This window comes from Bidens hawaiensis, unplaced genomic scaffold (assembly GCF_021521415.1).
Source record: "Bidens hawaiensis isolate Kalapana, Puna unplaced genomic scaffold, B.hawaiensis_p1.1 tig00023456_1, whole genome shotgun sequence".
Lineage (NCBI taxonomy): Eukaryota > Viridiplantae > Streptophyta > Magnoliopsida > Asterales > Asteraceae > Bidens > Bidens hawaiensis.
Window position 1 is genome coordinate 38,573 of NW_027493689.1, and position 72,089 is coordinate 110,661.

A 72,089-nucleotide genomic window follows, 5' to 3' on the forward strand; every position below is an offset into this window, starting at 1 on the left:
AAAAAATTAAATACATCAGTGCTTAAAAGTAGTTACAAGTTTTCTAAGTATTTCACTAGTTTTATTTTAACCTTCTGTAATGAGTATATGCAGGGATGACAGTAAAACTCGAACGTGATGGAAAAACCTGAAACCTGATATAATTGGTACGGATAATACCTGGCCCATTAGGGTTTGGGACAGGTTTGAGATTTGTAATATATCCAATAACATTGACATATTTACCCGATATACCCAACATAACTTTTTCGATATTTATATCTAGTATACTCTAAACATTTTAACTATATCATTTGTTGACTTGCTTATGACAATTATTTGAGACATTTTGTTTTTAGTACTCGACGGGTTTTGGGCCAGGTTTACCCAACTGGTATTTTGATAAAGCCCGATTGGAAACCCGAAACCTGATGGGAAAACCCGAAACTCGACGGGTAATTACCCAATTAAAATCCGACAAGCTTGGGATAAGCTTTTACAATCGGGTATGGGTTTGGGAACACTTAAACCTGACCCAATCCCGACCCATTGCCATCCCTATATATGTGACAGCCCCATGTGTATGCTCGATACTTGACTGGTTAAATATCCGACGAATACTCTGTGAGACATGATTTACAATTATTTAGGCTGAGCACCCGTATTAATCTAAACATGACCGTAAATTATTAAAGATTTTTAAATTCTTAAAACCCAATTTACCCTACAACTATTGATAACAAACAGCCTGGCTTAACTTGTGGTCCATAAGACTACTGAACACCATATGTTCGTAAGTCACTTCATTTAAACCTCGATGGGAGTTTGCCCTGTCTCTGTGTTTGGTGAGTACTTGCATATCTTTCCTTTGATTGATTGATTTGATTGACTCATACTTTCATACTTATACATATACTATGCAAATATATACAATAATAATATGTCATACTTACATTTTTAATTGTAACAAGTTATTTTGCTAATGTTTGTTTCTTCATCTTCTTGATGTTATCTTGACCTGCAATTCCATGAAACCATTATTTCCTTTAGTTGATTAAGTGCAGGTTGTATTATTAATCTAATTAATTACAAATTTACAATTAGTAATTTTAGAAAAAAAGAAGGAATAATTAGCAATCATACTATAAAACTTATCCCGTTTATGTTTTCTTGTTCCCGAAGCTAGAAACACTATATTGTGTTTTTGTAACGGTGGAAGCTGGAAATGCTATACTAGTCTCCAAGGTTGCAGTAGTCGTTAGGCGCTCCCAGGTCGATCGACTAGGGAGTTGCAACTACTCGGCTTAGGCGGTTAGTACTTGGACATGGCAAATTAGAATAAATTTATTTTTTGTAGATTGTATATATTTTCAAATATCATATTTTACTAATATTTATGACAAAATACGTGAATATCAATTTAAATCAAAAGGATGACCGATTCAGATAGAGTTGACCAAATCTGAGTATTACTGACAGAGTTGTGTAAAAGCGCTTAGGAACACCCCCCCCCCCCCCCCCGAGTTGACCGACTCCTATATTTTAATCCTTGTACTTGTAATTTCCCATCAGTAGTGTTGAGAGACAATAATGAATTCCTGGTTGCAGACCGTTGACGTAGGGCATGTTAGACCGAACCACGTAAATACTTGTGTCTCATGTTCGTATATTTTTATTTTTTCTGCAGTTTGATCCTAACATGAAATACTAGAAGAGAAGAAATGTATAATTGAAATGGTGTCTAGGCTTAAAGGGTTACTGAAATTTTATTATTTATTTTGGCAGGTGTTATCATTTCGCGAAAGCAGATCAGATGTAAAGAGATTTTATATATTTACAGCTACGAAAGCACTTTATCTCAGAACAAGTTCTAATAAAGAGAGGGTTGTCTGGATTGAAGCTTTGGCGTCAACCGAAATTCTGTTATCTTTAAGACAGTTAAATGATGTATCGTTGTCAACTGAAAGATTAAAGAAACGCTTAATCGAAGAAGGAACGGGCAACAAAGATTGTGGGCAGAGTTGGAGTTCCCTGAAATCCAAGGACATATTAAAAATCTCTGTGAAGAACGTTCGGATTTGCTTGAAAACGTGCGACAGTTAGAGGTGTGTTCTTTTCATTAAAAGTTTATTTTTAACTAACTAGTAAGTTTATATTATACTCTGTACTAATCATGTACCATTTTTCTTTTAGAAAAAAACACACCTTTGATGCCGTAGCGTTTCTGTTAAAGCCACCTAAGTACGCATCCAGTTTTGTTTATACAAAATACGACCCAAATATTTCTATAAATGATTTGTCCTTTCGACAGTCTTCGCTTTCCAAAATAAAGAACAAGTACTTTTTTTGAAATTACTTTTCGCGGTCATTTGGCCTATTTTATGGGAAAATGACAAAATATCCATTTCAACGAGAAAATTAACGAAATAGCCTTGACTTCTTAGAACTAAAAGTCAAACAGAGCGCAACAAGTGTCTTTTGGCGCTTGGCACTACAGATTCATCTTGGCGCAGCAGATCCAGAGGCCCCGCGAATTAGAAAAATGTTTTTCTATAAAATTAAAACGTAGTGTAGGAGATTTGAATCGAGGTTCTGATTCGTCAGTGATTGGTGACATGCGTCCAGTAATTGGTGGAAATTACCGGAAACTAAAAGTAAAAAAAAAAGTCAAACGACTATTTTCGTAATTTCAAAAAATCAAGTTTATTTTGTTAATATTCTCTGTCAATATAATGTTCATGATTTTCCCTGTTTTCATTTTTCAGATTCGGTGTAAAAGAAACCAGATCAACATTTGGGCCGGCTATGAGCAGGCCCGGGTGATCAACCAACCCCGGCCCGACACCCCGATAGGCCCGAATTATTTTTTAAAATTATAATGATATATATTTTTTGAAAAAAAATATGTATTTGGTCCATATTATTCAACTCATATTAGGTCCATTTTTTTTGCCGTCGGCCTAAAAAATTTTAACGATTCTTGGAAACGGCCCTGAGTTGGACGAGTGTTTTTCTACACATTAGTTGTCTAATGTGAACAAAGATTTGGATATCATCAAAGCTGTAACCTTTTGAAATCCTATAAATATGTAAAAGTTGCAGGCCCACCCATGTGGTTGAAGTTATCTTCTTCCTGATCTAACTCTCAATAATTCATCAAGTAAGAACCACAAATAATAAATTCTTTACAACACTTCCTAAGAAACTTACTACTGTCATTTCATTATACTCGTCACGTTGAACACGGGCCAGTTGTATATATATAAGTAGTTGATATGCTGGTTGATCAACTTTGTGTTTAATCATGCATTTGACATTTGGTATGTAACATAATACCATAATATTATTTACATAATATTTATCAAGCAAGCATATTTTGTATGTTTCAGGCTGCTTTTGATGACTGTTTTCCCGAATTAAAAACCCGACCCAATGAAATGTGTGAAGTCGAAAGGCGTAAGAAGCTTCCGGATCCAGCCGAGAAAGAAAAGGGGGTGAGTCTGTGGTCTCTGATCAAAGACAATGTCGGTAAGGATCTCACGCGAGTGTGTCTTCCCGTTTATTTTAACGAACCTATTTCGTCTCTACAAAAGTGTTTTGAGGACCTTGAGTATTCACACCTTCTGGATCAAGCTTACCATCATGGAAAAGAGGTACACAGTTATATTAGTCGGTTCGTGTGGTATGTTCAGATTTCACTTTTGGTCCCTAAATGTAGGAAAGTATACCATAAGTAGAAATGCATACATAAACATAACACGAACGGTCTCTGACATGAGTGGAGGTTATTTTTTACTTTTATAATTTTGAAAATGACCAAAATACCCTCGGTCCATCCATCCACGTCAAAGACCATTCGTGTTACATTTAAGCATATGTTTGGACTTATGGTTTAATTTAATATCATATATGATGTGGTTACAGGGAAACAGTCTCCAAAGAATATTAAATGTTAGAAATGTATACATAAAGGTAACACGAATGGTCTCTGACATGAGTGGAGGTTAACCTTTTCTGTTAAAATTTTGAAAATGACCAAAATACCCTTGGTTCATCCATCCACGTAAAAGACCATTCGTGTTACATTTAAGCATATGTTTGGACTTATGGTTTAATATCATATATGATGTGGTTATAGGGAAACAGTCTCCAAAGAATATTAAAGGTTGCTGCTTTCGCGGTTTCTGGATATGCTTCTTCAGAAGGACGACACTGCAAGCCGTTTAACCCGTTGTTAGGGGAAACTTATGAAGCTGATTATCCTGAGAAAGGTGTTCGCTTTATTTCCGAGAAGGTTTGTTGTTTTACAAAGTGTGCAGATTTATTTATTGTTACATTTTTGAAGGTCATTTTTTTTTAATTTGTCAAAACAGGTTAGCCATCATCCGACCATAATAGCGTGTCACTCAGAAGGCAAAGGGTGGAAGTTTTGGGGGGATACCAACATTCGAACAAGATTTTGGGGACGGTCAATTCAGCTTGATCCGGTTGGTGTTCTTACACTAGAATTTGATGATGGAGAGGTGTTCCTGGAGCAAGGTACATATTAGGACACAGACATGACACAATTATCAGGGCCGTCTCCGAGAATTTTAATACCTCAGTCGAGCTAAAACAAAAAGGCCCCTAAGCCCTAACGAGTAACGAAATATATAAGCTATTTCTTTAAACGACATTAACGTTATAACAATAAAAATAGCAAATATATAGTAATAAATTCAAATACAATAATAGCTAACTGCTAACCGATGATTTGTGAAACTCTCCTAGCATTCTTGACAACAAATTATTTGATTACCACTTCGCAGTTTATGTTATCAAAATATCCAATCGTTCGACTGAATAGCGGAACAACCATAAAATAACCATAAAATAAAATAATAAAATAGTTAAACTTAAAATCATACTCTGGTGAGTCACCGAGTTAGTATGGCGGTGGCCGATGTTCTTTTCTGGTGGCGCCGACAGTGGTGGACTGCCGGAGATGGTGGTGACTGGTGACATGGAACTAAAAAAGGAGGGTTGGAACTTGGAAGAGGGAATGTGAACGACGAAGCGCCGCCAGAGGCCTTATTTTGATCAGCCTTTTTTTTATTTAACTGATTATTAATTTTTTTTATTTTTATTGATTTTTTGATTTTGGTTTGGGCCCAATAACCTAAATTTTAACCATTGGATTTAGAATAACAATTTGTTTGGACCCAATAATTTTAAGAGTGATCAAAATCAATTTATAGTAGCTAAGAATTATTTTTTTTGGCCCCCAAAAAACAAGTGCCCCGGCGGAAGGTGCCGCTCGCACACCTTCAAGGCCGGCCTGACAATGATAAGTGTGTCTGACACGACACGTTTTCGTGTCATGGATAAATCTTTGAGTAGTGTTTGAGTTCACCTGGAGCCATTTTCTTAATTAAAAAAAAAAGGAAATCAAATGATATTTGAGTAAATAAAAAGTCAAGGGCCATTTCGTCAAAGTCAATGGTCAAACTTGCTATTTTGCCAATTTCCTTGGTTTTTACTTGGTATAATTTTGTATCTACTCCCAGGTGACAACCAACATTTACAATCTTATTTTTGGTAAAGTTTATTGTGATCATCATGGAACAATGCATATCCGAGGTAACCGAGAATACTCGTGCCAACTGAAGTTCAAAGAACAGTCTTTTCTTGAAAGAAATCCTCATCAGGTAACCGCTTTCAAAATGCTACATTATTCATGACTTTATCAAATCATTACTTTTTTTTTTTGTATATCAATATTCATTTTTGTAGGTACACGGGTTTGTTGAAGACGCTAGTCGTAAGAAATATGCGACTTTATTCGGAAAGTGGGATGACAGCATGCATTACATAAATGGAGTTGCAAATGTGAAGCCGAAGGATTTGAGTGATGCAACTCTTTTATGGAAAAGATCTTTGCCTCCGAGTAATCTCACTCGATACAATCTAACGGCTTTTGCTATCACACTGAATGAGTTAACACCAGGATTGCAGGTAGTTGGGACTAGAGGTGCACAAATCGGTTTTTTAAAAAAAACCGGTTCGGTTATTAACCGGACCGGTTTTTTTTGGCCCGGAAAAAAACCGGTTCGGTTAATAACCGGACCGGTTAATAACCGGTTTTTGTATGTCAAAACCCTAACCGGTCTAACCGGTTAGGACCGGTTTAGAAACCGGTTAGAACCGGTTAATAAACCGGTTTTTTTATTAACCGGTTTTTTAATAACCAATTTTTTTTTTTTTTTTAAATAACCATTATTTTTTCACAGTATAAACAAACCGGTAACTAGAAGGCAAACCGGTAACTATAAGGCAAAACGGACTGACCGAAGCCATTCTTTGCTTTCGTTGTTAGGGTTCTTTGCTTGGAAGATTAAAAACACATAACTTTCATTTATAGTTTTTACATTAAAAATACAAACATTAAATCGTTATCGCATATTCGTAACTCAAAAATACAAACATTAAAGAATGCTTAGACACGATTACATGAACAACTTGCTGTTTCTTACTCATTATTTGCCTCCATGTTTGCTGTTTCTTTAACTAATTTTCTTCGCTACCCGATCCCGAGCTATTCCTTAGGTAATCGTCGTACGCGGCTTCTTCATCGGTCATTGGTTGAGTGTGTCCTTGATTGACCTCGTCTTCATACAAGCCCGCCTCATACTCCATTTCCCCCTCGAGTGAGCGTTGATGTTGTGCCCTAACTAAAGAGTCCAAGTAATCCTTGTAGCAAATCGACATCTCTATAGCTGGTGGAGTGAGTCGAGTCCTCCTAATCGATATAACCCTGCCAGAAACAGAAAAAGCAGACTCCGAAGCTACCGTGGAAGCTTGGACCGTTAGTAAATCTTTGGCCATGGCGGCGAGGATCGGAAACTCATGCTCCTTACCTCTCCACCAAGCCAGCAAATCAAGACTTCTAAATTCATCCGGAGTCATGTGTTTCACAAAGTTGGTACCACCATACCTTCCAAGTTCACTGCTTGGGGTGTTTACCTTTTGACGTTTACCGGCGTCTTCCCAAATCATGTAGTACATCCCCATTTCAAGGTCGGTTTGGGATTGGGATTGGGCAACAGCTCTTAACGAGTCATGAATTTGGGAAGACGACCCGTATTTTGTAAGGTAAACATCATACATGTTTGACAAGGTGGTGTTGAAAGCATTCTTTAAAGTTTGGCTATAATAGGGGTTTTGATCGTTGTTTAACTCTAGCTCATCACAAATTTTTTCTATTAAAGCTTCAACACCACCAACATTGATGCAAGGGTTTAACGCAGCAGCACATGTCAAAACAGCGGGTAGTTCTTGAAAATATTTTCTAAATTTTTCTTTCATTTTTACACCCATATCAAAATAAGGTGCACCCCTACAATGAAGTTCACTCAACTTTGTGCACATGACAGCAATTTTTGGTAAAGCAATGGGGCTTATTGGATAGTAAACCCCGGATAAACTAGTTGTGCAAGATTTAAAAATTTGAAGGACCTCCGTAACGATCTCAATCAATAACCTGTTTCTAGGATCGTACGGTGCACATTTACCCCTACTTGACAAAATTTGATGAAACGCAATTAATGATTCTTTTTGTTGGATGGCTTTCTCAAACATATCACAAGTCGAGTTCCATCTTGTTGGACAATCCCAATTTGGCCCCAACCATTGACAATTAGCTTCTACACAAAATTTTTTGTATCTTGAAAATGTTTTATTGTTGCTAAAAACATCTCGTAACATTCTTTTAAAATTGTTTCTTTGCGTTTCGATCACGTTTAACCCATCTTGCACGGCCAAGTTGATAATATGTGCAATGCATCGGCTATGAAAAAACGCTCCATCACAAATAGGTTTATACTTTAATTTTAAATGGCCAACCGCGGCCGTATTGTTGGACGCGTTATCAAACGAAATTGAAAAGATTTTATGTTCAATCTTGTATTGTCGAATGACTTTATCCAAGAGTTTAAAAATATTTCTACCCGTGTGCGGGTAATCAAACAATTGAAACGCAACGGTTCGTTTCATCATTTGCCACGACTCGGGGTCAACCCAATGAGCCGTCACACAAATGTATGAGTCGGGCGAACCATTAGGTACCGACCACACATCCGTTGTTAAGTTTACACCAGTTTGTAAGTTTGAAAAGTATGAAATTAGTTCGGATTTAGCGTTTTTCCATGCTTTAAGACAATCTCTTCTAAGGGTCGAACGACTTACGTGTTGGTAGCGTGGTTGAACATACTTTTGCATCATCTCCGTGAATTGAGGGTTGTCGAAGTGGTTGAAAGGAAGTGTTTGTTGAATCACAAAGTTTGAAAACTTTTGACGTACCGCTTCAAGGTCGTACGTAAACACCGTTCCTTGATTCGTCATCTCCGGCTGCGAACTACTTCCCGATTCGTCCTTCAAGGCCTTGCAAAAGGGCCTTTGTACATGCGCTTTTAAAGTGGAGTTTGCATCTTTGCCATAAAACTTCAAACAATGTTTGCATCGAGCTTTTTGGCCACCGTTAGACATTTCGCATAGGTCGAAATGTTGCCAAACATTTTGGTTTCGTTTCGTGGGGATGACCCGAATGACCGTTTCTCCCGTGTTCGAGGCACCCATGTTGACGGATGAAGCAGCACTTTGGGAGGCCATGATAATCGACTACGAAATAAGAGCGTATGGAGTGGTAATGTGGTATAATTGAGCGTGAGATAACAAAATAATCGCGTATGAAATAAACGTTTAGAGCGTTTGGAGTTGTATAATCGAGTGTGATCTAACCAATACCCAACCTAAACTATATATAGATGTTTGTGGGGGTAAAATGGTAAAAAAAAAAACGGTCAAAAAAAAACGGCCATATAGCCATTACAACGTTCAAAAACCGGTTTTTAACCGGTTAACCGGTTATGGAGAAACCGGTTAACCGGTTTTTTTATAACGGTCAAAAACCGGTTTATAAAAAAACCGGTTAACCGGTTTTTCCATAACCGGTTATTAAAAAAAACCGGTTTTTTTAATAACCGGTTCGTTAACCGGTTTTGGCTCTAAAACGTGTAACCGAAATACGAACCGGCGGTTTGTAAACCGGTCAAACCGGTTTTTAAAAAACCGGTTTTCGTAAAAACCGGTTTCCGGTTTAAACCGGCAAACCGGTTCCCGGACCGGTTTTTTTTACCATCTCAAGTTGGGACATGATGAAATATAAATAATATATATATATATATATATATATATAGGGTGAGGATCCTAAGAGAACTTTTTGAAATTGAGAACTTTGAGAACCATTTTAGGGCACAAAAAAAACCCCTTAAGAAAAATTATAAAACGAAAAAAAAAACAAAAATCTTAAAAAAGTAAAAAACAAAAACCAAAAATTTTATTTTTCATCCCGGTTTCATAAAAAAAACCTAATTATACACATATATATATTTTTATTTAATCTAGATTTACATAATGTACACATATGTACATTATCATTTATTACATATATGTATAAAAATAAAAAATACGTATTATACATATATGTATAATTTTGCTAAACTGGTGAAAATTTTTTTGTTTTTTTACTTTTTTTTGTTTTCGCATTTTTTTTATAAATTTTTTTATTTTTCTTAAAGAAAGTTTTTTTGTGGTCCAAAATGGTTCTCAAAGTTCTCAATATCAAAATGATTCTCACATGACCCCAATCCTATATATACATATATTACTTTATTAGTTCTTATATTTAGTTTGTGTTTGTTTCTAATTATTCGGTGTTTGATAACGGGTTAAGGAGAAGCTTCCTCCTACGGATTCAAGACTCCGTCCAGATCAGCGACACCTGGAGAACGGGGAATATAACATGGCAAACGCTGAAAAGTTACGTCTCGAGACCAGGCAGAGAATGGTAACAATTAATAACAAATACAAATAACTCTTATGAACTTATTATTGATCGTTTATCGTTATCTGCTCTAAACTTTGCAGTTTAGAAAGTTACAAGAAAACGGATGGAAACCGCGATGGTTCCAAAAAGATAGTGAAAGTGGGACCTATCGATACGTAGGCGGATACTGGGAAAAGCGAGAGGAGCGCAGATGGGACGGTTGCCCAAGTATATTTGGTGAGGTTAGCCAAGATATTAGTGATTCCAAAAGCAGACCATGAATTATAAGGTAATGAATTTTACAAGTTATTTGTATACATACAAAAATAAAAGGAGGAAAAGAGAGTTAATTTCCCAAAAATGTCAGAAAGAAATTGTCCATACAAATTGTTTAGGAAAACAGAAAATATAGTGTATGCTTTTTTGTCAATATATATATAATCTTAAATCTTTTGAGGATTACATTATTTATGTATGTATTGTTTGCTACTTTACTAGCTCATTTGGGAAATCCCTAATTTCCTTTGGTTTCTAGCTTTATGTAGAAGTTTTCATAGTGAAACCGTTTAAACTAAAGCAAGTCGGTCGGTTTAAGATCTAAACATTTACAGTTCGGTTCGGTTTAGAACATGGAATCAGCAGTATAACCTTTATTATTTATGTCATGAACCGTCAATTTTAATAAAAAATATTAATATTGAAAAAAGAAATTGTTCAAACCACTAAAAACAAACCATTAAACAGCTAAACCAGCCGGTTCATTTTGGTTAGGCCTGGCGCAGGCCCAAACAGGGCTTAGCCGCCGTCTCAGTCTTATTTATGTCAGGACCTTTTTCTATATATATTAAAAAAAGTTGTGTTTAGATAAAGGGTCTAAAAATTATACAAAAGTCCAAATATAAATAAAATAATGAATCTGTATCTTCTAAGTTCGAATAGATTAGTGATAATATAGGTCTTACATTCTGTTTAATTGCTAAATTGGGCCTAAGTCAGAACTGTCGAAGCACGAAATGAATCTGACCTGATCCATGACGATGTTTCCACGGATTTTCGAGATGAACGTGCCACGCCTTGATCTTCTTCTCCAGCTGCTTGAGACCTGCAATGGTTTTTTGGGGGTGTGGAGGTGACTGCTAAGAAATCCTGAGGGATCTCTTGTTTACATACACAAAAAAGTGGTGGTGGCTCTTATTGAGCATGACCTCTAATAAGGAGGTGGAGACCTCCTTATATAGAGAGTCTCATGGCCACCATCATGGTACCCTAATGGGCCTAGCCCAGTTAGGGTTACCTCCACAAAACCCCCTCAGCCCAATAACATTGTATTAGTCCATATAATAAAATAAGCCAAACATAATAAATTTAGGGTCGTAAAACCGGGTTTAGTACCATACCCCTACAAGCCCCCCCAAGTCCAGTGTTGCTCCTGGACGCGCAAGCGTCTAGGTGGAGCGCTGGACTTTATGAGGTGTGTTAGGCTATGAGGCGGTTTTTTCCCTGTTCTTTGGCCTTGTTTTTATTGTCTTTGAGTTTTGGGAGGTTTTCTTCATGATGGTGACGAGCTGTAAAAATAATGAAGCTTGCGCGTGAGGCGGCTTACGAGCTATAATAATAGAGCCTGCGCGAGTTGCGGCTTACGAGCTATAATAATAATAAAGCCTGCGCGTGAGGCGACTTACTGGCTGTAAGAATAATGGAGCTTGCGCGAGAGGCGTCTTATGAGCTGTAATAATAATAACAGCTTGCGCGCGAGGCGACTTACGGGCTGTAAGAATAATGGAGCTTGCGCGAGAGGCGTCATATGAGCTGTAATAATAATAACAGCTTGCGCGCGAGGCGTCTTATGAGCTGTATGAATAATAAAGCTTGATCGCGAGGCGTCTTACGAGCTATAAGAATAATGACAGCTTGCGCGCGAGGCGTCTTATGAGCTGTAATAATAATAACAGCTTGCGCGCGAGGCGTCTTACGAGCTTTATGAATAATAACAGCTTGCGCGCGAGGCGTTTTATGAGCTGTAATAATAATAACAGCTTGCGCGCGAGGCGTCTTACGAGCTATATAAGAATAATAACAGCTTGCGCGCGAGGCGTCTTACGAGCTTTAAGAATAATGACAGCTTGCGCGCGAGGCGTCTTATGAGCTGTAAGAATAATGGAGCTTGCGCGAGAGGCGTCTTACGAGCTACTTTATGTCCCGCGCCACGCGCAGATGTTGCATGCGCGTGCGCGTAGACTTTGGTTTTGTGTTATGCGCCACGCGCAGATGTTGCATGCGCGTGCGCGTAGGCTTTATGTCCCGCGCCGCGCGCAGATGTTGCATGCGCGTGCGCGTAGACTGTGATATGTGTGAGCATGTGATGCGTAAGCATGTGTAATATGCGTGAGCATATGTGATGCGTGAGCATATGTGGTGCATGAGCATGTGGTATGAGGATTCCCAACCTTGAAGTTTGGCGCGTAGCCAGACGGGATATTATGAGGATTCCCAACCTTGAAGTTTGGCGCGTAGCCAGACGGGATGTTATGAGGATTCCCAACCTTGAAGTTTGGCGCGTAGCCATACGGGATGTTATGAGGATTCCCAACCTTGAAGTTTGGCGCGTAGCCATACGGGATGTTATGAGGATTCCCAACCTTGAAGTTTGGCGCGTAGCCATACGGGATGTTATGAGGATTCCCAACCTTGAAGTTTGGCGCGTAGCCATACGGGATGTTATGAGGCTTCCCAACCTTGAAGTTTGGCGCGTAGCCATACGGGATGTTATGAGGCTTCCCAACCTTGAAGTTTGGCGCGTAGCCATACGGGATGTTATGAGGCTTCCCAACCTTGAAGTTTGGCGCGTAGCCATACGGGATGTTATGAGGCTTCCCAACCTTGAAGTTTGGCGCGTAGCCATACGGGATGTTATGAGGCTTCCCAACCTTGAAGTTTGGCGCGTAGCCATACGGGATGTTATGAGGCTTCCCAACCTTGAAGTTTGGCGCGTAGCCATACGGGATGTTATGAGGCTTCCCAACCTTGAAGTTTGGCGCGTAGCCATACGGGATGTTATGAGGCTTCCCAACCTTGAAGTTTGGCGCGTAGCCATACGGGATGTTATGAGGACTCCCAACCTTGAAGTTTGGCGCGTAGCCATACGGGATATTATGAGGACTCCCAACCTTGAAGTTTGGCGCGTAGCCATACGGGATATTATGAGGACTCCCAACCTTGAAGTTTGGCGCGTAGCCATACGGGATATTATGAGGACTCCCAACCTTGAAGTTTGGCGCGTAGCCATGCGGGATATTATGAGGATTCCCAACCTTGAAGTTTGGCGCGTAGCCATACGGGATATTATGAGGATTCCCAACCTTGAAGTTTGGCGCGTAGCCATACGGGATATTATGAGGATTCCCAACCTTTGAGTTTGGCGCGAGGCCATATGGGATATTATGAGGATTCCCAACCTTTGAGTTTGGCGCGAGGCCTGATGCGCGCATGCACGGCGATGGAGTGGTGACTCGTGAGTGCGCGTGCATGGCGGAGGTCTCTTGCGCAAAACCCAGATGGTGGTTTCCGCGGCGGCACATGCACGGCTGCGGAGTGAGAATCCGCGGGCGCGCGTACTTGGCGGCGGAAGTCTGGTAATTTCCGGATCTGCAATTTTAGAGTCAGATCTGCAACTTTAGACCTAAAATCCAGGTCTGTAATCTAGACCTAGATCTGTAAATCAGACCTAGATAGATCTGAAGCTCGGAGCAGATTTAAAACCATCACAGATCTGGAGACCTGATCATTCGAACCAGGCCGTTTCTTTTTGCACAGATCTGGAAGCCTCTTTTTAGATCTATGGATCTTTTTGAGCTTTAATAGAACAAGCCTTGAAGCTTTTTTCTGTAAACTTCCAGATCTGGGTTTTTCCTGGGAGAGATCTGACAGCCGAGATGAAGATCAAAGGGTAGTTCGTTGCCGTTCCACGGATGGCGCCAATGTCGAAGCACGAAATGAATCTGACCTGATCCATGACGATGTTTCCACGGATTTTTGAGATGAACGAGCCACGCCTTGATCTTCTTCTCCAGCTGCTTGAGACCTGCAATGGTTTTTTGGGGGTGTGGAGGTGACTGCTAAGAAATCCTGAGGGATCTCTTGTTTACAGACACAAAAAAGTGGTGGTGGCTCTTATTGAGCATGACCTCTAATAAGGAGGTGGAGACCTCCTTATATAGAGAGTCTCATGGCCACCATCATGGTACCCTAATGGGCCTAGCCCAGTTAGGGTTACCTCCACAAAACCCCCTCAGCCCAATAACATTGTATTAGTCCATATAATAAAATAAGCCAAACATAATAAATTTAGGGTCGTAAAACCGGGTTTAGTATCATACTCTTACAAGAACAATTCTAATTAGTTGATAAACGATATGGGCTCAACCATTTGCACCATCTACAATTAGGGATGAGATCGGTACTGATCCCGATCTTCCCAAAATCTTGGTATCGGTACCGAAAATCCCGTTTACGCATCCCTATCTACAATCGTAATCGGGAATTCAAGAGTCGCAGGGGCCGAAATGCCTAATGGCACTTGTCTTGCAAAAATAAATTACATAAGGCCCAAGTTTCAATACTGGAATCTCAGAGACAGGCTTACAATTTTTCATTCCCTAAATGCCTAGTTGACGGCTTGATCAAGAATTTTCATCAAAACCGATGGAATCAGATATAAACACGACCGCTTGTTTTCACTTTTTCTTGCCCTAAAAAGAAAGTAAAGCACGTCACAAAAATGACAAAACTATAATAAAAATGGATATACATATGAAATAAACTTTATATTTGATCATCATTTGTTTAAGCTACACGAAATAATGGGTGGGTGCACTTTTACATCTCCATTATTTTGGTCGTCATCATCATCATCTTCAACTTATACAAAGCAACTAATATTAGACAATATACTTAAACAAAGGAGGGATAAAATAGTCAAATCACTTGTTCACTTGCTCTTCTTCCAACTCAATACCTTCCTCAGCAACCCTATGCTCCCTGTAAACGTACCATTTTGCCCCTAACAAATATAACCCCATGTTTATAACACTTAGAACCGTAAGCAACCAATAGAAGTTATAAAGTTTCCCCTTATTCAAATTATCGGCTAACCACGGGTCCTGGTTTCCAGTCACCTTGTGCACTATGGTCACCAACAACGAGCTAAAAAAGAACCCCAACGACAATGTGCTTAAAAACAACCCGGTACTCATTGTTTTCATCCCTTTAGGACATTCCCTTAAAAAGAAATCAAGTTGTCCTATGTAGGTAAATGCCTCACCGGACCCCACAAAGAAAAATTGTGGGACCAACCAAAACACGCTAAGTGGGACCACCTTTGATGGGTCATCAACCAAACCATGGGCTTGGGCCATGTGGAGCCGCTTGATCTCGATCAACGCGGCTGCAACCATTGCAAATGTGGATAGGACTAGCCCAACACCTATGCGTTGGAGTGGGCTTAGCCCTTGCGGTTGTTTTAAGAAGCGTTTGGCGATTGGGACTATGATTCGGTCGTATATGGGGACGGTTAGGAGAATGCTGCCCACGAAGAAGACTGTGAGGGAAGCTGCGGGGATGAGGAAGGATTTGCCTATGTGTCGGTCCATGGTGGTGGCTTGTGATACGGAGAAAGTGGTCATTTGGGCGTATATGGTCCAGAACATGATTGTGGTGGCCCAAATTGGGAGCATTGTGATCACCATTTTTACTTCTTCCACATCGGTTAAAGTTGCGAGGCACCATTTGCTTGCCTTTGAAATTTCACCCGGTTTTTCGTTGTTCTTGATTGCTGCTTTGTCAAGAAAACTACAAGTACAGAAACAAATAAGTTATATGATTAGTAGGTGCTAAATGAGCCTTATATGAACCTAAAAATCATGATGGATACATGAAACGGAATACCAAATGCATATTCACAGGTTGACACCATTACCCCGTAAGTCCGTATACAGAAATATATAATTTCTTTAGAAACATAAAAATCAAATGATTTGTAAGTTTAAATTGGTCAATCAGTAAACCTGTTAGGTTAACCAGATCAAAACACTTTTAGCTAAAAGTATTGACAAGTGATTGAAAATGTCAAATAGATTAAACATGTTTGATGTTTCTATGTACGTAGGTATATGATTTATAATATATGTAAATACAATTGAGCTTTATGATAGTATTTTAACTAATTTTTTTTCTACTCAAAGGTGTCATAGCTTTGTTAGAGCTCAACTTGACTCAAGTAAGTTAAATCAATTTGGCTCGTTTCAAGTTTTACATTTAAAGCTTGAGTTTGGTCCATAAATAATTTTTCAATCTTTAGTTCGACTCAGACTTGATCCTTTTTATTATTTATTAACTATTTAATTAGTATTTTATATATACATATAACTATTTTTATATATAACTACATATAGTATAATATATTTTTAATTTTATCATGATTATATAAATGAGATATTTCTTATGTAATGCATAATTATTATAATAAATAAAAATGATTTTATTTATATCAGTTACATATATATATATATATATATATATATATATATATTATATTCTTTTATACTTATGCAAAATGAGTTCCATGCCAATTGGTTTATTAAGGGTTATGCTACACTAGCTTCTCCGTTACGTTATAGTATTATACCTACCGTGCCACATTTATAAAATTAGGTCATATAAAACAAATTTTCACGTCATATGGGCTGCATAACTTCTGAATTAACTTACTACTGTCACGTCAGTCAATTTCAGTCAAATTATATGAACCGTCTAATAGTTTGTAATTTTGTATAAGACCTTATAGGGGTCAAAATATGCATTCTCGTCCTGTGATATCACATGACGGTATACAAAAAGTACATTTTGAAGTTATGTTATACAACCATCCAAAGGCTGAAAAGTTACTGTTGACAGTCTGGACTCATTTATTGGCTTGTTCACTTGTTGGCCTATTTGTTTGGATAGATTCACAGTTCACTGCTTGACAACAAAAGTACAAAGATATATAGTTTTGTACTTTTGTTTTATCATTATGCGTTACTTTAACTCACACGTATTAAGTATGTGTTTTAGAAACTTGTAACCAAAAAACTAGAAATAATAATAATAATAATAATAATAATAATAATAATAATAATAATAAGACTAACCGGAACTGTTTGCTATGGGGCAACTTCTGCTTTAGTTTCCGAGGATCTTCAGCATTCTGAACATCATCAACATTAAACAACAAACTAGGATCCGAGGGTAACTCCAAATGTCGTCTCCTCCACGCCGCAATAAAAACCGATGCTATTTGAGTTAGCGGACTACCTACCAGTTTCTTGAACCGGTACCTTCGGGTACCCGACATGAATATTACAAACCCCAACACGATACAACACGCCACGATCCCGTAACCCCATCTACGTCCTAGGTTGTCTTGAATATAAACAAGGACCGTAACCGCGGCTAGTGACCCGATACTTATGAAGAAAAAGAACCAATTAAAGAAAGCAGTCATTTGTGCCTTTTCTTCTTTGTTGGATTCGTCAAACTGGTCTGACCCGAAACCTGATACGCTGGACTTGAGTCCTCCGGTTCCTAGAGCGGTTAGGTAGAGTGCGAGGTATAGGACTGCTAGCTGGAGATCGGTTGCTGGAACGCAGGAAAAACCCCCGGTTTGGGTGCATTTTGGTGGTTGTAAACTTGGAATGGCAGTTGAGATTGATAATATTGTCACACCCTAATGATTATTAACCAAAAAATAAATAAATAAAAACTAGCAAAGAAACATACACATTAAAACATAGAGAAGTTGTGAGGACTGATAATTTCTACATGATTTGGAACATGACACGAAAATAATCAGTTTTGGTTAACATATCTATCACGTTTAGAAAACAGGTTGTGTGCTGGTTGAACTGTTTAATTAAATGACGCGTTTTCAAGTTGAAATTTTCCCTTTTGGCTAAACAAGTGAAACATGTCGTGTTCACAACATGGTTATCATCCTTCAACCGGCACCCCGTTTGGATAAACGAGTCAAGCATGTCGTGTTTGAAGTACACAATTTTAAGTTAGTGCGAGTTAAGGTTGATGCTTACAACACAGGTAATATAGAAGTTATGTTCAAGTTAAACAGTGTCATAAAATTCAAGTTGTGTTAACAATTCAATTCGTCAGCCTCACTAACTAACAACTTAGATGGTGATTTAAAAAACCATTATCACACCTTTAAAAATACAAACATGGTGTGTATAAAAAAAATAAAACAAAATAAAAACAACATAAGTAATATAAAAGTGTAAAAAGGTATACTAACCAATGCTTGAACCGCCGTGAATATTGCAATAGTAAGATACCGGCCGAGAAAGGTGTCGGCAACAAAACCACCTAGGAGACACAACATGAACGAGGTACCCATGAAGTTCGTAACGTCGTTGGCCGCGTTAGCATTTCCTAAGTGCATGGTACCGGTCAAGTATGTCACCATATTAACCGCGATTCCTAGCGTTGCTAGTCTTTCGCATGCCTCCACCCCTGCATTTAAATATACAACAGATAATAATATTAATAGTCGTAAGAACAAAAAAAAAAAAATTAACAAAGTGTTAACTGGACCTAGAATCATGGCGGCACTGGTCCAGCCGCCGGTGGTGGAACGAGCTGCTGGCCGGCCTTTGTAGTCCCAAGCATCGGGCACGGTTTTGGCGAGTTGTGACTCAGGATCAGAGAGAACCATAATTTTGTTTACTTTAAATTTTGTTGTATGGTTTTCTTTAGTAATGTGTGAACTATGAAGAGTATTTGAGGGCAAAGGCTATATAAATGGAGGCAAGACTGAGCTGTCTTTTATAGCCGTGACAATATCACATTTCAAAGTTTTTACGTGTTACACAATGTCACTTTTTTTCCCTTTTCATCCCCACTTCATTTTGCTATGTATTATTATTATTATTATTATTATTATTATTATTATTATTATTATTATTATTATTATTATTATTCATGGTTTAAAGAATAGTTTTCAAAAAAGAATATACCATAACTTTCTACAAGTAATTTATTGCAAGTATTCTTTTTACCTTGAGAATTGTTGTTTGGAGTAAAGATGAGCTCGGTACCGGGACCGGCATCGAAAATTCCGATCCCGAAAATCGCAAATTTTTTGTACCGGTACCGGTACTGAAATGTTAGGTTCGGTACCGGTATTTAAAGTAAAATTCGGGAAATACCGGTACCGTACCGGTCCCGAAAACTCAAAACCTTGGTACCGATTCGGTACCGACGGTACCAAATTGGTACCGATTTCGGTACCGGTACCAATCGATACCATACCGATTTTTGCTCATTCCTAGCTTGGAGTCGGTATTTTAATAACTCGAATCAAGTTAAGTTTAAACAAGCTTCAACTTGTTTATTTAATAAACGAGCTTGAGGATAACTTGCTGAGCTCAAAAAGGGGTGTTAGTCAACATGCCTGTTTTTTAATATTCCTTTATTAATTATATTCAACTAGTGTCTTACCGGCACAATAACGCACCAGATAAGTCAGATCTGTTTATGTACTCGTTGCGTTGCAGTGGTGAACTAATATGGATTTTATTGATTAACATATAAAAAAATAAAGTATTTAAAACGACATTTACTCTGTCGATAAACCCCGGGCATTAGTAAAACCCGAGCGTTGAAACTCGGGCGCTGCTAAAACCCTGTGGGTAAAAACCGAGCGTTACGACAACGAGTCAACGTGAATTTGAGATCAATCAACTACGTTCGTTATGTTATAAGCAACGTGGATAAAAACCAAGCGTTTAAACGTAAAAAACAAATTTGTCTAGTTAACCTAATTGGTAAATTCCTTTTGTGACCACACTGGTTTAGGAAAAAAAAACTCATTTTATTGTTAGGATGATTTGTTTGATAGTTTTCAAGAAATCAAACAAAATTCATAGGCCAGTATCCCAAAATAACACAAACAACGACGAGCAAACCTATAAATAATAAGTGAAACAAGTTTTGTTTTATTATAATTTAACATTTTCCATTATTTATCAAGTTTTATTACAAAATTTGTCTTTTTAAACAAACTTTAAAAGAATTGAAACAGTGGCATGCACTTTTTTATTGAATGATCATGTGATCGTTCTACTTAACATGCAAATTGTGTACAAAAGTGATTAACAGAAAACGACTTTATTTTCACAAAACGTGAAGTATTTTAGAATGACCGCTAAAAATTTGGCACGTCAAAAAGTTATGAATAATGCAACATATTAAGTGTAACTCACGTCATTATAGTGGGTTATGCATTGGTGATCAAGAAGTTATTAAGGTTTTTATGGGTTGAAGACACAAACTTTTAAATGTAAATTATCAATATTAGTTTAAAGTAAAATTAATCTTTACACTAGCGTGAAACAAACTAAGCTAGAACTCGAGCTTTATACATAAATAGCTTTGAAGCAACCTGAGCTTGAGTTTAAACTCTTTTAAGTTAAATGAGCTGAGTTTGAGGTTAGATGAGCAAAGGTGGGCTTCTTAGAGCAATGATACATGTAGACACAGGAAATTTTCTCATATGGCCATCGGAAATTGTTTTAATTTACTATCGCTATATACTGACAAGCTAGGTTGGTTGAGGCTTTTACAGTATAATTATATTCTTAAAAAAAATTCACAGGGGGCAGCCAACTGTTGGAAGTAATTTCGGACTCCGAGTCACACGTCGGTGAACTTGAGGGACCAATATTGACAAGTCGGTCATAATTTCGGACTCCGAGTCACATTATGTTTCCTAATTGTATTGTAATTTTCGAGTTAATGAGAATTACGAGATCGAGCTTATGATCTAAATATCGTTTTTGTTTTCTAAATTTCACCAACTCCCGTACCACAACGGTACGTTCGTGCCTGCATCCTTTAGATTTGTAGGTCTTTGATGAAGATAGGCTCATGCTCTTTTGTTGATTCTCTTTCCTAGAGGCCATGTTCTCTTAAGACAAGTTAACATTTAATATAATTTTGTTTTATTCTTCATTCTTGGAAGAAATTGATGGTACCATTCAGTAACTTGGAACCCAATTTATTTGTAAATTACTTGGTTGAGAGGGGTATGGTTGAACAAAATTTGTTAATTTAATATTTATTTTCATTTTTTTCAACTAATTGATATTTATAATAATCTTTTACTTTAAAACTGTTTTAAACACTATTGTATAACGACTGTGTATTAATAGTGTTTAATAGGTTTATTGTTTCTTATATATCAATTATTAATATTGTATTTCAAGAACTACCTCTTATTAGACGGTCTCAAACTAGTGTGTGTGCATAGGTAAAGTATATAATGAAAACTTACTTGAGTTGTGAAAACCCTATGTAATATCATTTTTTTTGTTACATTTAATACAAAACATTGAAAACATAAAAGAAAATGTTTTGCTATTTTTTTACATTTTTTTACTAATTTTTATATATGTTTTCAGGAGAGAGAAAATATAAATTAACTTTTATATTTTTTTTATTAACTTTAATTGTGAACCACAAGATTTAATCTTTAATTAAAACATGTGGTTAAAAATGAGTTTTTAGAGTTTTCACAACTCAAGTGGGTTTTTATTATAACCTAACCCTATATATATATATATAGGGGAGGGTTAATGTACAAATGAAATTAACGTGCTAAACATGAGAATCAAGTAGAGTAATTATATATATAAGTAGAGTAATTATGTAATTACACCATAGAGTAATTACGTAATTACTTTATGATGTAATTATATAATTACTCTACTTGATTCTCACGTTTAGCACGTTAATTTCATTTGTGTTTGATCCAAACCCTATATATATATATATATATGATTCTTCATTCTTGGAAGAAATTGATGGTACCATTCAGTAACTTAATTGGACCCCAATTTATTTGTAATTACTTGTTTGAGAGGGGCATGGGTGAAGTATTAAAGCCATTTAGATGTTGGTCAGTGTTGCTTTTATCAAATCCAACTAACTTGACAATGATCTTAACCACGGGATCATCAGGGTTGCCTTCTTCTTGTGGCTACCATTCTTCACTTTTTCTCTCACCTTTTTCTAATAAAAAAATAGAAATTATAATTGCCTATATACGTACACACACGGGTGAATTATGGTAGAAAATTGATTAAGCGTTCAAATGTGTGAAGCCACCAAGAATCGACAGATGACTTGGTGCAACTGTGCAAGGGGTACTGCGATCACGCCAAAATTACGTACAATGTCAAATAACTATAGACATTACATTACATATATAACTAATAACGAATGTATATGAACACGTACAATATTAAATATTATGCAACTTATATAAATAATTATGCAACCAGTGCTTATGATTACGTGATATATGTTTACATTATGCAACATATTCACTTTTTTACAAATTTGATATAATTTATAATTTTATATAATAACATTGTTGTCGAGTTAAAATAACTGAATCCCCATATTATAAATTAAGTTTTTGTTAGTAATTATAACGTACAAAAAAAATGATGGAAAGAAAATAGTGAAACTACATAAAAGTTAGAGGTGGGCGATAAATCGGTTAACCAAACCAACTCGAAAATTGAACCAAAATTGTACTGGTTTGAAACCGATTATGCAGAAACCGGTTTGGAACCGATTTAAACCATAGGTTCAGAACCGGTTTGTAATTTTCTCCACCAAAACCGGTTCCAAACCGGTTCACGGAACCGAAGCCGGCCAAAATTGGTCAAAACCCGAACCAAAACCGATCAAAACCCAAACCGAAACCGATCATAAACTGGTTTTGACTTTTGTTGATCAAACGAACCAGTTTCAACCCAAATCGGTTTGAAGTTTTAAACCGGTTTGTTCACCTCTAGTAAAAGCCAACAATAACAAGAAGGATCTTTCATATTTTGCACCACCAGGCATCTAATTTCTGTAGTGTACATGTGACACCCCTAAAATGTTAGTTATTGATTATCGTTCTAATTTCTTATTTTGCACCTGCCAGCCACTTTGTATTTGATTCTATATATATAGCTATAGTTATATATAGTTATTTGTTATATAAAAAGTTGGTTTTAGTTGATACTTTACTGCATGCCTTTTATTAACAACAAAAAAGGGAAAAGAATACTAATTAATGAGATTTGAACAATTTAGTTGCGTGAAGTTTCTAGATTTGGTTGACATTACCTTACTAATTAATTTTAAAGAAATGTAGACAAAAAACTTTTGAATTACACTAACTTTAAGGGCCATTGTGGTTTTAAATATAAAGTTGAAGATCTTTGAATTGTCATATCTTTAGTTAAACGGGTAACGTGAACAAGTTAGCCTCTTATGTTTTAACTCATTTATTTTGTGAGGTTGGCAAGCTCTTAATATATAAGTTGTAATTAAATTATAAACCTGTTAAATACGCTGGTCGGCTATAATAAACATGTTAAGCATACTCAAAACATTTCATAAATGGGTTGGCACTCCTATATGCCTTTGCAATATCTTCTTGTCATTCACAAATCAACACACCTAATTCGCAACATTGAAGTCTCTATATCATTCTCCATCTTCAAATTTTAGAGCCTGCAGAGCATTCACATCAGCTACTCTATCTTTATAACATGCGAGTATTATCTAATAAAGTTTGTTTTAAAGTTATGAATGGTTAAACGTTAAAGGAACGAAAAAGTGCATTTTCTAATGTTTTAGGTAGACATTTGCTTGAGTATAGTTGGTATTCCTTTCACTTTCGCATATATGCGAAAAAAATTGAAACACCAAAAGTGAATTTGAGATCGATATGGCAAATCTAACTTATATGGCACTGGACCTACATTTGCAAGCACCTTATGTGGACCAAAATAGCATGGAACAGGCTTCCCTAAGACTCGAAATGGCATATATATGATGAACACATGTTTGAAACTTAAGATAAACTTGACACATTCCTCAAAGGAGATTGTTCTCCGCATTTCATAATCTTGACATATATTTTGTTGTGGGCTATTGAGAGGTTAAGATGGAACACGCTAAGTATATTCGTTCTGTGATAAAAATACTCATCAACGACAAGTGCCTAATTAAGCATTAGTTAGTTGACATGGAAGCGGTGCCAATTTTTATACTAGGCTTATTTATTTTAGTAGTGACATATGAAATAAGATTTTAACGAGTGTCACTATATTTTGGCTCTAGGATATTTATTTTACCGAATTGGATCGTGATACTAGAATGTTGAACGATAAGCTTTATCATGTCGATAAACAAAATGTTGTCTAAAGTTCTAGTAAATTGGGTAAAGGGAGTGATTAACAGATTGATTTTGGAGGAACAACTTAATGACTTTAGTTGTCGGGTAGAAGTATAACGAATGGTCTCCTGGATGAAGTAGTTGCTTGGCTTAAAAGATCAAAGAAAAACGTATGGTTTTCAAAATGGAGATAGATAACGTGCATTATAAGTCATGTTAATAGCTAATTACTAACAATCCAGTGAAGATTTACCCTTGGGAAAGGAGCACGTAAACTATGCCGTAAAATACGACAATGCCTTTGTGGGATTGATGGACGCTGTACAACAGCGTCCATCAAGTGACTATGGTCATTCTTAGATGGATCATGACCTGGAAAAGGTAAAAGTTTTGGGTATTGAACTTAGACGCATATAAATGGGGGTTTATACCTGTTAAAAGTATGGAAACATGAGCTTCAATGTTATGTTATTTTTTGTGCCTTTGGGCGATGGGTTATTACTATGATAATGATTGTTGTGAATGAATGTTTTGAACTTAGAACTCATTTATCATAGCTGATTTTTAGTATACACATCAGGTTGACATGTACACTTGATGTTTATATAAGGAATGGTTGGTGCTTGGTGTTGAGGCAGGTTATCCTACTAAAGAAACTGGCATCCAAGTCAAGAGTAAAAAGTTTTTAATTGTTTGTATTTTATTAAGACAATTACATGTTTATGTTTGTGATGCCTATGGGTATGAGATGTATGTTTCCGCCACTTTATTATTATTATTAGTATTATTATTTTTAAAGAAATGAATATATTCGTTGAAACCAACCAAATGATTTACATATAAAATTTTTTGCATATATATACAAAGTTCAAAAACTATGTTGCATATAAAATTTTTTTAATTGCTCGTATTTTATTACGACAATGATATGTTTATGTTTGGTCAAAGGTTTTGAAAGTTGTAATAGATTTGGTTGTAATACCTACGGATATAAGATATATGTTTCCGCCCCATATTATATATATAAAGTTTAAAAACCATGTTGCATGTAAAATGTTTTTAATCGTTCGTATCTTAATAAGACAATGATATGTTTATGTTTGGGCAAAGGTTTTAAAAGTGGTAATAGATTTGGTTGTGATATATACATGTATAAGATATTAAGATGCATGTTTCCGCTGCATTATTATATATTCAAAGTTTAAAAACCATGTATAAACCCAATATATGAGAAGTTTTTGGTTTTGGGTAGGGGTGTTCACGGTTCGGTTTCAAACCATGAAACCGCCCAAACCGGTCATCGGTTTGGTTTCACGGTCAGTTTTTTTACTTAAATTTTGGTCAGTTGGTTTCAGTAATATCAAACCCTAGCGAATGGTTTGGTTTACGGTTTAAATCGAAAACCAACCGTATAAAATCGAACCGGACCATGAGAATTTATTACAATAAAATTTTGAATAATTCTTATATGTATATAATTTAATGATTTAACTCTATTAGATTAAAGTAAATCAAAAGTGGCAAGCCTTTTTTTACATTCTCTAAGTCAACCGTCTTCCCAGTTTAGAACACTAAAAACTAATTACAGAGCTTGTTTATAAAATAAAAATGCACAGTTTGTGTTTTATTTCGTTTCTAAACAACGTTGTCACTTATTTCCTTTTCTTTTTTCTATTCTTTTTTTTTTTCAATATTGTATGGTTGTATTTGACATCTTGTTAAATCCTCTAACAACGAACAACTTTACTCGTATATGTTTCTATAAAGGTGTATAAAGGTTCAACGAGCCTAAACCGCAAAACCAAACCGAACCAAACCGTCACTAATGGTTCGGTTTGGTTCGGTTTATGAGTTCAACGGTTTGGTTTTGGTTTATGAAAATAAAAAACCGTTAGTAATGGTTTGGTTACGGTTTGACCTAAAAACCGCGAAAACCGGACCGTGAACACCCATAGTTTTGGGGCATTTCAAAAAGACAACTTTGCTCCTCTTTTACACTTGCTTTTTGGAGTATACAATATGCATTATAACTTGTATAAATTAAAATGACAACGCGTATTAATTTGCTCATGCAATCTTTTTATTATATATTGTATAGATAGATATTACTTTATAGTGTTGTTGTTGTCGTCGTGGTCGTTATTATGCAGGTTTACAACGATAACTAGCTAGCTAATTGATGAGAGAATGCAAACAAATGGACTATTTGAGAGTTTGAAAGCACATTAATATACTTTGTGCTTGAATTAATTATGAGAACTACATGTGGGCTGATTTAACAGGCTAGTTACGTGAAGGCTAAAAGAAACCATTTAAGGAATTAAGTGGGCCAGGCCCACAGGAGAAAAAGGCCTTCGAAGCCTGCTGAGAATTATAACCTCTTGGTGCTGCTGGCGAGAGAAGCTAGTAGGAAAGCAAGTCGAAAACTTGAGTCTTCTGCACGTTGATCAAGGCAACAAAGATCAAAAGTACGAACATAGATGATAGCAACCCGTTCATGTCAAGGTCAATACGAACATGATTTAGGACAAAGAATGAATGAACGATAGTTTATGTTAAAAAAAAGTGTTATTATTGGCATCCCTATTGCTAATTTGCTATTATTCCACCTAAGATCAATCCTAAGAAATTTAGATTATTTCCTGATAATAATATAATCAAAGCTTTAATTACTTATCTTGTAGAGATGACAAAAAATCAAAGTGGCATCCTCATGATCCAAATAATGCACTGCCCACAGAGAATTGAGAATTGCCATATCATAATAAACCTTCGTATCATTAGTTTTCTTTTTGAAATTTGCAGATTCTATTTTTCATATATTTGGATATATTTAGTTAAATTATATATATCCTATATATATGTATACTACTGGAAAATTTATTAGATTTGTAAAAAAATCAGTAAGGAACAATTTTTTAAAATAAATCATAAACTTGCGACGGCTTTGCTACAAAAATCTAGGGAGCAGAGAGAGGCAGTCACAAAGCTGTCGCAAAACTGGGGGGGGGGGGGTTTCACAATATTGTAAGTTTGCAACTGTTATCTCAGTCGTTAAAACCAGTCGCAATATAACTCCCGTCGCTAAACCAGTCGCAAAATAACTCCCGGTCGCAAAACTAGTCACAAACTGTGTTTTGCAACCACCACTTTTGTTGCAAACCGGCCACAAATTCGGTTGCAAAGTGGTTGCAAACTTATAACATCTATATGAGGTATTTGCAACCGCAGTTTTGGTTACAAAAGGTGTCCGCGATGCAACATTTGTACCTATCACTAACACTGTCAATTCCTAGCTATGTTGCCCTTCAATGATCATTTAGTAAACTCAATAGGTAGATGCCTTACCCACACCTTGCTTAGCGAAATACAATCATTGACGGGACCTGCTTCATGATGAAATACTGAGGGATTCGTCAGTCAGCGAAATTCTTCTATTATATGTAATTATATGTGATTTTTTTGACTTTTTTTTAATTATATCAAGTTTTTAGCAATTTCAAATTATTAATTTTAAGATTATATTTTATAGTAATATATTTTAGTTTAATGTCGGTAAACAGGTATGAGACCAATTTTTAGTAATCAAGTATCATCTAATACCATACCGGTCCCAAACTCTGATAAAAAACTTATAACCTAATCTCATATCCAGTTTTGTACTTCGATACCCTGTCCCATTCATAATCAATGTTTCGGGTTTCAGATTTTCTCATCGTTTTGTGTTGTTCTGGAGTCCCTACTAAACGACACACGGAATTCAATCTTAACAAATACGAGTAGATTGATAAGAAACAAAGAAATGAATGAACATCGAATCATAGCATCATGGACCACACGCCTCTCTTGTCCATTTAATTCTTTGGATTGCAGAGTGCCACAAATAATGCCACAAACCAACAACTTGTGATTTGTGAACAAATATACAAAATTCTTTTAGCCTCTTCTTTTCCATTGAAATAATATAAAATTTGGACAACAAATTGAAAGGACCAAATTCGTGAGGTGGGATGACTTGCTTCAAAACATGAACAAAATCAATCACAATCACCGAGTGAATTGGTGGGAACAAGAAGTAAACTGCGTGTACAGAATGGAGACCGCGGTTGACTTATTAATCTCGAGGCAATCCAGCAATTTATAATATATTATATAATGATCATATCCAATGTACTAATATAACATGAAGTTAATGATGAACTAATAGTTAATAAAGAGATTAAAAAGAAGTGGTGATTGTTGCCTGCTTGCCTTCTGTTTCGATGTAATAACTACCTTGCTTATTACAATGTGATGAAATTTAATAATAAAAAATCATAGACCATAAAACATTAATGGCACTGAAAGCTAAGTTACAAAACTATGAATTAACGATGCACGACTGAGATGACTTGAACTATAAGGGCATGCATGCCATCAAGATATTTTCTCTCAAGTCATCTTACAAACTGACGCGAAGTTGATTCAAGAGACCATATAATTTGGACCAACTGGACATATGAAAGTAGACAAGAAAAGGAATAATCAACATAAGTGAAACAAAATAACCAACCCAAACTAATAACCGATATCGTTTTTTAATAAACCGAACTGTACGTACCTAACCAAAACCTCACCGATCTTGTTTTAATGTTTGTTATTGAATTTACAACCCAAATTCATTATTTTTTGCAAAACCTTTAGGCTCAAATTCATCGAAGAGTAGGTAATGAGTACCTTAACCAAAAGTTTCACTTCCAAGTTCATTATATATATATATATATATATATATATATATATATATATATATATATATATATATTTCAGGCACAAACATTTTAAAGCCAAATGTAAAACCGAAAACTGACTAATAACTGAAATGATTCGTTAAGCGAAACCAAAAACTGAACTGAATCCAATCGGTTTCCTAAAACTGGTAAAAAAAAATTTCAGTTTTGATTCTGTTTGTACTTCAACTTGAAACAGGCATAACTTTAACTCTATTTAGAGGTTGGCCGGGGCACATAAGCAAGGATGTTCCAAGCAAAAAGGTTATAATTACCGTTCAGTTCCACTCACAAAATGAGGTAAGACTAAAGAGTAGTTAAAGACACCAATTTCTGAAACTACCCTTAACATGCAAATAAAACCTTCACAACATACATACTTGTGCTTATCATCTATACTTTTTCAAAAAACTAAACTAATTTAAGAATCTGAAAGGAAAATCGAAAACCAGAGGACTTCCCACTACGAAGAAGCTAATTTAATACGGAAAGATTTTCGTTTTAGTGGTTTAACAAGACAAAAGAAACCATGGAAGCTAGTGCTTGGAAGAATTCAATAATTCATTCTATTCTATTCATTTCAACAAAAAAGATAATCTCCCTAATATTATGTTTTGTACTTTCTCCTTGTACACAATTAGGGTGTCCATGGTATAGTAATGAAGTATATTGGTATAAAACATTTGAGACTAAACATTTTCATTGCTATCTTCATCATTATCATGATGATGATGATCATCATCAACATTTGTCTTTTTATTGGTCCACCATGTTAGCAATCTCAAACATACACTTAGATACAATAATCCTAGCAATGTGTCTGAAGAAATATTACAATTATTGTATCTCTAATAAAGAAAAGATAGGTTACTCATTATTACAAACAAGGCCATGGCCATTTGCATGTTAATGTGTACCTCTGATGGTGATTTACATGTTGATGTGTACCTCTAGATGCCAGAATATCTGGGCCAAAACCCAAGCTTTACACCTATATAAACCCTTCAACCCTTTCTCTACATTCACAAATCATCCTCAAAAACACATTCATACCTAAATTTATAGGGCTTATATTAACTCACTTTAAGATGGCTTCTAAGGGCAATGCCGCACTAGTTCTCTTTCTAGCACTCAATCTGTTCTTTTTTGCCATGGTGAGTGGCTGTGGGACTTGTGGCAGCCCTACCCCAAAACCGAAACCAAAGCCAAAGAAAACTGAGGCTACTTGCCCAAAAGACACCTTGAAACTTGGGGTGTGTTCCAATTTGCTAAGTTTAGGTGTAGTTGAAGCAGGTTCACCACCAACTAAACCGTGTTGCACCCTCATCAAAGACCTTGCTGACCTTGAGGCAGCGATTTGCCTATGCACTGCCATCAAAGCTAATGTTTTGGGGACCAATCTAAATGTGCCTGCCTCTCTTAGCTTGCTTCTTAGTGCTTGTGGCAAGAAAGTCCCAAGTAGCTACAAGTGTGCTTAATTAAATTGGATACATATGGCCTGTAACTTCACTCGTATTCGAAGTTATACTATATTTAAGTTTGAGTCTTTTCAGTCATGTTTGTCTGGCTGATCCAAGTAATGGTATGCTAGCTCTTGGATCGGCTACTTATTACATTATTTATCGAAGCCTATGTGTGTTTTGTATGTATGCTTAATTAGCGTTATTGTTCTTGTGATTTTGTTTTGATTGTATTAAATCCTGGTCGACTTTTGTAACGGTTTGTGGAAAATGAAAGTCATTTGTTTATGATGTATTTGTTAACTTAATTGTCAACTAGTCACGAGTCTTGACTGTAATAATGAAATTACTACTCAACTTACGAGGGTCATCCCCAAGAACTGCTAAATATATTCCGGATATGTTGTGAGTAAATAGAAAATGAGACTTCTATTTTTTCCTTTAAAAAAAATCACTCTTAGAATCTATCTAGGATTTGAATTACCCAAACACTTATCTTTCATAGACAAACATTTTTGGCCCCTGGGGCGACCGCCCACCTTACCCCTCCTCCAGGCCGGCCCAGCAACTTACCTACGATTAATTTTAATATGCGTACCACAGTAGCAATTGTAATGGTATTGTCTAATTAAAACTACATTTACAAAACTTAGAAACAAATTTTAATAGTCTGTAAAATTCTCAGTCTAGTAAATAAAAATTGTAATAACTACATTTTTATTGAACACTATATGTTTTTTCGTTTAGTTGATAATTATTTTAGGACAAATTACTGTAGCATGTTGCAAAGAATTAAGGCCCAACTTCTCACCATTAGTATATCTGTGTATGTGCTTGTTAAAAGAGTATTACGGATATGCTATATTTATAACAGTTATGTTGTCGAACTTTTATTAAACAGAACATTTTGTTTTTGGTAAACTTACCCGGAATTTGTAAATAATAAGTGTGGGAGGAGAGTGCTGGATGTGGAAGAAGGGGGTACATCTTTGGCTTCGAGGCTGTTACGATCGCAGCATTTCTAAAATAATATCTGCATTGTATTGTTTCGAACGTAACTTAATCTTGGATTTTATGACTAAAATAACTTAATCTTGTCACAAAAGCGAGATATATGATCCATTTTCAAAAGTATGTGGAATGATGACAATAGGACTGTTGGCTCAATTTGTTTAGCCCAAGTGTAAAGCCTAGCCCAGGTGTAAACCCTAGCCCAAAAGTTATCAGGGTTTAATATATTTGGTAATATATTAGCTAGCAAGTTTGGTTAGTCTATATAAGCCGAGTTATGGTTAGACATTAGAATAAGTGAAGTTGATGCAACCGAGTTAGGGTTCATCAAAAGTCAAACCGAATTAGGGTTTGAGAGTTATAATCAGTTTTTTGAGTTAGATTTTCTGATTAATATAAACGAGAGTTATTCGTTTAGTTTGTGCTTGATTATCGATCTGAGACTTGAATTGGTATCAGAGCCAAGTTCAAGAAATCGATAATCGGCGTCAGTGACCGGTAGCTTGAGGAGGAGCTATCACCGGAACATATCGGAACCAAGTTGGGTTTCCGAATCGTGGGTACTGTGACGGCGGTTAGTCAGCGATTAAAGTTCTAAGTCGCAACTGGTGATCGGAATATAGACGTAAACAGCAGCTGGCTGTTACGGTGATCGGAGTTCTGAAACGGGTTTCTGCAATCGGCAGCCAAGAGAGTTACAGTTACCGGCGATTCCCGTCAATCGATTACCAGCTGTGACGTCATTAGTATTCAGCGGCAGAACTGCATCGGAAAAGTTAGTTCCGGCAACAGCAAGGTCCACGTGATCGTACAAGTCAGGCGGATCTGTGGCGGTTTTTCTTTCTTGCCTGGTAGTAGCGATCGAAATATCAGAGTTAAGATTTAACAGGTTGTTCGTGTTTTGTTCTCAGTATTGCGATTGAACAAAAAAAAAACAAAGAAAGAAAATTGGGGTTCTGTGAAAGTTTTCTTTTTTGGTTTCTAGTTACGTGGTTCTTGAGTTAACGCACAACAAGGAGAAAATAAGTTAATTTTGATTGGTTGTATGATTGAAAAAAAAAAGTCAAAAGGTGGTGGTCTGATTTATTTTTCTTTATCGGTTATACGAGAAGGTTTAACCATTATTGCCAGGTTTTTATTTGGGTTGAAAAAGACGGTTCAATTTAAAGTCGTATTTTACTGGGTTAAACGAGTTAGGTTTTAACCGAGGTTTGATTTAATTTTGTGAGCAAGTTGGTTCGGTTCTGAAAAGTTGTTCGGAATTGATTGGCTTGTATTTGTTTCAAAGAAGTGGAGCAAAGGGGTTCGACGTCAATGACAAGTGACGAAGAAAGACCGGTAATTCAACCCAAAGCGAGTGGGGGGATATCAGTATAGGTTCCAAGTTGAATGGAACTAATTACATTACATGGGCGATTGTGGTGGAAGCGATATTGGATGATCAAGACCTATGGGAAGTTGTTCAACCAGAAGAGGGTGCGGTTATTGATGCGAAGAAGAATAAAACGACAAGATCGTTTTTGTTTCAAGTGGTGGATGGTGAAATTCTTCTTCAGATTTCTCAATTCAAGAATGCCCGAGATATATGGACGGCTTTGAAGGCACAGTATGTTGGGGCCGAGTGAGTTCAAAAGGCTCGACTACTAACGTTGAAAAGTGAATTTGAGAAACTCAAGATGACGGAAAACGAGACTGTTGACGAGTTTGTAGGAAAAATAACAAGTATGGTTTCAAAGGCAACAAGTCTAGGTCACGTGTTCGAGCAAGATGTCTTGGTGAAAAAGTTGCTGGATGCGATTCCAGATAAGTACTTTCAACTCGTAGCCTCAATCGAGCAAAGTGTTGATCTCGATAGTTTGATTGTAACACCCCGGCTAAAGCGGAATACGCCCGGGTGTGACGTACAGATCACTCATAAGCTCGTAATGCTATTAAAGCGACAATAAATATATTTAATTCATTTCAATACATCACAAATACACAATCAAATATTAATACAATGAACTTTGAATTTTCATCTCTTATAACCTAATGGTCCAACTATTCTATTCTTCGATCATTAAACTTCAACCTGCAGCACGTTGAAAATAATATATTTTGTCAATAATAATGTTGTTGATAATTCATATAGTTTTTGCATATATATAATACGAAAAGTGTAAAATTCACAAGTCAAGATGTATTGCCTAAATCATAAAGCAAAGAAAAGTAAATACATGATATTCCCGTTCGCTTGACAAAAGTCAAATCTACTAAGGAACCCCCATTCGCCGCGCTACTTGGAGTATAGAATAATGATACTGCCATTTAAAAATGGACGGCGCAGGTACACTCCGTTGGACCCTCCCGCTATGAGTATGTGTATGAATCTCCACCAATAACACAATAAGCAACTAGCACATAATTAACCACGTAGTTTGCAAGCAATATGATTCAAAACAAACACATACAATACACGCATGTGATTTTCGGTTTGCAACATGACACAATGAAATCAAAGTTTGGAACGTGCTACACCCCAAAACGTTAAAAGATGAAAAATAGGGTTATGAAAACTCACCTTTGTGTTTGAGGATACTTGAACGAAAAACCGAAAGTGTGTTTAAAGAAAGCCGAAGCCGTCAAACGCCACGAACTATAAGGAAAATATAAGGAATCAAAACTAGCTATCATTTTAATAAGTATTTTATTACTTTATGGCTTTAATATTATTTTAAGTTTTACGGGATTTTAACGAGTTTTACGGTCACGACGAAATATTTTAATGACTAATATAATGAGGTTAAAAATATTTATTAAGCGAGGTTTGAAGGATACAAACTTATTTTTAACGACACAAAGTTAACTAATTAATAATACTAACCAGCTTTGTAACAAATTTTAACGAACGTCGGCCTTTAGGTGAAATCTGATTATTACAAATTATATTTATTTATTTTTTTAAATTAAAATACTTTTATTGAATTTATTATTATTATTATTGTTATTATTATTATTATTATTTTAACTATTTAAAAACATTTATTTGATTTTTTTTATTAATACTAACTATATTATATATATATATATATAATACATGGTTTTAAAAAGAGGAAAAAAAACATTGCACAGACCCGGGTTATTTTTGTGATATTTTTGGCTAGAAGTAATTTGAACTAACCACTAGACCATTTGTTACTTTTGTGATATTAACAAAAGTGATACACACACACACACAAGTTAGACTTCATCTTCTTCACTCAGCCCTAGCAGATTCAATTCTCTTGACCCGTTCTAAGTTTGATTATGTTAAGTTAGGGGTTTTGTTTATTAGTTCGAATCTATTCAAATGCATGTATTAATTACCTCGAATGGTGCCGGAACAGGGGTGAACGATGGTGACCGGAATCCGAAACTAAGGAGACGAAATTTGGTGTTACAGAGTGTGTATTATGATGATTTGAAGTTGTGAACGAGTTTAGACGAGTTTTAGGATGCTATTTATACTCAAAATTGAAAAGAAAGTTTGTTAATTCGAGTTAATTCGTTTGGCCGAAAATCCGACGAGTTTAACGGGTTTTAATGGACGGTTAAGGTCGTTAAAACACAATTGATTAGTCAATATATGTTTAATATCGATGCCAAATTACGTTAGGCTTATTTATCGGGTCAAAAACATTGTTTAACGGTGGTTTTTGGGGTTGGCCGGAGCCGGTTTCCGGTGGCCGGACTTTGGATCGGAAAACCGATGGGGAAGGTAGGGGCTGGGTTGGGTTAATATATTATATTATTATTTTTAAATATAGTTTCACTTTAGGTCCTCCGAGTTTCTAAGTTGTTTAAGTTGTAGATTAAATTATAATAACAAATAAACACTTTTAACTTTGAGATTGTTTTAAGGTTAGAAATTTAAAAAGGCAATTTACGAATTTAATCCGAACTTTGAGATATGTCATAAACGTAAAAGAAAGTTATAACTTGGGTATTTAACGTATTACTTGTGACTCGTTTAAATAGAAACTTTAAAACCCGTAGTTTAGTAAATTGAATGAAATGAAAAGAAAACGAATGAACGATAAACGTAACTCATTGTGAACATCGATGAATAATAAATAAGAATACGTGAAATCGATAAATCAGGTTGATTTAACGAGTTCAATAGAAATCGACGAATATCAAATACATTTAACAAAATTTGAGATATATAATCTTTATAACAAAACCAATTTTTTTTTAAATGGGTCGGGTTTTCGGGTTTGAAAAGTAACGAATGTTACATTGATGTTTGAAGATGCTATTGGAAGACTTAAAGCATTTGAGGAACGTCTACGAGGGAGAGAGCGCGCTTCAAATTCACAAGGTCGGTTACTTTTCAATCGATCGGAAAGTAGTTATAAAGGCAATTCGTATGATCAGTTCGGTAGCCGAGGTAAAGGTTGGCCGAGTTCACAGGGGCGTGGAAGAGGCCGTGAAACCGGAGGTCAAGACTGAGACGATGAGAACCAAGATGGTTGCGAAAACCGAGGTGGTCAGATCGTGGGTCAAGTCCTAAGGGACAAAGAAGAACCAATGATCGTCAAAGGGGAAGAAAGGATAAATCATAGGTTCAGTGTTACCGTTGGGATAAGTTTGGTCACTTTGCGGCTACGTGCCCGGAACATATGAAGAAAAAGGAAGAATCAAATTTGAACAAAATTGATGATTTTGATCCATCTTTGTTTATGATAAAAGGTGATCAAAAGACAGTTTTACTGAATGACGACGGTGTGATTCCAAAGCGTTTCGAAACCAAGCCAATGGAAAAAGATGTTTGGTATCTCGACAACAGAGCATCGATTCACATGACGGGTAATAAAGCGTATTTTTATGAATTGAATGAACAAAAAACGGGAACGGTGAAGTTCGGAGATGAATCTTGTATTGATATTCGGGGGAAAGGATCGGTTTTAATTGAAGGGAAAACGGGGGAGCATCGCATGTTGACCGATGTCTACTACATCCCAAACCTATAGTGCAATATCATAAGTCTTGGTCAAGCAACGGAAGATGGATGTGAGATTCACATGAAACATGATTTGCTAACCATTAAAGATGATACAGGTAAGCTTTTGATGAAGGTGCCAAAGACCAAAAACCGATTGTACAAGATTAGCCTCAAGATAACAAGTCCAGGTAAACAAGCTATTATTGGAATGAAGAATTTTGCAGGTCGTGATCTTCAAAGTGTTGGACTAAAAGAAGACAAGCCGGTTATGAGTCAGATTCAAATCAAAGATCCAAGTTCCAAAATTCAAAGTCCAAAGAAGAGTGTTAAAGAAACTAAACGCGTGGTCAGGAAAGTGATTCAAGCCCAAGGGAGGGCGTTTAATGATCAAACGAAGCAAGTGCTACTTCAAGCTAAGTGAAGCCCAAAGAACATTGCAAGAGATCAAGAAAAGCCTCGGGAGAATCAAGTTAAGGATGATAGGCGTGAAGTTGAAGATCCGCCAATTTCGAGTAGGAAATTAGGGGGTAAGTTGGGTGAGTCGGATACAACAATTGAGGAGGGTGATTGTTGGCTCAATTGTTGTTTGGCCCAAGTGTAAAGCCCAGCCCAAAAGTTATTAGGGTTTTATATATTTGGTAATGTCTTGGCTAGCAAGTTTGATTAGTCTATATAAGCCGAGTTATAGTTAGACATTAGAATAAGTGAAGTTGATGCAACCGAGTTAGGGTTCATAAAGAGTCAAACCGAGTTAGGGTTTGAGAGTTGTAATCAGTTTTTTGAGTTAGATTTTCTGATTAATATAAACGAGAGTTATTCGTTTAGTTTGTGCTTGATTATCGATCTTGGACTTGAGGGACTTGATCGATTTGTTGGCATTTGGCAATGGGGGACTTGATCGATTTCACTACTACAAAATGGGCAAAAATGACTAAAATTTGAGTCTGACAAAAACGATCACAAACTTAAATACCGGAATCAAATAGTTAAAAGTTATAGACCGAAATAAGATATATTGATTGTATCATAGAAAATATATCTATTGAATTTGATTTGTCTCAAATAAAATCAGTAATTTGATAAAATACGATAAAACTTACAAGGAAAAATGGTGGGAAAACAATCGCAAAAACCGGTTGCCAAAACGACCAAAAGGATAGGTCGCTAAATTTAAGACTATATTGCAGTTGCAAAATAGTTGCAAAAGTTGGTAGCCACCATATTTAACCGGTCACAAAAGTAACAAATATTATAATACGACAAATATAGCACGTGCACAAACATTTGGTCGCTAGTTTGCGTTCCAGTCGCAAAATTGGTGGAATAATAGTTGCAAATGTAAATAGCATCGCGTTTTAAGCATCTGCCAAAATCAGTCCCGAAATGACTTTGCGACAATTTTAATGTCTCAAATGACTTTTTTTCAGTTCGAGTTCCATTAAAAGGACAAGGGGTTTGAATTAGAGCTCTAAAGATTTTATACCATTCTTAAGATTTGACAAAGCTTGTTTAAACAGTTTTTTTTTTCTTCTTTTTAAATATATATAGTATAGTAATAATTTCATAATTAAAGTGCTAAATTAAGGGTAGAAATTAGTTAGTGAAAAGAACCAAAAGCGTTAACCGCGAGCAAACGCATAAGACTAAACCTAAAAACCTATAAATGCTGGGACACAACTGTAAGCTATGAATTGCATGTAATTAACTCTAAGTTTTTCTAATAATTTGTAACTTGTAAGATCAAACATCCATGTGGATTTTATGGAAAGATTTGATTAACACCGTAAGTAATGGCCATGATCAACCAATTAATAAAGGTACCAAGGAATTAAACTCTTATGTTATCAATAAAACTGTAATATATTTTGTAATGACAGTTTGACAGTCTTTAATGATCATTAAGAAGCTATCACTAAATCAATAAGTCAGATGTAGACTACAAGTGTTTGATTCATTTAAAAGAAACTTCTTAATGGTTCATGGAACTTCTTAAGGGTTAAGTTTTGGAACCATGCTGCTGGTTATCTCTTAATTGGTAAGACCTCTTAATGGCTTAGCTCAAGGTTATAATAAAAAAAATTTAAGCTTGCAATATACGACGACACATTTATTGATTATTCTAAAACATTCACATTCATATGAACTATTTGGAGGGGGGCTGATTTTATAAAATACGTTTGCGGGTTTAACGGGATATTGGCTGTAGGGGTATGGTATTAAACCCGGTTTACAATCCTAAATTTATTATATTTGGTTTGTTTTATTATATGGGCTAATACATTTGTTATTGGGCTGAGGAGGTTTGTGGAGGTAGCCCTAATTGGGCTAGGCCCATTAGGGTATCATGATGGTGGCCATGAGACTCTATATAAGGAGGTCTTCACCTCCTTATCATGGGGTCATGCTCAGTAGGTGCCACCACCAGTTTTTGTGTCTGTGAACAAGAGATCTTCAAGATCATCTTAGCGGTCACCTCCACACCCCCAAAACGCCACTGCAGATCGCGAGCAGCCGGAGGAGAGGATCAGCAGACCAGGATGCGGTTCATTCATCTCGAAATCCGTGGAAGCTCCGTCATGGGTCAGGTCAGATTCCATTTCGTGCTTCGACATTGGCGAAAAGCAATTCGTTGCAAATGTAAATAGTTTGATCTAGACATCTTACCAAGATTAGTCATTGCTTGTGGTTATACATTGGAATCTTTTGAATGGCCTACAATAATGATTTCCAGATACTTTTCATGGCGTGTATTAGATGCACGGGCAAAGCATCTTTTTGTTGTATTCTATGGGCGCACCGACACTTCCTACGTTGTATTCCCAGTCACATGTTCACAGTTCAGGCAAGTGTTGTGATTTTTTAATATAATGGGGCAAGTTAAGTTAGAACATATTCTTAAAATTTTCTGGATGTATAAATTAAGATATTAAGAGTAAAAATCTTGAACTTATAATATTATGGTTCTCTTAGCAAAACTCCACGTAAGAGCTTCTGAAAGAGAAAACTAATTATTATGTCAGAAAGAGGAGTGTTACTTTCGGGTATCTTAACCATATAACTTCATCAATAATGCACAATCACCTTCTTCTTATTATTACTATTATTATTATAGAACTCTACCTTTGAAGAATCACTCGTTTCAGTATCCTAAACCATCTTGTTTTTAAACTTCCATTAATACTAAATTCATTAAAACATAAAATAAAATACTATATTCACTAAAAAATAAAATAAATCAAAACACTAGATTCATTAAACCATAAAATAAAATACTATTTTTCTTAAATTAAATCCTCAACATCTGAAGAGCAAGTGTTAGAAATGTCACGTCGCACCAGTTGAATGATTGGATTAAATTTAGAACGCTCCACGCTGCCAAGTGGTTAAAATCCATTTATGCTGTGGTGTCCGTACTCGTGAAAGGCCTCCACAATTGCTTTAGTCTCCGTTCATCTGTCAAGTGCGCAGTTGTAGAGCTCGTTGAACATGGTAGTCTTGGGTTTCAAAATAGGGATAAGCTTGGTACCGAGCCGGTACCGATCCCAAAAATCCCGATCTCTATTTCTCAAAATATTGGCACTGGTCCCATTACCGAGAATACTCGGTTCGGTACCGGTACCGTAGGCAAAAATTCAGTAAATTCTGTTACCGGTACTGATCCCGGAAAACCTAATCCCAATTTTCTCAAAAACTTGGTACCATTAACGAAATGCTCGTTTCTGTATCGATTCGGTACCGGTACCCGATACCATTTGCTCATATGTGGTTTCAAGTCCCTTCACTTTGAACTGATTTGGTGTTCCATGCGATTTACCACACCAAAATTTTGTTAAAATTCCGCTAAATTTTCTGTCCAAAATCCCCTGTTTACGACCGTGTTGTTATCCAACACATTCATGAAAGCCATCATCGGTCAAAACTCTTGATGGCTTTCTAGCCATTAGTGTGTGATTTTGAGTGAAGTGGTTAAAAGTGAAGAGAAATGGTTGTAGAATTAGTGTATGAAAAATAAAATGTGAGATACATATTTAAAGGGGGTAAAAATTTATTTTGTTATATCAATGGATGCACCAATGATTCAATGAAACATGAAGTACTTGTGAAGGGGTACCCGAAGGCCCCATGCCCCCAAGTTGGCACATCCTAAAGTTTCTGTTTCTAGTGAGAATACACATTAGGATGATTAGTCCTGACATAAGCTATTACATGGAGCTTTGTCTAGAGACTCGATCGCTTTATACTTTGCCATGTGATCAAATAACATATATAAGATATAAAACCATCAAGTTTATACGTTCTTGTTAGAGTATTTTACTTAAGCAACACTATGCCATTCTAGAGAAATCCAAAATGGATTTGCACGTGGGAACTAAACGAATGCCTAACCTTAAATACTATCTAAGAAAGGAACCATACCAGTTGGTATCAAGCCCCAGATGTAAGAAGGAATTGAATGTCGTGTTATCTTCGGATCAGCCATAGCCTTAACTGTGCACACTTTCATTCTTCCTCTTATAGTGATTTGTGTGTCACACTATTTAGCGATCATGTGAAAATGTGTCAAAAAGTGTTTTACTTGTGTATGCTATATATCATATGGCTTTAGCGACTAGGTTTTGGTGAGCCTCTATCATGTATTGTTCTTATACTCATACTAGTTGATGATAAATATTATATGAGGATCGAGTTTATTTTGAAAAATTACCAATATAATTATGCAGATCACAATTTTAACTCAAATAGGTATAAGTTTTAAGTTATACGTGGAGGAGCGAGATTATCGGCACGTGGGCTAGGAAGGACCTGAATTATATGGTGTGTGAAAGATCTGGTTGTGTGGGCTGTGAAAGAGCGGGATTGGCATTGGCTTTAGCATTTGCTCAAGAGGACTTTGGAGGAGCCGGATTATCAGCGTGTGGACTATGGAAAAAGTCGTCCCTACTTATTTATCCCCTTTTGATTTGTTATTTTAGATTGCATATATATTTAAATAAATGCAAAGTCCATGTCTATTTAAGCAAAATCTGCGATCATCTTGGCTATTTTTGATGATTTTCCCTATTTTTTTAAATTTAACTTCCGAATTTCTACAAACACAAAATTTATAGTTCTAATCATTAATTTACGTTTGTGTGACTGAACGTATACTAATTTGTTATATATGTATAAACACTTGCATTAATTTGTTTTGGTGGAGATGATACATGTTTAATGAACTCATTATCAAATTTTAAACCCGAAATAAGCAAAACGTACTGCAAGGTTCAACCTCCCAATGTGATCAAATTGGTACAGACTACGCACTAATTGCTATCTTAATGCTGCCACATAAAAGGCACCACTTATCCTTGATATCAGGCCCGGTCCAAGGGGAGGGCGACGGACCCGGACCCACTCTCCAAAAAGGCCCATAATTGTTAAAAAATAAAATTTATATTTTATATATACATTAATTTTAACATAATAGCCTACAAAATGACTCTTTGGTTGAATGGAAAGTGTTGTAAACCATCCTAACAAAGGCCATGGGTTCAATTTCCACAATTTGTTTTTTTTTTTTTTATAGAAAAAAACTTTTATTTGTGTTTTATATGAGTCATTTTTGTAGCATGTTTATTATTATTTGTTTGTTTTGTGCTGTTGAAAGGTAACCTTATTGATAAAATTGTCAAATTATCTATTACATAGTTGAGAACGTGATTTTAGGGACCCGTTTTTACTCGTCCCAGGCCCCAAAATTTAAGGGGTTCTCAGAGACGGCCCTGCATGCGATGATAATTAGTGATGAAACTAAAGAGATACCTCAAGGGGTTGCCATTTTGGACAAGAACAACTAAAATTTTGCCATAAATGAGCATGCAATAAAGACCTTAACACGACAACTAAAAGTAGATCAACATGAAGTATATAATTGTACATTCACGCGCATAGCTTCATTACGAATTTACGATGGCAAGATAATGAGAATTATAAAATACTCCAGTGAGTGATCATGTTTCATAACGGTCCATATTGTCTGATCTCTTGTGTGTTTTCATCTCTTCTAATTGACAAAAGTGGATATGTTTAAAATTGTGTGACCACTGTAAGTAGAATATCTCTTGCTTTCAATTGTAAGCATGATCATATATGATCTATATAATACTAATATACTCACTAATTCAGCTGAGGATGTATCCATCCAGAAGAATGTGTACGTAGTCATATCATACCAGGACTCAAATGTGAGACAAGTTTCTTTATTATTATGTTAGCAACAACTCAGAGATAATGAATGCACTTATTGGATATAGCTTTTCTTATTGCTGATACCTTATATTTTGTGAACCAAATTTCTCAAATTTGAGTTCAACGTTACACATACTTGAGCACTCATGACAAAGGTTAACGGATTATGTTAGGTGAAGTCGTATAAGATACAAACTGATTAAGTTACGATAAAGCTGATTAAGTTGAGCACGCCAAATATGTTAATAAAATTCCATAAAATAAGTTGTTTTTTTTTTCTTTTGGCTTTATAAAATTCATAAAGAATATTGGTAATTTTATATTGAGGTGCATATGTCACATGAGAGCAATAGAATACTATTTGCCTGCCTCTTTTCTCCTATAAATACTCCTCACATCTCCTAACTCTATATTCCATCCCTTCATAGCCCATTACAACTTTTGATAAGCTCCCACATCACAAAGAGATGGCTTCAAAGACCAACACCCCACTAGCCCTCTTTCTTGCGCTCAACCTTTTGTTTTTTGCACTAGCCAGTGGTTGTACCACCTGCCCTGGTTCTACCCCTATACCAAATCCGCCATCCACCGGAACTTGTCCTAGGGATGCCCTTAAACTAGGTGTGTGCGCCAATGTGCTTGGCAAGTTACTTAATCTAGTCGTTGGAGACCCACCAGTTAAGCCATGTTGCAGCCTTCTTGAAGGTCTTGTTGACCTCGAGGCTGCTGTTTGCCTTTGTACCGCTATCAAGGCGAACGTTCTTGGAATTAATTTGAATGTGCCATTGTCTCTCAGTTTACTTCTAAATGTTTGTAGCAAGAAAGTGCCAAAGGACTTCGTATGTGCTTAAACGAACATGCTATCATGTAGCATGCCATGTTGTGTTGTGTCGTGTCGTGTGTTTGTTTGTTTGTTTTGGACTGTGAGAGTATTTACTTTTTGAACTCTCTAAATGAGACAGAGAGCATTTTACTTTGAAACGATTGTTTGAAGAATTATTCTGTGAGAATAAAATTTTATATTTGATGTTTTTGTTTATTATTTATGTTACTAACTTACTATTACTATTACCTACATTATACGTCAAAATATTCAAGTGTGATTCAATCTATCATGAAGGCACAATAGATGAATGTTCATATCTTTGTATTTTTATGTAAAGGTGGCATAAAGATTAATTATATATGCCCTCTTTAAAAAAGTTTGACTATTATCTCTTAATATTTTTCTAATATCATATTTACATATTTGTTGAAAAATACTAAATATTATCATATTTCATAACACGTACGTAAAAAACTAATTTATTATAAATAAAGTTATTCATTGTAAATAGTAAACTTATACCTTTAACAAAATGAACAAATAGAAAACAGTTTTTTATAGTACTTATTATTAGTAAGTTTTTTTAATTATTTTTTTTAAAGGTACGTAAATATTTCAGTTTTAGTGTCTAAAATAGTAGATTTGTAAGAGAGAACAGGATTATAATACAAGACTACATTTATCTCTAAACCTAGTACAATCTTTTCATTAGTGTTAATAATGGAGAGAAAATTATGATAAAGGTTCATGATTAATTATTGTTGAAAGAATGTACAAGATAAATTGTACGCCAACATAAAAAATTATTGAACTCGCAAAAGGGATTTGGTATAGCAGTATCAAGAATTTATTTGGTATAGCAGTAACAAGAATTTAGATAAGACTTTGCATTTTTAGTGGATTTGTATTCAAATTATGTGGTTATATAAAATGTGCAATTTTTTAACCATAAATTTGAAACACTCCCATTGAGAATTTGCGTTTTCAATTGGTGTGTATTCAAATTCCGTGGTTATAAAATCACCCTTTTCAATGTGGTGTAGTTGTAGCTTGAGTTTTTTAATAGAGACCTATGTTTAATTCTCACTTACAACATTTTGGAAAGGGTATGAGTGGCTCAATAAAGAATTGCATGAATTTTTGTGATCTCCGGCTCGATTCTGAGAGCGTCCAGTTTTTACCCATTGGGAGGGTGGGTTTCTCCGGAACTGAAGATAACTTTGAGATGTTTAAGAGCTCCGTACGACTGAGCTGGGCCAGTTGGCGGCGGCTTTGTGCCATTGAGTCATCCTATATGGAGTACCTAGACAGTTTTATGCTTGTTAATCGTTAAATAAAAAAGTGCAATTTTATTTTGGAGTGCAACAACGGTTCTTCTTGACACTTGTGTCGAAGGCGGTTTTATTCTGTTGTTGGAGTTTTCAAGTATGAGATGAAGCGTATAATAACTGGAATGGTTGAAATCAAGTCTAAGACTAATTAAAAATGCTGTTAGTAAAATTTAGGAGGCCATTAACTATATTAAGTTGTATGTTGACTTTTGAGGGAGGAAACTAGAATAAGATGAAAATAAATACTCCCTCCGTCCTATTAGAAGTGTCATGGTTTGAAAAGCACAAAGTTTAAGATAAATTGAATGATTGAATTTTTTACTTACCAAATGACAATAATGTCCTTGAAATTGGGTCCACCAATACTATTTATTAATGTCAGTTGTGTGTGTTTAAGGGTAAACTTGAAAATTAGCTAATAAATTTTGAAAGTAGACATTTGTAATGGGACAAATAAAAAAGATAGTGTTGACACTTTTAATGGGACGGAGGTAGCATACTAGAATTTGGTTCGTGTTTTAGTTAAAATGATATAGGTTTATTGGATTTTAATAATCCCTATTTAATGGTATTGGCCGATAATAATCCCTATTCATTTTATCGCCACTAGCGGTCCCAAAATAAAAAAAGTTGGCCCTCAATGGACCCTCTTTAAAAAGAACTTAACGTCGTTATACTTTTATCCGAATTTCAAGCTAATGTTTTAGGACTTTTGATCGGAACGAGAATACGAGTCGACTAATGTTAAACTTAGTTCGAAACGGCGCTCTAAAACGACGAAACAGTGCTTCGATTCGGGTATTTGAACTTACAATTAACAAAAATCAAGCCGTTTGGATCAACGTTTCAAACTAAGTTTTACACCAATCGACTCATATCCTCCTTCCGATCAAAATCCCTAAAACATTAGTTTGAAATTTGGATAAAAATATAACGTTGTTAAGTCCTTTTTAACTGGGGACCATTGAAGGCCAAGTTTTTTAAATTTGGGACCGCCAATGGCTATAAAATGAATAGGGATTCTTATCGGCCAATACCATTCTTTAGGGATTATTAAAATCCAATAAACCAAAGATATATAAGAGAGTTCTAGAATATGAAGATCTCTCTTAGACTTAGTTTAGTTTAAGAGGGATTATTAGAAATTTATTAAACGAAAGATTTAGTCTTATTGTGTAATTGTTTTTATATTAAAGTATCATTGCGTATTATAATAGAAGGGGCCTAAATGTAATTAGTGTAAATTTGATGTGTTGTGTTTTATCGAAACGATGTGACGATAGGGAGGAGCTAGTTCAGTAATGTATATATATGTGTGCGTCAGTTCGAACAATGAATACTAGATTATAAATTCAACATTTACGCGTTAATCCGGTTCTGATGATCTTTTCAGTTAGTTGTTAATTATTTTTATTCCAACAACGAATACTGGAACTCAAATATAACCAACACGTTTTGAACGTAATGACTATGGATGATAAGATAACTTTGCAGTTTAAAAACGCTTAAATAAAAGTAGTATTAGGATAGACGAACTCCACGAATGTTCAACCATGTGGGTTCCTAGAATGGATCTTATGGCACGTTTTTTGATAAATCTGGGTTCTAGGTTAGCGGAAATCACCTAAAACCAACCGAGATCTCGGATCTTGGAATGTGTTTGAGTTATTTACTATATAGAAGATTAGGTAGAGAGAGAAGGAGTTGGCGAGAAGTCGTTTTTCCAAACGATTGTTATGCATGATCATGCTCAACTATTTATAACAGGGAGTATGTCATGCTTCCTTTATTTACTTGGCCCAATGGGTTTTGCTAACAAAGTAGCCTATGACCCAAACATACATACAAGATTAAACGAAAGCTAACAAAATTACAAACGTGAAATATGCTAACAAATACAAAAGACTTAATCATTGAAATGGGCTCTACAAACCAACATGCAAAACCTCTTCTAGCATTTGAAAACACATGTTGGACGTAGATCTTTTCTAATACTTCTTCTGATAAATAAATGAAGAAAATACACTAAAAAGTTTATATGGTAGTATTATACATACATATGCAAGATAGCATTAACCAAGTGTTATATGCACACATACTAATACCTATTCATTGTATGTGTGTTTTAACCTTGAATAATAAGAATAAGAATGATATCATGATATGCCTTCGGGTAATTACCCAGGCTATAATTAAACTGCCTTAGTTATGTTTGTCTATGTAAATTTGTAATTCCCATCAAGAACATCCAGGTAGTAAGAAGCTTATCTCACTAAAATGGTAAGGGTTCGAACCCTACTTATTGTGTAGGCCATGTGACATTAGTTAACAGAATATAAACAGTGTCATTCTAAAAAGAATGAAATTAATTAATACAATTAATATCACATTAGTATGCTATTCTTAAGGACAAGCTCACATGTTACAATCTACATAAAACAATCAATAATTAATTAAAAGATATTTAATATCGTTTAAGGTATTGTTGACAGGATAACTAAACCATAATGTTTTATTTAATCCATATGCCCTATACGCCAAGCAACTAAATTGCACAAAGTATGAACCAACATCAATTATTAAGTGTTAATTAAGTGGTCTAAACTATTTCCCGTGACAAATCTTTGGCTTTTTTAGAACAAGAATATCTAGTACACATGACACCTCAACTATTTTGGAATCATGTGGATTTTCTTTCACATTGATGTTGACAATCTTATACTCTTCTTTTTTAACGACGAATAAATAAAACTCAGCTATCCAAGATAATTAAAAGGCGACCCCATAAGTTCGTTATCACAAACAACTTCAGGTAGCCTAGCTCACCATCTCCTATTTCGGACAAAATTGGCTGCTCGAAGGGCCGTTGCGGTAAAACCCAGTTGGAAATGGATTCGAACTTGAGACCTTGCATTGCAGTCTCCGGTCCAAATCTTCAATTCCCCTTTAATACCAACTGAGCTAAAGCTCATTAACAACAATTTTGTTTTTTCAGTAATTTCTTTTTATGCGTTGGCAAAATTTGCTAAAATTTCCTTCTTGGCTGCATTGGATCGGAATTCTACTGAAAGGTACTTTAAATTATTGAATAGCAAGATCATGCATATAGAAGACAAAAAAGAATTAATTTTACATGAATTAAAGAATTTAAGTAATTAAAAGTATGAAACCACAAGCTAGGTATGATCTTTTAAGACACTTCAAATCCCAAATCTCTTGGAAGTTAGCTTCCACTTTTGTCCACGCTACATGTACTTTGGTCGAAAGAAATAACTAAAAAATGTCTCTTTGTTTTCAAAAAAATTCGACCATTTCATTCTTCATTTATCCCACCTCGATAAAGGAACAGAAATGGAGAGTATCTGCTATATAAAAGCAGGAAAAACTAATAAATTGTGTAACTCAAATATACTTGGTATTTGGCTTAGTAAACATTTACTTTTTAGTCATTTGGTAAGGAGAAGTTATATGTTTGACCCTTATAGTAAACCAAGCTGTAAACTTGAGCCAACTGAATTGAGCGAGCTAGCTCAACTTTAATCAAGCTCAGCTTGGGTTTAAAATTTCAGTTTGATTTTAACTTTAAGCTGACTCGAGCCAGCTTTATATGAATTTCGAGTCAAACTCAAGCGAGCCATAACTCAACTAAGCTTGGCTCGTTAACTACCTTTAATTGTTATGTTTCCTGCTATATCACACATTGCAACTCTTTATATGCTAAAATTAGTTTATCTTTCTCAATAAAAATTTGATTTATATCTTATTTTAAAACTTGAATGAATCTAGAAGTTTAAAGGCTATTATTAGCAGTGTTTTAAAAACTGGTTCAAACCGGCCGATTGAACCGGTTAAACCGAATTTCTCACAGCAGGTTGGTATTTTGAGCCCGGTTTTACCGGTTTGCTAAAACATCGTACCGGCGGTTTTTCTAAAATACTGGTTTTTACCGGCAAACCGGTTTTAAATCCGAGAAATTTTTGATATTTGCGGCCCGTATTTTATCAAAATTACTTTTAACCCAACAATTAACATTCAAACGTGTAAACTTTAAGACTAATTTTTAAAATTGAGTGCTTTTATATTATTTTTTTAATATGGATTATCTTTTGAATTATTTTTTGTTATGGAATCATTTACTTTTGGATTATTTTTACAGTTGAAGTTGTAATTATAGAAAATTATAAGTTAAACTATTCAACCGGTTGAACTTCTCGGTATAACCCGGTTCAACCGGTTGTACCATTTTTTAGCCCAATCCGGTACGAGTAAAAAACCGGTTTTTAAAACATTGATTATTAGTGTTAAAACTTAATATTAGCTATAGTTTTTAACATAACTTAAAATGGAATACATACCAATAAGGTGAATAAGCACATATTGGGTATGTTTGGCAAAGAGCTTTTAGAAGCTTTAAGCTTCAAGCTTTTAAGAAAAAGCTCATACTCAATAAAAAGCTTTGGTTAATTAAAGAAACTTCAAGCTTTTAAGTTTGGAGAAAAGCTCATTTTTTAAACGCTACTACTACTAGCTAGCGTGTGAGAAAAGGCTACAAGATTTTACATTTTAATTTACAAGTTTGGTACCTGAACTATCATCAACTTTGTTAATTAATATAATAGTTACATATTTTACTCTAATTCAAAACTAACTACCCCCATGACTCTTTAAAAGTCCATATCTTTTTCACACGTTAATATTTTTTTAAATAAATTACATCATAAAAAAGAGAATTTTATTCTCTTTAATTTGAGTATGATATTGCTATACTTCTTTATCGGTTATATTTGGCAACAAGTCGAGTCAGACGAGCTCGGGTCTTGTGTAAGACCAAATTAGGGTCGTAACGAGTTGATAAAAAAGGGTTAATTTAGTTCGGTTCGTGTCAGTACGGTTTTGGGTCGAAAGGGGCCAAGTCAGAACATGTTTCAGATTAAAACAGTGTTGGGTCGGAAAGGGTTTCAGATCAAAAGAGGTTGGTTTAAAAATTATCTATTTGAAATTATTGTATATTTTAGCTTGTTTCTTGATTTTCGCCACCGGTTACACGTTTACTGCCTTTGCACGAAGTACACGTCTGCATTCGGGTTACGTGTGCACTATTATCAAGTGAATCACGTACCGACACTGATTATGCGGTTGATGTCAGGTTGCGCGCGCACCCCGCCGCACCGCACGAGCACCCAAGTAATTTTATTAAAAGCTTCCAGCTACTATGCCAAACACCTAAATATATCTAAAAATCTACAGCTATCAGCTACCAGCTAACAGCCAACAGCTAGTTTTGCCAAACATACCCATTAACTATGCTATTAAAATCTATAAAAATGAAATGCAAAGTGATTATCCATAGAATTTTCTAAAAGTAAATGACCCTTTATAAGAATTCGTAAAAGCAAAATATATAGTTAACGAGAATTATGTCGGTAAGTCTCACTAACATAACTACTATACAATATTATACTAACAGGTTACCATAGAGTGTGAATCAAAACTGACCGTTGGATAAAAATCCAAGATTGAATATTGGCCGTCTGATAAGGACATCCAAGATTGAATATTAACCGTTAGATAAGAACCAAGATTGAATATTGACCGTTTGATAAGGATTAAAAACCAACTCTTTTCTACACATTCCTTTTCCAAAATTGTTGTATACAAAATTGTTTCATCCTCTTCTTCTTCCTTAAATGTAGCATACTAAACAGAAATTTCCCCTAATATGAGCACCTCTAATTTCATTTCACTTACGCCATCCGGCTCACAGCTCGCGTTGTTTCGGCCTGAGGTGGATGACATCTCGCTTCTCATGGTTAATAACAGCCGGTAAGTTGTTGATTTGACTGCTTTATGTTTGATTTGGGTGATTGATTTGTGTGAATTTGTTTTGAATTAGGGCTAACTGGATATAAAACTTCAGCATCTATACCCGAGAGCTTCAGTTTCCTTGTAAGAGATACGATAAACCGTTGTCTGATTTCAGTATCATGCGTGAATTGTTGGGTTTCAATTCATTAACCCTAATTAGTTGCTAGCCTATTATCTGTACAAGTTTGTTTTCATAACCATTGAGCTTTATGTGACCTTACCATTTCTTCTGGTTTTGGATTAATTGATTATTATTAATTAATTGTTGTGGACTCTGCTGATTATATTCGTTGATCCATAAGATGTTAACTGCTTAATTTGAAGTTTAGGCTGAAAATGAAATGAATTTATTATGTCTTTTGCATTTTTGATGACATAATATGGCTTTTTTATTCTTAGTTTTTGTAAAGATATCAAATTATTAATTATGTAGATACCTAATAGTCTTTGATGTTATTGACATGTAATTGTTGAAGATGGCGCGTGTGTATGTTGGTAATTTAAATCCAAGGGTTAAATTATAGAGATAGGTATGTCTGCTTACAGTTTGAGAATCAACGTGACATGTGTATAAACGAGCCTTTGAAGGATGATGTCACCGACCGCACAACAGACGCGATTATGACTACTTTGGTATAATTTTTATTTTTTTGCTATATTCATTTGTTTGCTGCGTTATATTTATGGTTGTCTAAGCCAAAATTTTTTTTCATAATAAACAGTCAGGACGTGTGTATAAACGAGCCTTTGAAATGTCACCGACCGCACAAAAGACGCGATTATGACTTCTTTGGTATAGTTTTTATTTTCTTGGCCATATTCGTTTGTTTGCTGCGTTATAATTAAGGTTGTCTAAGTCAAATGCTTTTTTTTTCATAATAAATAGTCAGCAAATCAACGTGATGTGTGTATAAACGAGCCTTTGAAGGATGATGTCAACGACCGCACAACAGACGCAATTATGACTACTTTGGTATAGTTTTTAATTTTTTGCCATATTCGTTTGTTTGCTGCGTTATATTTATGGCTGTCTAAGTCAAATGCTTTTTTTTTCATAATAAAAAGTCAATGAATCAACGTGACGTGTGTATAAATGAGCCTTTGAAGGATAATGTCACCGACCGCACAACATACGCGATTATGACTACTTTGGTATAGTTTTTATTTTTTTGCCATATTCGTTTGTTTGCTGCGTTATATTTATGGTTGTCTAAGTCAAATGCTTTTTTTGTTTTTCATAATAGATAGTCAGCGAATCAACGTGATGTGTGTATAAACGAGCCTTTGAAGGATGATGTCACCGACCGCACAACAGACGTGATTATTACTACTTTGGTATAGTTTTTATTTTTTTGCCATATTCATTTGTTTGCTGCGTTATATTTATGGCTGTCTAAGTCAAATGCTTTTTTTTTCATAATAAACAGTCAGAGAATCAACGTGACATGTGTATAAACGAGCCTTTGAAGGACGATGTTGCCGACCGCACAACAGACGCGATTATGACTACTTTGGTATAATTTATATATATTTTTTGCCATATTCATTTGTTTGCTGCGTTATATTTATGGTTGTCTAAGTCAAATGTTTTTTTTTTCATAATAAACAGTCAGACGACAACACTAAACAAGATCAAGATTCTCACATCATGACGTCAATGTTGATGCCCCTGGTAGCACTACAACGACTGATGAAAGTCCTACAGTTGAGTCTCCTCATCAACCAAGGCCCAAGAGAACACGTCGAATGCCACAACGTTTGAATGTGTAGAAAAGCGACGTTTTTTTATCAATGCTTTATTTATCTTTCATGTATGTTGGATCTTCATGTTGCTTGCATCGTGATTTTCTCTTCTTTTCTTTTTATGTTTTTCTTTGTGTGTTTGTTTTATCAGTTGTAACCGCCAAGGACCATTTTTGTTGGTGTCTTATCAGTTTTCATAAACTATTTGATGTTTTGTGTTTGTTTGTTGGCTTCTTACATTGTGCTATGTGTTAAGTTATAAGTTTTACTTTATCGATCCATTCTATAACATGATTAGTACTCAAAAGATGTTTAGCCCATGACTTACAATCAGCTATACTTTATATTAGCCTATAATCACAATTGTTTGGATATATATAGGTAGAGGATCAAGAGAAAACTCATCTTTAGAGAGAAAACTTAAAAACTCATAAAGAATTATTTTTAATTAAAAATAAAAAAATATTTTCAAATTTCTGTTTTTGCTATTATTCTTATATTTTCTTACCCTTTGCTCGAAAAAAATAAAAAAATAAAAAAAAATCCGTTGTAATGCACATACGTATTACTGTGCAATCCCGTTGTATTACACATGTGTATTATTATGTATTTTTATGTTTAATAGTGTTTAATTGTATATATTCAATATTTGTGTGTTGTATATGTGTAGTAGTGTTTTATTATATGAAAAAAAATTAATAATAAAGTAAAAGTCGATGTAGTGCACATGTGCGTTAATGTTGTACTACACATACATACCAATGTGTATTCGATGTGCGTATTAGTCTTATATTGCATATATACAATTGTGTGTATCAAATATGTGCAATAGTTTTGTATTCTATGCAATACAAACACTTTTGCATATATGCAATGTAGAGATGATCATTCAAACCGGTTCCTGGAACCGAACCGGTAGACCCGAACCGGAACCGAACCGGTTCCTACCCGTTTTTTGTAGGAACCGGACCCTATCTGATTCAACCCGATGATCCGTGACCGGTTCTTGCGTTTCTGAGTGGGGGCGGGTAGGAACCGGAACCGAACCGGAACCGGTTCCTAACCGGTTCTAGCCGTTGGATCGAGTATAGCCGTTGGAAATCGTTTTTTTGGCCGTTTTTTGACCTTTGGGGTCAAAAATAGCCGTTTTTGCTCCCCCAAGCACCCCACTAATAGTATAAATAGGTATTAGGTGTCATGGGTTCATCACAACACTCAAAACGCAAACCCGAACGCAAAACAATACAAAAAAACGCTATTACAACGTTTTGAGTTCTCTAATCTCTTGTTTTCTCTTCTTCTATATTCATATTTGTTGTTATGGCTGCCTCACAATCATCGGTTGGTCAAGGTTCCAACGCCGAACCAAGTTTCGTTCGTATTGTACCTCATAATCGTAATCAAGAGATTTGGTGCAATTGGGATTTGGTTGAATTGAGTGACCATTCATTGAAGGCTCGATGCAAGTTTTGTGGGGTTTATTTGTAAGGCCCCGAACCCGGTAGCCCTACTTTAGCGTCGGATTTACTCATAAACGCAGTTCGTACAAATCAGAGTTCATTAAAACTTTCGCGGAATATAAAAACTTTCAAAAAACATTTCATAACAAAACACGTCTTGTCTTAAAACATCATTTTGTCTTTTAAAATAATCGAAACATTTAACTTAAACGTTTTGAGTCTTCCGATGCCAGCCTCTTATTCAGTGCCACGTGTCTCCTCAAGCGAGCTGCCTCATCCTACTCACCTGCGTGCATACTAAAAGTCAGCTACGCTGAGTGAGTTTTAGTTAATCGGACGCCACACAATACATACACATACATACATATCCGAAGATACATATCCATACTTAACTAGTTACCCTTCTGTTCTACATACATACTTGCTACCATACATACATACATATCTACAATCACTAACCTCAGTCTACCGAGAGTACGTTCATAGTCCGCCGTCTATAATGAACACGTAAAAGGTCCGCAGTCTTACCTATGTTCACCATTCATGGTACGTACAAGGTCCGCGATCCTTCCCTATACCATCATACATCCACAACACGTACAAGGTCCACGATCCTTCCCTATGTTGCAACCTAATTCATAGCACGTACGAGGTCCGCAGTCCTCCCTCATGCTAAAGCACGTATAAGGTCCACAGTCCTTTCCTGTGCTAACGCCTATCTACATTACGTATAAGGTCCGCAGTCCTTATCTACGTTACGTATAAGGTCCGCCGTCCTTATCTACGTTGGCGTCTATCTCCTATAACACGTATAAGGCCTACCGTCTCTATCTACGTTTATATCTATCATCTACATCACGTATAAGGCTCGCAGTCCTTAACTACGCCATCACCAGCCGAGTCTATGTCCGACAGAAGCTAGAGGGATTTGCCATCCTAACTTACTATGTCGAACGTAGAACTCACATACCATTCGTGTACCTGTATACACATACTTCACATATACAATAATTACATTATAGCATAAAAACATTCTAGGCGTTCTTTACATCCTTCATTTAACAACCATACCCCTTGTCGTTACGTGCAATATCCGAAGATCGTTCACGCCCCGACAAGTATTCATTTGTAATATTCATACATTTTCGATATATAATATTCGTACCTTTATTTTTAACCTGACAGTACGCGCAATATCCGAAGATCGTTCGCGTACCGACAAGCAATCATTCATATCCATCACATATATCACATATGGCATACACTTATCACTTAGGATAAATGTATTAACAAACACATCGAGTATGCACACAGCCCCGAAAACATAACAAGGAATGGGGCTAGAAACTCACCTGAACTCTGCTTCTTCCTCTGATAGTTGTAAATCCCTTCTTTAACTGTGTTCGGCTGACTGTATAAGTTACACGTATCAATACTCGTCTGATCTAATCTGGTGGCCTAGTATTAGCTTACTTTTACTTATCGTTTTTAATTTATTTTCTATTCGAACTTGACTTTAGGCGAAGTTAAACCTTAGGCGAACTTAGCTTTAGGCGAAGTTAAACCTTAGGCGAACTTAGCTTTAGGCGAAGTTGTCATTAGGCGAACTTGGCTTTAGGCGAAGTTGTCATCAGGCGAACTTGGCTTTAGGCGAAGTTGTCATCAGGCGAACTTGGCTTTAGGCGAAGTTGTCATCAGGCGAACTTGGCTTTAGGCGAAGTTGTCATCAGGCGAACTTGGCTTTAGGCGAAGTTGTCATCAGGCGAACTTGGCTTTAGGCGAAGTTATCATCAGGCGAACTTAGCTTGCAGGCGAAGTTCATCAAGCGAACTTAGCTTGCAGGCGAAGTTGTCGTCTGCAGCTACTGTTCGTTCTTAAATCCCTTAATCACCTTCGTTTCTTAACAAAATAACTCGATTTAGGTACCCACGGGATCGTCTGACCAGCGCCTACAAACCCCAACCATCAAATTGACCTAACATCGATGTTTAAAGGGTGCGATTTATGCATATAGGTTACGGGTTCTTTTTATCAATCGATTAACCCATCAAATCATAACCATTTTCAGTAAGATTAGCTTTGTTGGATTCGTTTTTACCATACAAACTCAGATCTATCATTTCTCAAATCAAACCGAACCTATACGAACGATTTCTAACTATAAACGTACCTTGAACGAGTCGAACTACGAACACGGAAGCCTTGATGTTGTTTTGGTCCGTCACAACGTTCCAGCACCAACAAGCTCGGGTTTTCGCTTTCGGATCTTGGTTCGGGTTGTGTGTGTTTTGGTGGTGTATGGAATATGTGAGAATGAGGATTAAATGGTGATTAATGGTATTTATATTTAGGGATCATGGGCTTAAGCCCATGGACTCTCCTTCCTTCTTTCATAACCCAGGTCCATAACCCATATCCATTACCCAACACTAGCCCGACCCATACCAACTCCTACTCTATTTATTTATTTCTCGATAACCCGAGTAAACTTTCCCTCTATTATTAAGTAATATAATTAATATCATTTTGGAAATTTCGGGATGTTACAAGTCTTCCCTCCTTAAAGAGGTTTCGTCCCCGAAACCTAACTTATTCCCTATAAAAGGAAAACTTCTTATATTTACACACTTTATTGAATCGTCTTTGCTTTCTGAGTTATCCTTCTTACTCCTGACTTGTAGTCATCGAATGGTGGTCATGTGTTTTAGCTATTTAAGGTAGCTCGTCCATGAGACCCTCGATGTACCAAGACTCATCTCATCCTTCCAAGGCTTCGATTAGTACTTTTAACACTATTGTTTAAAACAACCTTTCATCATAGCATAATAATCATTCATAACCAACCTCAACATATTACACGTCACTGATAAACATAAGTTTTAAACCTTAATACAACACAAGTCCTTAAGCAAAAGTAACTTAATAAAACCATTGCATGAGCAATTATTCCTTCATCAAGTGTTCCTCTCTGCAGTTTCCCCAAGTCTTTACCCTTTCACACCTCCCGCCCCTGATTCCTTGCAATCCCTAGCCATGTGGTCAGCTTTTCCGCATTTGAAGCACTTTGGACGATCAGGGCATTCTCGAGAATAATGCCCACTCTTTCCACACCGATAGCACCTGTCTGTCCCAGTCTTGCATTCTCCCCGGTGCACTCGCCCACACGTCTTACATGCATCCTTGTTCCTAACCTTGGCCTTCCTCTCATCAATTGTTGTCACCATCTCGCTAGACCGCTTAGCAGAGGTAGCCCATTTCTTCTCCTTCTTTTCCTCTACCACCACATCGTCCTCAGCCAGGTCAGCGTAAACCACTTCTGCAAGTTCAACAGCAGAGTCAAAAGTAGCAGGTTTATTTGCCCTGACTAACATGCGGACTTTTTTGTGGCAATCCCCTCACATAACATTTGATTCTCTGGACCTCAGTGTCAACCATATCAGGCACCAACCTAGATAGTCGGTTGAATTCAGTAGTATACTCACGATGCGTCATCGTACCGGCCTTTAAATTCAGGAACTTCATCTCCGTCCTTTCAACCTCGGCATCTGCATAAAACTTCTTCATCACCAACTCTTTCAGATCGTCCCATCTCAACGCCTTGATCTCATCCCTAGTCTTTCTCTGCTTCACACTTTCCCACCAATACATAACTTCTTCCTCAAATGACTGAGTAGCATACCCCACAGCTTGGTCGGGACGGCATTCGCTAATGCGGATAATCTTGTCCATAGTGGTTATCCATTGGAGAGTAGCGATTGCGTCTCCCAACCCAGTCAGCTTTGGCGGGTCGCATCCTTTGAAGGACTTATAGTTGCACCCATCTTGGCCTCTTTTCCTGTCATCGACCTTCACAGATTTATCCTCACTCGAGGCCTCTCTTTCTCCTTCCCCATCCTTCCTACCATCACCACCTGCCCCTTCAGCAGTTCGTTCACGGCTTCCAGCAGATCTTTTGGGATTCAGGTTCTTCACAGCAGCAACTACATCTTGAACAATGGCTGCTTGAACTGCAGGGCTAAGTTGAACCACTTCGTTGTTGTTCTGGTCTCCTCCAGCAGCGCTTCCTTCATCTTCGGTGTGGGAAGCTACTTCTACCGAGGGTTGCCGGACCAGACGAGGCCTGCCACGACGTCCAGTGCGACCCCCAGTTCCAACAAATTCTCCAGCTCCAGCCATTAGTATTCTAAAAGGGAAAACACAAACATCATCACTCAAGGAACTATTTAGTACAAGGATAGCAAGGCTAACAGGTAATAACAGTGGCCAGCTGTGACTAGCTGATCACGTTGCTTTCCGTGTCCTATACACTTCCCTTTATGAGTCTCTTTGTGCTGGTTCTACTTAAGCAGTTAGTCAAATCAAACAATCAATTATTCCTATCCCTAACCTGCACTCATTCTTCATTTAGCAAATAAGCCAACATTAACATACACCATTTACCATACACTTTACCTTTACTGATCTTGCTTGAGCGACACATGGCATTCTTGGACTGGCATCTTCTTTCCTTTCTTACTTAAATCCCATTCTCTGTTCGAGTCTAAGCATGTAGGATGCTTAAATCTCTCGAACTTTGCTCTGATACCAACTTGTAAGGCCCCGAACCCGGTAGCCCTACTTTAGCGTCGGATTTACTCATAAACATAGTTCGTACAAATCAGAGTTCATTAAAACTTTCGCGGAATATAAAAACTTTCATAAAACATTTCATAACAAAACACGTCTTGTCTTAAAACATCATTTTTTCTTTCAAAATAATCGAAACATTTAACTTAAACGTTTTGAGTCTTCCGATGCCAGCCTCTTATTCAGTGCCACGTGTCTCCTCAAGCGAGCTGCCTCATCCTACTCACCTGCGTGCATACTGAAAGTCAGCTACGCTGACCGAGTTCTAGTTAATCGGACGCCACACAATACATACACATACATACATATCCGAAGATACATATCCATACTTAACTAGTTACCCTTCTGTTCTACATACATACTTGCTACCATACATACATACATATCTACAATCACTAACCTCAGTCTACCGAGAGTACGTTCATAGTCCGCCGTCTATACCTGTACTCACGATCGTGAACACGTAAAAGGTCCGCAGTCTTTACCTATGTTCACCATTCATGGTACGTACAAGGTCCGCGATCCTTCCCTATACCATCATACATCCACAACACGTACAAGGTCCACGATCCTTCCCTATGTTGCAACCTAATTCATAGCACGTACGAGGTCCGCAGTCCTCCCCCATGCTAAAGCACGTATAAGGTCCACAGTCCTTTCCTGTGCTGACGCCTATCTACATTACGTATAAGGTCCGCAGTCCTTATCTACGTTACGTATAAGGTCCGCCGTCCTTATCTACGTTGGCGTCTATCTCCTATAACACGTATAAGGCCTACCGTCTCTATCTACGTTTATATCTATCATCTACATCACGTATAAGGCTCGCAGTCCTTAACTACGCCATCGCCAGCCGAGTCTATGTCCGACAGAAGCTAGAGGGATTTGCCATCCTAACTTACTATGTCGAACGTAGAACTCACATACCATTCGTGTACCTGTATATACATACTTCACATATACAATAATTACATTATAGCATAAAAACATTCTAGGCGTTCTTTACATCCTTCATTTAACAACCATACCCCTTGTCGTTACGTGCAATATCCGAAGATCGTTCACGCCCGACAAGTATTCATTTGTAATATTCATACATCTTCGATATATAATATTCGTACCTTTATTTTTAACCTGACAGTACGCGCAATATCCGAAGATCGTTTGCGTACCGACAAGCAATCATTCATATCCATCACATATATCACATATGGCATACACTTATCACTTAGGATAAATGTATTAACAAACACATCGAGTATGCACACAGCCCCGAAAACATAACAAGGAATGGGGCTAGAAACTCACCTGAACTCTGCTTCTTCCTCTGATAGTTGTAAATCCCTTCTTTAACTGTGTTCGGCTGACTGTATAAGTTACACGTATCAATACTCGTCTGATCTAATCTGGTGGCCTAGTATTAGCTTACTTTTACTTATCGTTTTTAATCTATTTTCTATTCGAACTTGACTTTAGGCGAAGTTAAACCTTAGGCGAACTTAGCTTTAGGCGAAGTTAAACCTTAGGCGAACTTAGCTTTAGGCGAAGTTAAACCTTAGGCGAACTTAGCTTTAGGCGAAGTTGTCATCAGGCGAACTTGGCTTTAGGCGAAGTTGTCATCAGGCGAACTTGGCTTTAGGCGAAGTTGTCATCAGGCGAACTTGGCTTTAGGCGAAGTTGTCATCAGGCGAACTTGGCTTTAGGCGAAGTTGTCATCAGGCGAACTTGGCTTTAGGCGAAGTTTTCATCAGGCGAACTTAGCTTGCAGGCGAAGTTCATCAGGCGAACTTAGCTTGCAGGCGAAGTTGTCGTCTGCAGCTACTGTACGTTCTTAAATCCCTTAATCACCTTCGCTTCTTAACCAAATAACTCGATTTAGGTACCCACGGGATCGTCTGACCAGAGCCTACAAACCCGAACCATCAAATTGACCTAACATCGATGTTTAAAGGGTGCGATTTAGGCATATAGGTTACGGGTTCTTTTTATCAATCGATTAACCCATCAAATCAAAACCATTTTCAGTAAGATTAGCTTTGTTGGACTCGTTTTTACCATACAAACTCTGATCTATCATTTCTCAAATCAAACCGAACCTATACGAACGATTTCTAACTATAAACGTACCTTGAACGAGTCGAACTACGAACACGAAAGCCTTGATGTTGTTTTGGTCTGTCACAACGTTCCAGCACCAACAAGCTCGGGTTTTCGCCTTCGGATCTTGGTTCGGGTTGTGTGTGTTTTGGTGGTGTATGGAATATGTGAGAATAAGGATTAAATGGTGATTAATGGTATTTATATTTAGAGATCATGGGCTTAAGCCCATGGACTCTCCTTCCTTCTTTCATAACCCAGGTCCATAACCCATATCCATTACCCAACACTAGCCCGACCCATACCAACTCCTACTCTATTTATTTATTTCCCGATAACCCGAGTAAACTTTCCCTCTATTATTAAGTAATATAATTAATATCATTTTGGATATTTCGGGATGTTACATTATTTAAACCCACTTTCGAATTCAAATTTGAAGAAACACATCGAAAAACCGTATTGCAAGGCGTTGAAAAAGAACGTCGATTCGCAACAAACGCAAATGGATAGTGAAGGCGGAATATTTACATACCAAATTGATCGAGTTCAAGATCGTATGGCGAAGTTTGTGATTCAAGAAGCTTTGCCGTTTAGCCACTTCGACAACCCTCGCTTAACCGCCATGATTCGAGATACACATCAACCACAATACACTCACGTAAGTCGTCATACTCTTAAACGTTATTGTTTAAAATTGTGGAAGAAGGCCAAAGAGGTACTAATTGCATATTTTGAAAATATAAATACGGGAATAAACTTAACTAGTGATGTTTGGTCGGCTCCACATGGTCTACCCGAATCTTATCTTTGTGTCACCGCTCATTGGGTAGACCCGTCATCGTGGGAAATGATGAAACGCACCATTGCTTTCGAACTCTTTGAGTATCCACATACGGGAGATAATTTGTTTGAAATTTTAGATTATGTTATAAAAACTTATAAACTATAAAATAATATATTTTCAATGGCATTTGATAACGCGTCGAATAATACATCGGCGGTTGATAAATTAAAATTAAAATATACGCCGATTTGCAATGGTATATTTTTTCACTCAAGGTGTGTTGCACATATCATTAATTTAATCGTGCAAGACGGACTTGCTTCGGATGATGTTACATCGGTTATAAACGATTTTAGACTAATGATATATGAAGTTTTTAAGAAAAGTAAAAAAAGACAAATGGATTATAGAAAATTTTGTAAAGATACGGGAAGAAAAGCTTTGGGAGCTAATTGGGATGTACCTCATCGATGGAATTCCACTTGCATAATGTTTCAAAGTGCTTTGGAACAAAGAGAAACTTTACAAATGTTTCATTCTAGTCTTGCCGAGAATGATTTGGCAATCCCCTTTTCAAATGAGAAATGGGAAATTATCAATGACTTATCGACTTTTCTTGAAGTTTTTAAAACATCAACTACGAAACTATCGGGAACGTATTATCCGACAAGTCCCTTGGTTCTTTCGGAGTTATTTTTAATGGTTAACAATCTTAAAGAATTTGAATATAAAAGTCCAATGTTTTCAAACATCATATTACCAATGAAGTTTAAATTAAAAAAATACTTTCTTGAATTGTCACCGGTTTTTACTTGCGCCGCCGCTTTAAACCCAATGTTAAATGTTACGGGGGTTGAATGTGTGATAGACGAAATTTTTTCAGCCTTAGATATGCATGAAGTTGACCTAAACTTTTCAACAGAGGCAAAAAATTATTTTAACTTGAATTTTAAATTTATGTATGACTTTTATTTAAATAAATATGGGTCAAACATACACATGCCTATGCCGGGGGGGTATTCATCAAGTTCAAGTGCTACTAGAGTACGAGATCCCATGATTAGCCTTATGAACACCGTTCACAACGTAACGGCTAAAAAACAAAGGGGTAACACCCTTTCAAGCGAACTAGGAAGGTATAGTGCAAATGATTACTCTACCGGTTTATCCGAAGAGGAATATGGCACTTTTGATGTTTTGGCTTGGTGGAAGGTAAAGGAAACCGAGTTTCCGATTCTTGCCACCATGGCCCGTAATTTACTAACCGTCAAAGCTTCTACGGTAGCTTCGGAATCCGCCTTTTCTCTTAGCGGCAGGGTAATATCGGTGAGAAGAACAAGACTAAATTCGGAGTCGGTGGAGATGTGCATTTGCTTAAAGGATCACTTGGACTCAATCGATCGTATTCAACACGTAACCACTCTCGAAGATGAAACACCACTTGATGTTCGAGTGCACGACGAACAAGAAGGCATTTCTACAAGTAATTCCGAGGAAGAAGTCGCCGCTCAATAATTACGACGAACAAGAAGGCTTTTCTAGAAATAATATGTCACAACTTTATATTTATAAGTTTAATGTTTTGTTAGTTTGTTTTTGAAGATTTTAAAACATGTAACCTTTTTTTTTTTGAACTTCTTAAAGTAAATAAAATGAATTTTATGTTAATTGTTTTTTTTATTTTTCATTTTATACAAATACGAATCGTAGTTTAGAATCCAAATCGCAAACGAAAAACGAAAAAAAATAAAAATTTTTTACATTGTAACCGGTTACAGTACAGGAACCGGTTTAGGAACCGGTAAGAACCGGTTAGATAGGTTAGGTGTCCGAGGGTGGGAGAACCGGTTCGGTTCCCTAACCGGTTCGAGCCTGGAACCGGTTTATAATGGGGTTTTGAATATAGGAACCGGTTAGGAACCGGTTCCGGTTCCTAGTCCCAAACCGTTTTGAACATCTCTAATGCAATGCACACTATGCACACTACTGCACATGTGCACTACAACGACGAGGTTACCGACGAGAGTTTTTTTTTTGAACCAATAACCACATATAAGAATAATGGAAAAAAAAAAGAAACTTCAAAAAAAATTTAAAAAAAAAGTTAAAAATAGTTTTTATTAGTTTTTAGGAGTTTTTAAGTTTTCTCTTTAAGAAGGGTATTCACTAGATCCCACCCCTATATATATATCAAGGTTTAAACATGTTACGAGTAGTTAAACGAGTGTGTTAATTTTGTGTCATATACTAATGTAAAATATATTTATGCGTATTTACATGAATCTCTTAATCAGAAATATAGGTTGACAAATGTCTAAAATCGGTGTGTCAAAAAATGTGGACGCTCTTTTGTTCCAACAATAATAAATATATAAATAGGCATGAAGTAATACCCTTCAATTTGCAATTCCTGTGTTTCCGTATCTCTCAAAATGTATTGTACCATAATCAAACCGTTGCATATGTTATTGACTTAATGTTAGTATCACATTACTGCGTTTATATTCCCGTCCACCGGACGGGTAACTGCTAGTTACACTATATCGCAAGAGTTTGATAAACTACAGAAAACGAGTCCCGTGTCGCAAATTACAAGTGCCGTGTTGTAAATTATCGTCATCTTAACATCATTGGGTTTCCTACTAGTTCCATGCAGTTCACGTTAGTCTTAGGAGAAAATACTTTCAAGGCACGGCAAGACAAATTCATCTCTTAAAATAATGTACGTGGGGACATACCTCGCAATGTCGCATTATAAAGGATCTATCTGTTTCCAAGTTGTATATCAATAGCCTTTTGAAATATGTATTAAGACAAATGCAACAATAAAAAATACTTGTTTCCAACTAATAAATACTTGTTTCCAACTAATTATATATTGAATAACTTTTGTTTTCCCACTAAATCACGTTAAGTTTCGTGTCTTATCTTTTGATCATGCCCGTGGTTTTGTTGGTCAAAAGTTGAATTTGTGGTGATATAAATAAATTATTATTTAATGGTTGAAATATAAAAGTTGACTAATTCTAAATTTTTAATTTAGTTATATAACTGAGTACTGTCTACAAAATTGTCAAATATTTAATGGACTTCTAGCCCAAATAATCATATCTTACGAGAGTTATTTTTGTAGCTAGTTTCGTTTGTTTTGATTTGTATATGAACAACATTGTAATCTATTTCAAGTTACGAATTAATATAACATAAACTATCCCAATTTTCTCTCTAATTATATGGTATCAGACCAAGATTTTACTCATTAGTTTGTTCAGCGTCCTCATTGTAAGTTGTGTGGATAGAGGTATGATAGTGAGTATCGGGGTAGGATTGAACCCTTGCTTTAAATGTAGGATGACTGGACATTACTCTTGTGAATGTTAAAGCGCATGTAAGTGTTTTGATACAGTTTATTCGAGACAACCGCAAATCTCACAAAAACACAATGTAAAGAAGAAAGAAAACCAAATAATTATTCTCTGGTTATTATTAAAAAATTCAACGATATTTAAAGAAAACAAGAAAAGTAGGAAACATAATCAAACTAGGAAACAAATTCATAATTAAAATAACTTGCATATCAAGAAATAAGATTCTTGATTATATTTGAAGAAGATTCATCCAAATCTTTGTAATCTTCATGACGGGTCGGCTCACGGGTCTTTCTTTTAGATCGGGCCCTTTGTGATATTTGGATCGTATCAACTCCCGACCCCGGAAAACGTTCTTGTTCTCAAGGACGGAATGATGTCGCCATGGCGGTCGCCACTCGAGTCTTACTCCGGCATTCGGGGCGGACTCAACATTGCACCGTAGTGGCCACCATTCGAGTCTTTCGGTGTTATTCGGGCCAATGTCAACTAACTGCCACAAGGGGCGCAACACGGGTCGCCTTGTTGCACCTTTAAACGGTGTCGGTGGCAACCAGCTAATTCTATTGTTGTCAATTTGATTGACATCTTTATTAACCATCACATTACTATTTACTATTTTGTTGCTTATATTTACCAGTTGCATGCCCACTTAAGGTAGCATCCCTCAATCCTTGAGTAACTTTCTGTTGCATATCCATAGCATTAAGTGAAGACGATGTCCCACCATGAATCAATGTGGTATCCTGAACATAATATGGAACCAATTGCAAATCCGAATCAGAAGGGGAGATATTGAATACCTCATCAACAATGGTTTCATGATCTGACTTGGCAATTACATTGATAGAACTAGCATGGAATTGAGTAAGCATTGCTGTAGTGAAATCATCCCAGGTGAGGAAGTCGGAACTCCGATGCCAACCATTGAACCACCAGAATAGTTCATCATCAAAGGATCCAATGACATACGCAAAATGCTCGTCGCCATAGATCGCGTAAAAGAGAATATCGTTCAGCTTGAGAGATCCATAGAGCAGAATTAGATCCAATAAAACTAGGTAATAGTGGATGTTCCCACAAGAGTTCTTCCATAGCCATGCAGGCTAAGGATCAAAGCACCAATTGATACGGTTTACTCGAGACAACTGCAAATCTCCCAAGAATACAAGGTAAAGAAGAAAGATAACCAAATAATTATTCTCTGATTATTATTAAAAAGTTCAACAGTATTTAAAGAAAACAAGAAAAATAGGAAACATAATCAAACTAGGAAACAAATTCATAATTAAAATAAAATAACTTGCATATCAAGAAATAAGATTCTTGAAATATTTGAAGAAGATCCATCTAAGTCTTTTTAATCTTCATGGCGGGTCGGCTTACGGGTCCCTCTTTTAGATCGGGCCCTTTGTGATATTTGGATCGTATCATGTTTCAACTGTGGCAGTGTGCGTCAGTTGACTAGAGAATGCAACGACTCAATATTTATGCATGTATTCAGATCATATGGTAGATTTAATAGGGTAATGCAATCTTTAAATGATTTGAATTCAACTACATGAACTATGGCTTCATTGCAATCAAACTCCCGGTTTTCAAGCATTAAAGTATGAAAATATTGATCTACGTGTGTTTCCTTTTGTCACGAGATTCTCCATTCCTTGTATCAACTTGTTGTGTACCCAAACCTTCGAAAGTAATTATTTAGATAAACTGTTTTGTAATCATCATAAGACTTTTCCTTTGATGGTATAATCTCTTTAATTTTGTAATAAGCAAGGTAGTGACTACATTGAAAACGAAGGCAAGCGGGCAACAAGCTGTGCCGCTACCTCTTTTTGAATTGTAAAACCCAATCTTTTAATTTCTTTTTGTCATCCTGGTTTTTAACATTTTCTTGGGTTTGACTGTGTGTTTGTTCAAAAATTAAAGAACTAGGGCATGTATTTCCTATTTTAACAACATATGCTTGTAAGATCAACTCAACTTAATTATTAGAAGTTTAGAACTTCAAATGTATATCTATTCAACTATGGGAGTGTAAAACACACTTGGTGCCCGAATAGTATATCTCTCTCTCTGTTTTTTAAATCAAATGCATCATGTATCCGTGAAGTAACACTATGCCCATTTATTCCTTTGCAAATTAACAAGACTTTTGCTGCCCCTTCTTTTCGTCTGTGATTGATCACTCATGTAAACAACCAAAAAGTGTGTATAACTATTGTGATTGATATTCTTGGTTTCCTTATGCCCAAAGCCGTGAAGCTATTTATTTGTGTTCAACTGGTCATGAATAATAATGTTACAACTCCTGCATGCATCTATAAATATAATTTTTAAACGACTTAGCTTTGGTATTCAAAAACAGCTAGTAGTGTAGTTTGTTGCGTGCTTGCCTTCTATTCCGACGTGAACATGACTATTAAATGAATGCTATAAAATGTATAAAATTCCAAAGCTTCCAATATCAATTGTTTTCCATCCTTTTATCCTAAAAAGACGTACACAACATACAAAATAAACAAAAACATCAAATATACAATTTTATTCCCACAAAATAATTCTTCAAACAATCGTTACAAAGAAATTAAAATGCTTTCTCCCATTCAGAGAGTTCAAACAGTAGTCCAAAGCAAACAAACACACACGAAACGGCACGACATGACATGATACATAATTGTTTGTTTAACTTTAACCACATACGAAGTCCTTTGGAACTTGCTTGCTACAAACATTTAGAAGCAAACTGAGAGACAATGGAACATTCAGATTAATTCCAAGAATGTTAGCCTTAACTGCCGTACAAAGGCAAACAGCAGCCTCGAGGTCAACAAGGCCTTCGAGAAGGCTACAACATGGCTTAACTGGTGGGTCTCCAACTACTAGATTAAGTAAGTTTCCAAGCACATTGGCGCATACACCTAGTTTAAGGGCGTCCCTAGGACAGGTTCCAGTGGATGGTGGAATTGGTATCGGGGTAGGGCGTGGACGGGTACCACTGGCTAGCGCAAAAAGCAATAGGTTGAGTGCAAGAAAGAGAGCTAGTGGGGTATTGGTCTTTGAAGCCATCTCTTCGTGATGTGGGAGTTTATCACAAAGTTGTAGTGGTTTAATATAGGAGATTTGAGGAGTATTAATTTATAGGAGAAAGTAAAGAGGTAGGTAAATAGTATTCTATTGCTGATTGCTCTCATGTGATGCATCTAAATACAAAATTACCAAAATTCTTTAAGAATCTCATTCTTTGCTCTTATTAAACCAAAAATCTATGTTCTTATTAAGCCAACAAACTAAAAGTTTATATTATAGTATTCTATTGCGCTAATCTAATATATGGCATGTTAACTAAACATGATGTCAAAATTAGACCCATTTTCGTACCTTTTAACCTTCTATGCATGTACATTTGTCCATGTATCACCAATTTGACACTGAGTACTAACTTCGCAAAACCATTCATCCTAACTTCATAAAACTATACATCCAAGTCCTAACGCCACAAAACTTCATATCCTAACAACCTAACATCCTACCAATATAGCATAAAACACCACAAGATGTTTTGGTTCTTGGAAAGGCGTGTCTTTTAATCAATTGGTAAGGTTTTTCTTTCATTAACTACGTACTCTCTGTGTAATGCAACTTGTAAACCCAATTGCTAATAGCATATAAATTGTTTAACCCCATTTGCTAACAGCCTAACAAAATCTTCCTAACAGCTTAATAAATTCTTTAAACGATGTGCTAACATTAGCCTAACAACATAACAAAATAGTACAATCTACATTACATGAACATTAGCCTAACAACCAAACATCCATCGTCCATACGAAATTATAAACGCGACACAAACAAAACAATGTTGTAGCTTTATCATGGATTTTTCCAGTGACGAATAACGAGTCGCTTTCTAAAAGTATAGTTAAAATAAATAAATAGCCAAACAACGAAAAAACATAACTGAGATCTAAAATAATCAATTTTGTACCTTTATCGAGGAGTTTCGTAGTGATTACTCGAGAGAGAGCTGTGACGGTTTGGTTTGAAGTGGGTGGTGTAGGTAGATGCGAGGAGACGAGTGTGCGATGAAATAATTTGAGCCAAACCCAGTTGAGCTAATAAGTAAGCCCCCCTTGGCTTGGGTTCGACTCGTTAACAAACCATGTTGGCTAGGCTCGGCTTAATTTAAAATCGAGCCACATCGAATGAACTACTTTCGAGCAAGCTTCGAGCGATCTCAAGCCCAGAGCTTTTCGACAGCTCTACATACAAGAATCAGATTATATGAACTTTCTTAAAAAGTTGTGTATTTATCTTTTTAATACTTTAATATCATGTAAATTGTATATATATGTTAAATAAAAAACATTAAATATTATCATCTTTAAATATTGCAAGTAAAATAAATCTTTTAATTGTAATAAACTCATACATTCAACCAGAGAGGCTAGCAAGCCCCGGTAAAGATTGTACAACCTTTGAAGGAGAAGAAAGTTTTTGAGGAGAGAAAACGATGCCTTTAAAAAGACAAGTTGGATTCACCGGGATCGCGTGTGACTACAGCAAAAGAGTATGGGGGTTGTTTTGCTTTGGGACTCAAACTTAGCTCTCTTGGCAAGGTGGTAGTCGCCGTTAGTTATGGAGAGGAGGAGTCCACGTGCCATAGCGTGGTGGCACATCTCCTCGCCGTTTGTAAGAGAGGTGAAGAAACACTAATCGACCCCGGGCAGATTACGGATAATCTGGGGGTTAAATAGATGTTTCCCACGAGGGGTTAGATCCGGCAAAGATGGTTTTTCTGATAACCTGCAAAACAGACACCGTGAGCTCGTCACTGAGAAGGGGGGGGGTACCTCCTTGTGACCACCCTCCGGCGTGAGAATCAGACTAGATTGCTCTTGAATATAAGTGTATATTAAGAGATTGCTAGAGCAGATATCAGGTATAAGATGTAAGATACAAGATAAGATGAGATGATCATACCATTTGGGGTATTTATTGCCGAAGGTAGGTTTCCAAGAGGGTATAGCCGGCTGAATAGTATTCCTGTTCTACCAACTGTGACCTACGCACGTGCCATGCTGGTAGTTGGTGGGTAGGCAGCAGCTGACAGTGACCAGGCCTGCTGTGTACTATTCCTTTTCCACCAACTGCAGGCTATGCACGTGGTATGACAGGAGTTGGTGAGTAGGCAGCGGCTAATAGTGACATACAGTACAAGAGCATGCTGCTCGCCATACTGTTGTCAATGAGCTGTCGTATCTCTGGTCAGATCTTTTGCCCATACCTCGTCAGGTACAGTACAAAAGATCCTCCAGTATCGTACGGACTGGCTCATTTGGGCGGTAGTATTCCCCCTCCCGCCTTTGTGCGGGATTGTTCCCGGCTTTGCTCATTCCTTCAGGTGACTACTGAATTATTTTGAGAGCTAAGTGCCTTGTGCGTGTAGCCTTGCTGCGCGGGTGGCCTTCCCTGATGGCTTGTATCCGCAGCTGCGGGAACAGGCGGAGTACTTCGCCATTGGGAGGCATTTCCTGCGGGAACAGCTTGCGTACTGCGCGTAAGGACGTCACGTCTCTGAGCATGGTGGGTCCTGCGGATCCAGTTGGTTTCTGCGCAGACGTCTCTCTTCAAGGTGAGTCCTGCGGGTCCAACTGGGCTCTGCTGGGACCTACCTCTTCAAGTCCCCCAGTCCAATGTTCTTCTCATGAATGTTTAATAAGTGAGGTGAACTTTTGGACTTAAGCAAAGGGTTTTTGAAAAGGGTTTAGTTTTAAGGTTTTCCATGGGGATTCTTCCCGCGGAAGTCCTAATGTCACTGGCAGAAATTCCCGACTTTCCTGCTTGATCTTTGGGTATGATGCGGGTAGGTCTGTAACCTCCTCGCAAGTCAGGAGCGTTGAGTCCCACTTGTGTGGATTCTCCATGAGGTTTTGGTAGTTTTGAACATAGTGATCAATTATGTTAAAACCACCAATTCCATCTTGGAGTTTCAAACAATATAGTTCTCGACGTTCCCGCCATGCGGGGATGTTATTCCCGTTTCCGCAAGCATGGCCCAGAAGATCCTTCTTGGTTTCAATTCCCTGCGGAGCGCTAGGTATGTGAAGGGTTTTGCCTTGACACTGTACCCGCACTCGTCTTACGGTTACTTTACTTCCAAGGTATTCCTGGCGTCAATTCCCTGCGGGTGCTAAGTATGTGAAGGGTTTTTCCTTAACACTGTACCCGCACCCGTCTTATAGTTACTTGGTCGCCGAGGTATTTTTGGCTTCAATTCCCTGCAGGTGCTAAGTATGTGAAGGGTTTTGCCTTAACACTGTACTCGCACCTGTCTTATAGTTACTTGGTTGCCAAGGTAAGGGGTATTTTCCCGCTTACTTTTGAATCTTTTTGAAATTTTGAAATTCGAAGAGTTGGTGAAAGGATAAGAACAGTCCAAACTGTTGAAACGTCGTCCGACGGTTTCTTCTGACAGTGTCAGGACGTGCAGGAAGTTGGCACATCCTAAAGTTTCTATTTCTAGTGAGAATACACATTAGGATGATTAGTCCTGACATAAGCTATTACATGGAGATTTGTCTAGAGACTCGATCGCTTTATACTTTGCCATGTGATCAAATAACATATATAAGATATAAAACCATCAAGTTTATACGTTCTTGTTAGAGTATTTTACTTAAGCAACACTATGCCATTCTAGAGAAATCCAAAATGGATTTGCACGTGGGAACTAAAGGAATGCCTAACCTTAAATACTATCTAAGAAAGGAACCATACCAGTTGGTATCAAGCCCCAGATGTAAGAAGGAATTGAATGTCGTGTTATCTTCGGATCAGCCATAGCCTTAACTGTGCACACTTTCATTCTTCCTCTTATAGTGATTTGTGTGTCACACTATTTAGCGATCATGTGAAAATGTGTCAAAAAGTGTTTTACTTGTGTATGCTATATATCATATGGCTTTAGCGACTAGGTTTTGGTGAGCCTCTATCATGTATTGTTCTTATACTCATACTAGTTGATGATAAATATTATATGAGGATCGAGTTTATTTTGAAAAATTACCAATATAATTATGCAGATCACAATTTTAACTCAAATAGGTATAAGTTTTAAGTTATACGTGGAGGAGCGAGATTATCGGCACGTGGGCTAGGAAGGACCTGAATTATATGGTGTGTGAAAGATCTGGTTGTGTGGGCTGTGAAAGAGCGGGATTGGCATTGGCTTTAGCATTTGCTCAAGAGGACTTTGGAGGAGCCGGATTATCAGCGTGTGGACTATGGAAAAAGTCGTCCCTACTTATTTATCCCCTTTTGATTTGTTATTTTAGATTGAATATATATTTAAATAAATGCAAAAGTCCATGTCTATTTAAGCAAAATCTGCGATCATCTTGGCTATTTTTGATGATTTTCCC

General features: G+C 36.5%; 1 protein-coding gene and 3 pseudogenes across 2 annotated transcripts; 3 read left to right on the top strand and 1 right to left on the bottom strand.

Moving 5' to 3' along the window:
• The first annotated feature begins 1,713 nt into the window (after nt 1–1,713).
• LOC143567613 (oxysterol-binding protein-related protein 2A-like) lies at nt 1,714–10,136 on the top strand (annotated as a pseudogene). The gene is made up of 10 exons (XR_013141446.1): nt 1,714–2,077; nt 2,554–2,633; nt 2,745–2,798; nt 3,369–3,632; nt 4,118–4,273; nt 4,353–4,518; nt 5,526–5,666; nt 5,752–5,973; nt 9,749–9,862; nt 9,943–10,136. The product of XR_013141446.1 is annotated as an oxysterol-binding protein-related protein 2A-like (transcript).
• A 4,540-nt stretch (nt 10,137–14,676) lies between these two features.
• LOC143567611 (protein NRT1/ PTR FAMILY 6.3-like) lies at nt 14,677–18,732 on the bottom strand. Its single transcript, XM_077053990.1, has 4 exons — nt 18,482–18,732; nt 18,183–18,400; nt 17,029–17,603; nt 14,677–15,688 (listed from the first exon to the last, which is right to left on the bottom strand). Exons 1-4 carry the CDS (start codon nt 18,600–18,602, stop codon nt 14,821–14,823), a joined length of 1,782 nt encoding a protein of 593 aa, XP_076910105.1. The 5' UTR covers nt 18,603–18,732; the 3' UTR covers nt 14,677–14,820.
• An 11,083-nt stretch (nt 18,733–29,815) lies between these two features.
• On the top strand, nt 29,816–30,511 carry LOC143567600 (14 kDa proline-rich protein DC2.15 pseudogene; annotated as a pseudogene).
• A 12,481-nt stretch (nt 30,512–42,992) lies between these two features.
• Nucleotides 42,993–43,447, top strand: LOC143567601 (putative lipid-binding protein AIR1 pseudogene; annotated as a pseudogene).
• The last annotated feature ends 28,642 nt before the right edge of the window (nt 43,448–72,089 follow it).

Bases quoted from the DNA above. Each gene is read 5' to 3' on its own strand.
- LOC143567611 (XM_077053990.1), bottom strand. From the start codon at position 18,602: ATGGTTCTCTCTGATCCTGAGTCACAACTCGCCAAAACCGTGCCCGAT. The intron at 18,401-18,481 runs GTCCAGTTAACA...ATTTAAATGCAG, and splicing joins CAGTGCCGCCATGATTCTAG to GGGTGGAGGCATGCGAAAGA. The intron at 17,604-18,182 runs GTTAGTATACCT...AATAATCATTAG, and splicing joins TCACGGCGGTTCAAGCATTG to GGTGTGACAATATTATCAAT.